At 40.5% G+C, this 54,890-nt stretch overlaps 3 protein-coding genes and 1 long non-coding RNA gene across 4 annotated transcripts; all 4 read right to left on the reverse strand.

The window, feature by feature from the left end:
- Nucleotides 1–12,006: 12,006 nt before the first annotated feature.
- On the reverse strand, nucleotides 12,007–18,160 carry LOC129160006 (E3 ubiquitin-protein ligase TRIM45-like; the record flags this gene model as incomplete). The annotated part of the gene is made up of 7 exons (XM_054737145.2): nucleotides 12,007–12,323; nucleotides 12,584–12,710; nucleotides 12,798–12,912; nucleotides 13,009–13,138; nucleotides 14,197–14,513; nucleotides 17,585–17,730; nucleotides 17,846–18,160. Coding segments are annotated over 7 exons (1,305 nt in total), but the record flags the coding sequence as incomplete, so codon positions are not given.
- Nucleotides 18,161–32,072: 13,912 nt separating this feature from the next.
- On the reverse strand, nucleotides 32,073–32,968 carry LOC139062764 (uncharacterized). The gene is made up of 3 exons (XR_011516310.1): nucleotides 32,834–32,968; nucleotides 32,687–32,755; nucleotides 32,073–32,167 (listed from the first exon to the last, which is right to left on the reverse strand). It is a non-coding gene; the product is annotated as an uncharacterized lncRNA (long non-coding RNA).
- An 830-nt stretch (nucleotides 32,969–33,798) lies between these two features.
- Nucleotides 33,799–44,614, reverse strand: LOC139062733 (uncharacterized). The gene is made up of 10 exons (XM_070544386.1): nucleotides 44,540–44,614; nucleotides 44,402–44,482; nucleotides 43,392–43,515; nucleotides 43,175–43,283; nucleotides 43,086–43,128; nucleotides 37,912–37,945; nucleotides 37,381–37,472; nucleotides 36,645–36,710; nucleotides 35,214–35,303; nucleotides 33,799–34,189 (listed from the first exon to the last, which is right to left on the reverse strand). Exons 1-10 carry the CDS (start codon nucleotides 44,612–44,614, stop codon nucleotides 34,016–34,018), a joined length of 888 nt encoding a protein of 295 aa, XP_070400487.1. The 3' UTR covers nucleotides 33,799–34,015.
- Nucleotides 44,615–46,665: 2,051 nt separating this feature from the next.
- Nucleotides 46,666–54,501, reverse strand: vtcn1 (V-set domain containing T cell activation inhibitor 1). The gene is made up of 4 exons (XM_015974632.3): nucleotides 54,436–54,501; nucleotides 49,206–49,562; nucleotides 48,842–49,093; nucleotides 46,666–47,212 (listed from the first exon to the last, which is right to left on the reverse strand). Exons 1-4 carry the CDS (start codon nucleotides 54,497–54,499, stop codon nucleotides 47,100–47,102), a joined length of 786 nt encoding a protein of 261 aa, XP_015830118.2. The 5' UTR covers nucleotides 54,500–54,501; the 3' UTR covers nucleotides 46,666–47,099.
- Between the last annotated feature and the right edge of the window lie 389 nt (nucleotides 54,502–54,890).

Raw genomic sequence — 54,890 nt, forward strand, 5'->3', positions numbered from 1 at the left:
AGTCATAATTATGAGATACTAAGTCATAATTATGAGATAGTATCTCATAATAATGAGATGCTATCTCATTATTATGAGATACTAAGTCATAATAATGAGATAGTATCTCATAATAATGAGATAGCTAAGTCATAATTATGAGATAATACTTTTTTTAAATTTTATCTGAGTGGCGGGAATGGGCTTCCATACCAATCTCAAGGAGAAAAGCGACATATTAAAACAAACAGAACAGAGTCACATCTCCTATACATCACAGTGAGATCGACAATAACTAATAGTAAACATATACACGCACACATATATACATATATTTGCATATACACATGTGTACATACACAACCATATTCACACATCTATATAAAATAATATAAAAAGATGAATAACCAATACAAAAATAAATAAGAATAAAAAAAGAATGAAAAATGAAAAAAGAAAAACAAGGAAGAGAAACAAAAAAAGACAAGGGGGATCAAAAATCTCTAAAAGTGAGGTTCCAATCCATAGACAAGACACATAACTTAAATAAGGGGCTAAGAAAAATCAAACTCTTCTAAAAATCTATGCAATTTGATTGCTTGGGGCTTATTTATTAGCTTAAGAGATTTACGGAACAGGGAGAGTTCGTTTTTAAGAGCAGGTCATGAAGGGGGGGATTTAGCATATCAGCATTTATGTATGTAATACTTTGTTATAATAATGAGATTGTTAACTAAAAACTCACTATTTTTGTCCATAAGGATTACTCCAATTTGAATATTTTGAAAAGACCAAAAATCAATATATCCATACTGGGACAATATTAGGACATGGAGAGATTTCCATAAATTCTGGATTGTCACACATCCATAGAACATGTGCTCTGTTGTTTCCGAAGTTGTTTTACAAATATAACAGTTGTCTAACACAAATTTAAATCTGTCTCTCATAAATTCATTTGAGGGGTAAATATTTTTTGTAGTTCTAAAATGGACTTCTTTAAATTTGGGGGGAATTGGAAATGTTAAATATTTGGTTCTGATCAACGAAATCTCAGATTTGTTATAATCTCTAAAAATGAGTGAATGTTTTGTCCTTCCTGGATATAAAGTGTTAATCAAATACTTCCTTAAAAACTGATTATTGCATTTTCCATCAACCAAGTCAAGATCATCTAGTTTAATTTTATGTAAATTTGGAGTCTGCATATTTGAAAAATTGTTCTTTACCGTATTTACAAGGACTGTTGGGATATTTTGTGAAACCTTTTTATAAAGCTCGAGCGAGCAACTCATGTTATATTTCTCATTAAGCCTGTTTAATTCAAGTATATCTCCATTTTCATCTATTATATGTGTCACAGACCAAATTTGTTTTGTCATCCATTCTTCCACAAACATAGATTTCCCCCGATTCAATATCACCCTATTATTCCACAATGGAACATTGTGGGGACTGAAGTTATGTTTAAACATTAATTTCCAATTTAACAAAACTTGTTGATGAAATTTGGAAAGTTTTATGGGTAGTTTAGAAATTTCAAAATCACATACTAAAAGGAGTTGGATCCCCCCAACTTTGTTGAAAATAAGAGATGGTATCAAGAACCAGATGTCATTATCATTTTTCAAGAAAGATCGTAGCCAATTAATCTTTAAAATGCCATTCATTATTTCAAAATTGATTGCTTTTAAACCCCCCTCTTCATAATCTTTTATCAAGTCCCTGTTACTAACATAATGATGTTTATTTTTCCATATGAAATTAAAATTCACCTTATTGATGTCTTTTATAATTCTTGGTGGGATGGCTAGGGAATAAGCTGGATAGATAAATCTGGACAAAGATTCAACCTTGGTCAACATTATCCTGCCGAACAACGTTAAATCTCTCTGTAGCCAATGGTTCAGAGTTTTTTTTGCATTTATTAATTGTATTCTGAATATTCTTTTCTTCACTATCAGCCATGCATTTAGTTATCCAGATTCCAAGATATTTGATTTCATTTTTGACAGGTATATCATACAAAGAAGAGTGAGAACAATTGTGGATACTCATGAGTTCACATTTGTCCAGGTTCAGGCGTAGTCCAGAAGCATCAGAAAAGATCTTTATTGTATCTAAGGCCAATGGAATTTGTTCTTTATTTTTTAGAAAGACTGTTGTATCATCGGCAAGCTGACTTATTATTAATTTGTGATTATTTATGTCTAATCCTTTGATGTTTGAGTTTATGACAGTAATAGCAAGTAATTCAATGGCTACAATAAATAAAAGAGGTGAGATGCTGCAGCCCTGCCTGATACCTCTCTCCACCCTGAACCTGGGACATGTGCCTTCTAAAAGAGAAACACAACTATTAATATCTGTATAAAACATAGTGATCATATCCAGAAATGCATCACCAAACCCAAAATGTTTAAATGTCTTAATAATAAAAGAGTGTTCAATAGAATCAAATGCTTTATGGAAGTCCAAGAACAACATAAAACCATCATCCTTAATTAGGTAATTGTAATCGATGAGGTCCAAAACCAAGCGGATATTATTTTGGATCAACCGTCCTTTGAGAAATCCTGATTGTGTCGGGCTAATTATTTCAGAAATACCTGTTTTTAGTCTTGTTGCTAAAACTTTTGTAAAAACTTTGTAGTCTGTATTTAAAAGTGTTATAGGTCTTAGATTACTTAGTTTTTTCTTATCTTTCCCCGGTTTTGGAATTAATTTTATAACTCCCTGTTTCATTGTTGTCATAAGCTCCTTTTGATTTATACATTCATTTATTGCACTGAATAATAGTAATTTTAGGTCTTCCCAAAAGTGCTTATAGAAATTAGTTGTTATGCCATCTGGTCCCGGTGAACGATCAGATGCCATGCTCTTAATAGCAAAATCAAATTCTTCTATAGTCAGGTCTTCATCACAAATTTTTCTAAAATTATCATCAATTACTGGAATCCAATTACTGATTTTGTCAAAGAAGGAGGTGACATTTTGTTCTGAGTATGAAGACTTATAAAGGTTACTGTAAAAAGTAAATACTTCATTTGAAATGCGTTTAGGGTCTGTACATTCCTCTCCGTCGATTATTAGGTTACATATTGAGTTATATTCTTGTCTACGTGTTTCTAGATTGCAAAAATAGGCAGTGTTCTTTTCACCCTCTTCTATCCACTTGGCTTTGGATCGCAAATAAGCAGCCTTGGCTCTATAAAGGTACATTTCGTCCAACTTAGATTGTAAATTATTAATTTTCCCTTTTTCTTCCTCAGTCCAATTCACTTTGCCATACAGATTCATAAGTTCTTTTACTACATTTGATTCCTCTTCTTTTCTTTGTCTGTTTAACTTTTTACCGAATGCAATTGAGGTTTTTCTGATTCTAAATTTAAGATACTGTATTCCCATTTGAGTATCGGTGTATTGATGGCTTCATCATTCTGGATATCTAAAATTAATTTTTTAATAGAATTACAATACTCCTCATTTCTCAGCAACTGACAATTAAATTTCCAATAATCCTTAAATGTGTTGTTTTGGTCTTTGCTTTGTAGTCTCAGAAGTAATGGCGCAATGGTCACTTAAGGGACTGTTAGAGATGACTGTTTCCTTAACATATTGTAAAATTGAATTGGATACCAACCAATAATCAATACGTGACCTGCTTTGACCATTAGGTTTGTGCCAGGTGAATTGTTTTACATCTTTGTTTAACACTCTCCATACATCTATTAATTTAGTATCATTAATGAGTTTTTCAAATATTGGGTTTATACGTTCTCTTGAAAACTTTGAAGGCCATCTATCCAACCATTCATCAGGAGTCACATTGAAATCACCTCCCACTACTATATAATCAGTAGGGAATTTGGTATAAAGTTCCTTTATAACTGTAGAAATTTGATGCAGCAGGTTCTTATTCTCTTGATCATTGTTGTATCCATAAACATTAACCAAAATAATCAGAGTATTATCAGTATTTAACACACAGGCAACCCAATGTCCATTTTTGTCTGCCATGTTGCACAAAAATCTTCCAGGACATCTGTTGAAACAAATAGCAACCCCAGCTGACCTGTTTGTACCATGACTAAAATAAATTTTATCTCCCCATTGTTGTGACCAAAATTTCACATCAGATTCCTCAGAATGAGTTTCCTGGAGAAAAAAACAATTTGCCTGTTGCCCCTTGCAGAACAGAAAAACAGCTTTGCGCTTAATTGAGTCTTTAAGTCCCCTTGTGTTAAAGGAAAAAAAAGAAATATTAGTTTTTAGTTGGAACACGGAACACATGAAAAGCTTTAAAGAGGAAGTTTAGGAGATGGAGTAGGAAAATCTTGAGGTAAAAGTCCCATCATCCGAAATGTTCCACTGTATATTCCTTTCGTAGTCAGATGTCAGCCCGTACCTGGAGTCTCTACCCTGATACGTTTGCCTTCTATGAAACCAAAAGGGCCCCTGAAGCCTGCAGCCTTGCCTTCCTTCCGAGCCTGGTCGATTTTTGGCCACAACGCTTGTCTGGCTCTCCAGTCCTCTGGGGTCAGGTCTTCAGCAAAGCGGATGCCTTCTTCTTTGCACACGGGAGAAGCCTTTGTTCGCCTCCAGATATCATCTCTCACGGCACGTCTCACAAACAGAATGATGATTTGTCGATGCTTATTCTCCACCGCTCTTCCCACTCTGTGGACAACATCAACTGCTTCTTCCATCTTCATCTTTAGGTCCGGAGCAATCCTTCCTAGAAGTTCCACCACTTCTTCTCTGATATTTTCATTTGTTTTCTCCTTTTTCCCTTTGATACGAAGACACCATCTTCTTTTGTATCTTTCCTGGCTCAATACACGATCCTTAATATCGTCATTATCTTTTTTGATTGATTCCATCTCTTTTTCCAGGTGTTTTATTTTCTTTTTGCATTCTTGCAGCTCCTCTGAATTAAACTGCACTGATTTAGCGATGGAAGCCAGCATGGCGCTATGTTGTTGAATTTGTTTGCTAACTTCGTCCATGCGGTCATCAACACGTTTTCCAAGACTCTCAATAGCTTTCAGTATAGTGTCAGTGGATGTGTTGGAGTCATTATCACTAGCCGTACCTTTTGCTTTTTTCTCCATATGTGGTTTCTCAGGAGTATTATCAGGGGTTGTTAACAGTCTGTCCCTCTTGTTGCTGCTGGAATCAGCCGTTTCCATCGGAGCTGGGTAGTCATGCTTGCTGTTTCTCTGGGTTGTAAAAGGGAGGTTTTTCACTGCCGGAGGTTTCGTGTTGTTGGTTTTCTTCATGTTCGGGCTGAAACGTCGTCAATATAGCTCAAAGGAGTGGATTTTATAACTTCAAGATTAAAACATCGGGACTTCAGTGAGGAGTTCAGACGGATGCGACTGCTTAGTCCGCCATCTTGCCCCCCCCTCCGCCGTCGGTAACTGTCGCAAGGTTGGCAAAGAGAGGAAATGACGTAACATTCACGCATGCGTGGTACCGATCGGATTTCCGGTACGGATCGGGTAGTGACACGTGTTTACGCTGTTTCCATAGCAACACCGGAAGTGGGCATCGGCTTTGTTTTCCACCTTCTTTGCTACTTTGTACGTTATGATAAGTTCGTCAGATCAGGGCTTTGAGACTTTATTTTGTCGCTGAACTGAATTTATTTGAGGAAGAAAGGTTGTTGATTTCAGAACTCATCGTTTGTCTCGTTTGCTTAGTTTAGGACCATCTCAGCTTTAATATTTCATCTAATAATTTAATAATTTAAAGAAGCACCTGTTTTCATTTGGCAGTTCATTCAGAGTTAAACCCTCCCACTTCTGTGTTCCTTGTCTGTCTATTGTTTGCATGCCCCGTGTGTTCATGATTAATAAACTCTTTAAAATTGCCTTCTTGCCCGCATTTTGGATCCTCACCTCCGCTGCACTCACCTGCACACTCCGTGACACCAGCCTCTTTCTATTGAAGTGGGGCGACACCAAGGGTTAGCGGAGGTGCGACGTCAGTGTGTTTTATGTGACTTAGTTCAATTTCATTTCTTGTTTTATAGTCCATCACATAACGATCTAAGAATGTCCCTGTTGGAAAAGATCCAGAGTAAAAATCCTCATTTGTTCTGCAGATGGTGAAATGTTAAGTTGGCTTTTTGACCAAGAAATTTTAACATTAGCAAAATTTATAGAGAGCGTGGAAACAGACAAATGGTACTTTATCCTGCTATGGAAAACAGAGGAGGAGCCAGATACTCCATTCACCCGGGGCTTAGCCCTGACGCTGGCTATTATCCAGTGGCTAATGTGAATGCAATAGGACTCGTCGTCGTCTTCCTCCGCTTATCCGGGTCCAGGTCGTGGGGGCAGCATCCCAACTAGGGAGCTCCAGACCGTCCTCTCCCCGTTCACCTCCACCAGCTCCTCCGGCAGGACTTCAAGGCGTTCCCGGACCAAATTGGAGATGCAACCTCTCCACCGTGTCCTGGGTCGACCCGGGGGCCTCCTGCCGGCAGGACATGCCCGAAACACCTCCCCAGGGAGGCGTCCAGGAGGCATCCTGACCAGATGCCCAAACCACCTCAACTGACTCCTTTCGATGTGGAGGAGCAGCGGTTCTACTCCGAGTCCCTCCCGAATGTCCGAGCTCCTCACCCTATCTCTAAGGCTGAGCCCGGCCACCCTACGGAGGAAACTTATTTCGGCCGCTTGTATCCGCGGTCTCGTTCTTTCGGTCATTACCCAAAGCTCATGACCATAGGTGAGGATTGGGACGTAGATCGACCGGTAAATCGAGAGCCTGGCTTTCTGGCTCAGCTCCCTCTTCACCACGACAGATCAGCTCAGCGTCCGCATCACTGCAGACGCCGAACCAATCCGCCTGTCGATCTCCCGATCCCTCCTACCCTCACTCGTGAACAAGACCCCGAGATACTTAAACTCCTCCACTTGAGGTAGGACCTCTCTCCCGACCCGGAGTTGGCAAGCCACCCTTTTCCGGTCGAGGACCATGGCCTCAGATTTGGAGGTGCTGATCCGTAATAGGACTGTTAAGGCAAACCATCATGAATGAAAAGAAAACATCAAACACCAGGACTGAAATGGTATTGGTTCAAAAGCAGGACTTCAGAACTGGAACTGATGGAAAACAAGATGGCCATGCATCACAAAAGACACAGGGCTTCTGCAAAAACAGCTTGGGCTTAAGCCCCATAAGTGCCTCCCTTACTCCACCCCTGATGTAAAATAAAGGTTGTGTAAATGTACGGCCACTTCTTTATGTTTAAAAGTGTCTTATGAGCCTGTCTGGTCTGGGCACGTGTTGTGCATGACACTTAAATAAACATATTCATTCATGTAGAACGTTAGGAGGCATGAAAACCATTTTTAGGCTAATTGGTCATTGCAGCTTTAACACTAGAACTCTGTCGTTTTGACTGTTTTCATATTTGGATGTAATAACTTTAGTCAGATGGATCTCCGGGCTTTTCCTATTTCTGTTTGTTCTTTATTTGGGTTAGAATTTCCATAAAATAATGTGTCCAAAAACACGGTTGTTTTTGTCTTTGTTTCCCACAAGCCGTCAGACGAAAAAGATCCATGTCGGTCGCCCAGCAAACAACGGAGACTTCTTTTCAAGGTTTGGATTAAAAGGATATTTCCATACCTCATTATTAGGTTCACACATCCATAAAGAGTTAATTAATAATACACTTGAACCGTTTTGTTCCTGTCATCACCAGCCTGCATTTAATGGCCAAAATGGCTGCCGTCAAACTGACGGTTACTGGAAATTCTAGTGAAGTTGGAATTCTGGAAGTTCTGGTGTCAGCGCTATTTCTCTAAACAGAGGCTGTTCAGGAAGCTGTCTACAAAAGGTAAAATTGCATCATCTTAAACCCCGAAACCCTTAAAAATGAACAAATATGCCTTCAAGGGAGTGATTCTCACGAAGCCGCAGGAGTCTCAGGTGATTCAGGGGCTGAATAAAAACTGAAGGCATCTCCCACGCTGCAGATCCAATAATAAAACAGGTCCTAGTTATTTTTAAAGCTTCAAAAATGAAGCAGCCCAGGGATCATTTACTTCTCTTGATGTCAACTTTTGATGTGATGGTTTTAATTCCCACCTTCAAGTCTTTTAGACCACCTGAAGGCCGAGGCAGGATCCAGGCTCCACCGACTCTCAGCAGGCGGATGATGACAGCATGAAAAGCTCAGTGGGTCAAATGTTCAACACGAGAAAAGGTGTGTCCCAGCTGGGAGAAAACGCTGCATCATGATCATCGGCTCTCCCAATTACAAGCAACATTACCTGAGAGCTCGACGGAGGGCCAAGGAGTTTATGGGTTCTGGCAAAGACTCAGTGTGGACTTTAGACTAACACCAGAGCCAGAAATCAGAAACACACACCTAAAGCCACTCCGTCATCTACAACCCACACCTGTGTGTGTGTGTGAGACCTCTAATCTCAGCTCTTTAACCTCTCCTCCCCAGACTTTTACCCGGTAATCAGGAAGTCACTCAGATCCAATCTGCTGGAGCTTCCTGTTGGATCCAGCAGAGATGCTCCTGACAGCTGGAGCGTCCTTCTGGGACAGCTTCCAATCAAATGTCACTGCTACTCATGGAAGATATGCATTAATAAAAACATAACAGGAGACATTTAAATGGTCATGACAGAGTCATTTTAAACTATCTGATGCCATCTGCTGGCCAGGGCAAGTGTTAATGATACTACAGCCAGCAGGTTTGTCTTATCATGATCTCTTCTTTCTAGAGAATGACGCAGGAAAAGTCTGCTCAGGAACACTTTTGCTCCCAAAGAAACAGACTGATTTTCCATGACCCCCTCGGGAAATCAAAGTCTGAGTAATTCCACTTCAGAACAAACTGAATAATTACTTAAAAAGACCAGAATCAAAAATGGAGGAAAAAGTTTAAGAATTAGTTAAAAAATGACAATAATGAAGAAGTGAACATGGGAGCCCAAAAATACAGGTGCTACAGAAACTGCAGCATGTGAGGAAGAGGAGGGTTGCAGAGCGGGTCTTCATGTGTTCATCTGAGATGCTTTAATAACATGAATAATGATTTTTAAATGATCACACGAGGCAGGACTGAGAGTGAAAACTTTATTTTTCATGTTGCAACAAGGAGTGGGTGGGTGGGTCAAAACCTCTGGAGAAGTCAGAGCAGCTTTGGAGAGGGTTGGAGGTTAAAACAGCATCAGCTGATCTCACATAAAAGCAACATTTTATTTTCAGAAAACACAAACGTTTCCCGGCTGTTGCCGACATCAGATACACGCAAACACGCAGCTTAACTGAAGCCTAAAGTTTGTATTTTATTCTGATTTAAATCAGCCTGAGCATTCTCTTCACAAGACTGTCCGACAACGGAAGAGTGCCTTCAGTCAGAGGCTTCTTCAGTTTGGCTGCAACACTGACCGCTACTGGAGATCCTTCCTGCCAACAGCCATTGTAATATACAATAACTCTTGGATGACTTGATTATTATTATTATTCAGAGCTACTACAGCAATCAATTTCCCTCTGGGATTAATAAAGTATTTCTGAACTGAATTGAATGTAAAGATTTTTCCTGCAAATGGAAGAAAGTAAGCCACTACTGTGCATTTCTTCTCCCCCTGAAGCAGGTCTGGTCTTGGTTCTCAGATCTGGATATTCTGTGGATTTTCTGAAAAATGACTTCTGAAATGACTTCTACTGGGACACCGCCAGAAAAACCATCCATCCGTCTACAAAGACACACTAGATAGGATACGTGGCACCAACCATACTGTAACAGATGTAGTGGTGGGGTGACTATGGTGTCAGACTGGTGTGTAGTTTTGTGCAGGTTCTCCTCCCGGTCGTGGCATCAACTTTTTTTTTCCTAGCTACTCTTGCCAATATTGTGTTTTCAACCCTTTATTGGTAAACGGTTTAAAATATAACAACTAATCAGTTTGTTTTTACCTTCTTTGTTTATTTAGCCAGTGTGGGTCCAGAGTTTAAACTAAAATGCTGCTTAGAAACAACCAAATTCAAATACCTTTTTAGAGACATAAAATATTTTGTAGAAAATAATCAATAAAACTAAAATATTAATAAATTAAATCTGTTTCAGTTGGCTAAATACATTACTGCCGACCCCAGTGAGAGTCAAACCAGCGTCAGCAGAGGGCAAAACGAAGCATAAGTCAGACCGTTACACCACTGGACTACCAGAGCTCATACAATAATCGGTTAGCCTAAAACCCTGGTTTAGGCGCATTTTGTCGGAGCGGCCGTGGGCAGAAATTTGCTGAAAAGAACCTTTCATTTCATGTAGCAAATTATACTTATCTTGCTTAATTGGAATTTAGTATTAACAACTGTAAACTAGTAACAGCCGTAGTTCATGTAGGTCAGGTTAGTTTGCAATAAAGTAAAAAAAACAAAACAAACAAAAAAAAAAAACAAACAGAAGAAGTCAGTGGGCTGGGCTGAGTTTGCGTGAATGGGCGGGGCTGACTCTGGTGCAGATCCACCTTTGTGATTCTGCACTACTTGAAAAAACACAAATTAATGGCATAAAAACCTGAAAGGAAAAAAAGGTTAAGCAACTGGGAATGGATGGATGGTCCACTTTTTCCAGTTCCAGTAGTGAACCAGTTCTTCGTGTTCCCATTACCAAGAGCTCTGGCTGTTCTCCCAGCACCATCTGCTGGTTCCAAGAGAACAGCTGAGGAAAACATGAGCTCCAAGTCTAAAATCTCTGAGTTGGTTTCACTTTTACTCAGATCAGCAGCTCATTTAGAGACACTCAGAGCTTCTTTCCTCCAATAAATTCAGTTTTTCTGCTTTCAAGAATTGTATATGTTCTTACCTAAAATCCTGGAATTTGGGGGCGGGGGAGGGAAAAGCTACAAATGGGTGGTTTTCTTACAATAGTCGTGTATGTCTAATCTGTCTGACAGATATTATGGGTCACAAGACTATTTTTTAAGGACAAGCACAGGAACCTCTTTGGTGTAGAAACCCTGTTAGAGGCAAGACACTAGCAAGGTGGAGGTGGTGTAGTGGTTTGGGTTAGGGTAACCCTGTTTGAGCCAGGGTTAAGCTTGGTTTATGGTTGACGCATTTACTTTCCGCTTGGTGATGCGGCTCGCGGATGGAACGCGCTTCACAACTTGCAGCGTTTATGGTTCAAGCGGCTTGTCTCTGCGGTGAGCCGATATTCTCCCAAACTGTAGGGGGCAGCATGGAGCTCTACGACATGCATCCAACACTACACCATAGTAGAAGTAAAAATTACTGTTGTTTACAACATGGCATTCCAGCATTTTTAACAGGGTCCTTGTCTTTTCTGACAGTGCGAGCTATTTCTCTCCAAGAATTATTAACAACATGTTGATCGCGGTGATCTCTGAGAGCTGAATCACACAAATGTCTGTATTTATGAACCTCTGCCATACTAGTTCTTGCCGGTCCGCCATGCTTTTCCGCGTCCGACCGTCCGCGTGGTTAGAAAATTTCCTAGGTGCGCGCTGCGGAAATTTTGGGCCGTGCGGAGGTGCGGTGGAGGGGCGTGGTTGTTAAAATGACGCAACTTTTCCGCGCGGAGCCGTGCGGACCTCACGGACGCGTCAAGCATAAACCAACCTTTAGGATTAGAGCCACAACAAAAGCAAGGTGGAGGTGTTGTAGTGGTTTCGGTTAGGGTAACCCTGTTAGGGCCAGGGTTAGGATTAGACCCAAGGTGGAGGTGGTGTAGTGGTTTGGGTTAGGGTAACCTCGTTAGAGCCAGGGTTAGGATTAGACCCAAGGTGGAGGTGGTGTAGTGGTTTGGGCTGTTACAGTTACTGGAGGAGACTGTGGTCGGCAACATTCAGCTGGGTTAGTGTTAGTCAGCATGGTCTACCAGGAGATGTGTTGTTCTTCTGAGCCATGATCTGCCCACAGAGGGGATACAGTGGAGCTCAACACATCATGGCTGTATTTAATAGTGTTTTTTTTTAGATGTCATTTATTAAAAAATCCTCTATATGATGGAAACAAGTAAAGAATGATTTCACATTTTCATTTAGGTGAAATAATTGTCCACAGACATGTGAACACCAGAGAACAGACCGTTTTTGACTGAGAGCTCTGCATTTGTTCCATTGTAATGTTGTTTATAACAACGACAAGAATATAGATGGATCTGTGTTCTCATCTCTGGGTCCCTCACAGCTCCACGGTGCGCAGATGTCCACGAGGAGAGACAGCAGCCAACACGCTCGGAGGTAAACACTCAGACTTCTCAGTGGTGCTGCCGCAGCAGGACCAGTGGGGCTTCCCGGGATGTCCCTTATGACCGTGACCACAGCCTTTAAACCCTCCTGCAGAGACACAGGAAGGACATCTAGACGGGCTCACGCTCTGGTCCATGTGAATGAAACATCTCGCATTCATCAGGCCAACAAAGACCCTCATGATGACCCCAACAGAGATAGAATGGTTGGAGCGTTAGCTCGTGTTTATAGAGCGCCTGCTACAAACTAAAAGTTTAGAACTTTTCATTTCCACATCTTGGTAAGATACCAAAGACCAGGTGTGACACAGTGACAGCTTCCTGTGTGAGCGGACTTGTCCCCAGTACCTGACATCGTTCCTGCGCAGCCACAGATTGCCTCTTTGGCTCCTCCACTGGAGCAGAAGGAGCAGCAGTGGAACGTCCCACCGTGGTGTCTGAACTTCTTCTTCACATTCAGCAGGAACGGAGAACCCTGCAGGGAGGAGAGGGGAGCTGTGAGCTCCAGGTGAGTCCAGCACCTGTCTACCTGTATCCTTTGTTTGGGTGCAGCCCTTAGTACCTTCACATGCTGGGCTTTGACACAAACCCACACAGAGTAAGGTCCTGGTTCCTCAGGCTTGTATGAAACGCTGTACGTTCCATCAGCGTTGTCCACCACCACCGTCTCCACAGCGCTGAAGGACACAACCATTAATGGGTATTATAAAGTATACATACCAAATAATCATTACCAACAAAGCATCCCCCACAGAGGCGGGCAGAGCCCTCACCAGTTCTTCTTCTCTTTGTGGACGATGCTGACGAGGACCTGCTCTCCTCCTCGAGCCATCTGCTCCCCGGCTGAGTCTCGACACACCAGGCTAAAACGGCCCGGCTGGCCCTCGCTGCCCCGCCGCAGACCTGTAACCAGGCTAAAGGTTAAAGGTCACACAGCTGAACACAGACAATGTACTGCAGGACTAAGAGGATAAATCTAAACATAGCTTGTTCATGTGTAAGGGGCACCAGCCAGGAAGCTCTTTTAAGATCTGCTGTTGACTCTTAATGTGGATTTGGATGTTTAGCCTGCTGTAATGTGGAATTAACTCTCATTCCCCAGCCCACCCATGACTCCCGTCCTTCCTAACGCTGCCAACTGCTTCCAGATCAGCTCCGGATGCTGATCAGTTTTCCAGACTCTCCCGCTTTCACTCACTCGAGACATCCAGCTGCTGCTGCAGTCGTGTCACTGCTGACAGACTTTGTGTTCGCATCAATGATTAATGTCACGCTGGACATCTGTCAGACTGATTATCTGATCACTCAGTGTTGTCCACAAGCAGCTGAGATCCTGAAGCCGCTGATGTTGATGAAACCGCTGCTACTGCAGAAACGGTGGACAGAGATGCCTCAGATGTTAAACCGCTGATAGATGATTAATTTGGGTCAAAACTGAAATAACGATTATTTGTGTTAAAGTTTTTACATTTCTGAGGTCGTGAAGCCTTAAAGCTTAAATACTTTGCAAATTTTCAAGTCACTTTCTTGAGCCAGTGTGTGCTAAAACAACCCTTTACAGCACATATGTCAGAGTCAAGGCCCGCGGGCCATATATAACCCGAGCAAACCTACTGTGGGTTCCTGAGGTGAGAACATGAGTAGAACACGTTTTTGTTTCCAGACCTTCTGAAGAGTCTGCTCTAAATAAATGACTGTCTCCAGAAAGTGTCCTGAAGCTTTCTGTCTACATGTCTGGACCTGACAGCATCCTCTAAGGACATTCCCAGAAGGCATGTTGAGTCACACCGGCATTCCTTTGGTTCAGGAGGAATTCTGGAACGCCCACTGGTCTATCAGCTCAGTCTGACCACTGACTTGTTTCTGTGACCAGTAAAACAGGATGTGCAAACCCAGTCCCGAGATCACCTTCTCTTTATCTTACAGGAACACAGACAGAACACCACTTTGCCTTTGTTTACCTTCTCCTTCAATGGTGCACCTGCTGACATCCAGCGTCCTCCAGTTAATCACACCCACCACTGGGTAGCCCTCCACCTCTCCGGCTGGCTCTCTGGGCAGGAAGCAAATGCTGCTGCTATCGTCTGGGGCGACCGCCGCTGGACAAGGGTTATAGCCTCTCTCTGCCAGGCTGGCGAGTCGTCTTAGAGTCACTCCTTTAGCGCTGAGGATCTCGGCGTCAGACCCACAGCTCAGGAGGCGCTCGGCAAACGCCACACTGCCTCGGACATCCAGCAGGCCCTGCTGCAGCTGCACGCTCTGCAGGTGGAGGACGTTTCTGTGGGAAACAGATGAGGCTTGGGTTCAGTGGTCCTGCTGTTAAAAGGTTACAGGTTACTGAAGAATAACCAGCTGCTCAGGGTCAGATTTGATAGGATGATTAATGGAAGGAGTTCCATAAACTCTGGTTCTCGCTACAGATTTAGCTCTGCAGACCGGTCTAGCCACTCTGCACTGTAGCAGAGACAGTCTGAAGGACAACTGTAGACTCCGTCCCACGGCTGTGTGGGTCATGGCCAGACAAACTGTGCATTTGATTTGTCCTCGGAAATCCCCACCTCCGAGTAGGAAAAATCAAATGATAAGCAGGATACTGGGAAAAAGGGGATCTCTGATTAGGCCGTTTTCCACCAATCAGTTCCAGCTGAGCAGCAGAAGACGGGTGGATAAATGTTTCCTAAGCATTCACTTCCTGTTTAGCTTTGATGTTTTTATCACTTCATTCTTTCTGTTCTGGTTAGAAGAGCTTCACGAACGCGGTTAATACGATTGTTCAGGGGTGGGAATTGAACGCATCATTTAGATTAATGTTTTACTCAAGTCCCACTCGTAGATGTTTAGTTTAAAGAGCTTAAAACCAAACAAAAAAACATTAATATAATTAAGGGCAGAGAAAATGTTACTACCAAACTTATTTATTAGCCTCGAGGGCCTTAAAGTAGCTTTTCCCCTTTCAGAAATGATGTATGATTGTCAGAAATCCGTAAAAGTGATTATCTCATCATGTACTGTGATGTAATGTAGAAACTAAGACAAGTTTTTTTTGTTTTTGCTAACCACGCCCCCTGCCCCACAGAGCTCTGTGCAATAGGAAACGGAGTGCAGACCAGAACTAACCAATATCATTAGACTACCGCTTAGATGCTTCAAATTTAAGGAATACCTCGACTGATGCAGAGTTGATGAACTTTTCACGAACAAGTAAGTCTCTAAGATATAAATATATGAGAACAAAACATGACATGAGAATAATACTTGTAAAACAACATGTTTTAGCTGTTTGTCGGCTACAGAAGAACATTTATAAACAGAAATGTGAAGTCACCATCTTAAAAGGAACTCCGGCTAAGAGGACGTGGATGCCCTAATAAGCCACAAGTTTTCTGTTGTATCAAACTATGTTGTTAGAAACACACAAAATATAGCCGTTTATTTATATATCTAAAATATTAAGTACATTTTTTTGACATATGCAGGACGCCATGCTTTCTGCATGCAATGCACTCTAGGGGCGATGACGGATATTGGCTGCACTTGGAAGAATAGCTATTGACGCTAGTGTTTGTTTACGCGCTCACTGTATTAATTATTAAGTAAAATGCTGCATTGTGCTGCTTTTGGATGTAATTTCCAGTCAGAGGGCAACAAGGGGAGTGATGTGACTTTACACAGCTTTCCCACTGGCAAGAAGAGGAGAAAGCAGTGGGAAGATGCCTGTGGACGGACACAACTTCCCAAAGAAAGTTTCAGAATTCTAAAAGAAGGCTGTGTTCCCAACATTTTTCTCCTGATGCGTTTGAGGCTTATAGTCAACCACAAATACTTTAAGAGCTCACCGGAGCGGCTGGGTATAAGAGAGGGCAGAAACTAAATGCTTTACTGGCCATTTTCCCACACAAGGGGCCTAAACACCCTCGGAGAGACGAGAGACGCTGGACACTCTCCTGAGCCGACAATCAGCTCCTGCAGCTGCCGCTTCTGTCACGTTCAGCGAACCATCTGACACGCCACTCGCCACGGATGCAGCTGAACATTCACCTCTCTCGTCAGTAAAACAAGCAGTAAGTGTAGCAACAGTGTTCTCCAAATATATATCGTAAATCCTCTAATACAGGCAGGCATTCAATTAAAGGCCGGGTCTCCAATTTTGGCCGCGCCATCTCCAACGCCAGTTCAAAGCGTTCTAGAGAAGTTGTCGGAGTGGCCAATCCGTAACTTTCCTCTTCAGCCAAAAGAACCAACGACAAGCTGGATAAAATCTGTTGCTGTTCCAACTGCTGCAACGGTTCATTTCACAATAAAAGCTGAACCATCACGACCCAGGTTTGGGTCTCGCTAGATGCCAACAAACTGTCGTGACCTGGGAGTATCTCAAGACTGGTGGTCGGCTGCCGTGGCTCTTCTACATGCTCCGGCTCCACAAGGTCAAGCTGGACCTCTACACCTCCTGATCTAGACGGGTACGTAGACCGACAAATGGCGTTGAATGTGTTTATGAACCTTCTAACCAAAGCTTAATGCGAAGACATCACCTTCATTTCCCCTCAGAACTAATCGTTTCTTCGGATTTGCTGGTTCTGAGCAACATTCCACACTACACCATTCTCCGTCTCACTCACCTTAGTTACACCATACATTTAGTGTTAAAGTTAGTCTAGTTTAATTTGTTTAGTAATAAATCTTTAAACTTTTAAACTTGACTCTCTCTTCTGTTGTCTCTGAGTGAATTCGAAGCTGTTATCTAATCCCTGCAATAAAAAGTTCCAATCTTCTGGTTAAACAGTACCCACAGTCAGATCCATAAGGTGGATTTCATATTTACTATGGAATCATATGGCTTATGGCTTATTAAATAACATGTAATTTAAATCATTACAAAACACTTCTGGTAACCCTTAGCTACTTTCTACTGTCGCTTATAATTCCTGCAGGTCAGAGCGTCCTTCTGGACATTCGGAAGGGAATGCTGTAGTGAAGTGTTTCGTTTACAAAATGAAACGGCTCTAAGGCCTAGCTCCCAAGCCGCTGAGAAAATGTGCGTGCGCGGCACGCGCCGTGAGACGGGGTGGAGGGTTAAACTCCTTCAGTCATGAGCAAGTGTATCGGCTCCTTTGTACTAGGAATCAGTTGTTTTTGCGATTACCTTGTTTCTTTCTATTTTTCATGTTTTTTTCTCTCTGATTGTGCAATCATATGAGCAAATACAAACATATAAACATAAAATCAACATTAATTTAAAAATCATCTTAAATAATCAAGATCTCAGTTTCAGTTAAATAATCGTGATGATCATGTCTGCCATAATCGAGCAGCCCTGGTTGCTACTACTGCGCGGAAACCCCGTCGTACCTGCGCTGGACCTGAAGCTCCTCTAGGCGCCGCAGCAGAGACAGACAATGGGCCTCCACAGCGCTGGCGTAGCCTCGAGCAAAGGCTCTGATCTCACTGGCTGTTGCCTCGACCCGTACCTTCAAATTCTCCTGGGAAGTTTCCACCTGTAGCAGGATATCAGGAAAAATTAAACAAAATAAAAAACAAAGCTTAACAAGCCGCACCACCAAGTGTGTTTTAGATAACAAAAGAATGGGCTTAGAGACGGCCTCTCTGAACCTTCTGTAGAACTTCCTCCATCTGCTCCAGTCGGGGTCGTAGACGCGTGCTGACCAGATCTCGAATACGGTCACCGTGATGGTCGATGACGTCGTGCGTAGGACAGCAGTGGTGGTCTCTGTGCAGCGTGGAAGCGCAGTCCAGACATACGGGTAGGTCGCAGAGCTGACAGAAGAGCCTGAGCTCCTGGCCGGGGTGAAGAGAGCAGACGATGGGACGACCAAGACGTCCACGAGCCTTCAGGTCCTCCACCGCCTGAACAGAGTGAGACGCTGTTCGCTTCTGACGTCTGGACACGATGCAGAGAGCAGGTTTTCACACATCTGGATAGGCTCATGAGCACCACACCACTAGGTGGCAGTAACTCCCACATTAATGACAAATCAAAATACAAAGGAAGGTTTCAGCTTTGCTGAAGATTCTCTGAACACTTTAGTATTAATCTTTGTTGCTTAACTTGAGTTCTTGAGGGTTTAAGTGGACGGGCCATGCCCTGGATCAACACAAACGCTTTGTTGAGTGTTAGGGTGAGAGCATCTGGACAAAATGAGACAAACTAAGGCCGTGTAATTCAACTATTTGTTCTAAATTACTACCTAAACAAGTTAGTTAACAAAAGTGTGTATTCTTATTGAAATGTTTTCACATTAAACTTTGTAAACATGTTCATATTGTCCTTCTGAAGGCTAGTCTGAAGGTGTTTTGAAAAAATGATCAGCTCAACAAAGGTGATAGAATGAGGGCAAAACCCACTGAACCGTTTATGACATGCATCAACTGACCTGTAGTAAAGCTTCCAGAGATATTATTTTGTACATTCCCATGCCCCGAGGTTCATGAAAAGCACATTTATACAAGTTCTAACCCCGTTTGGATAGTAGTGGCTCAGCTTTTGTTTAGATACATTTTAGGCATGTGCATTTTAATATAGTGGCTCCAAATCAGGAATGTCCGTAGGGCTATTTGTGGCCTTCTGTGATTTTGCACAGCCCCCAAATGCATATCTAGAAGGATGAACTTTGTTTCTTTAATAGGCTAGAGCAGTGGCGGCTCCAGGTCTCCTGCTGAATTATGCTGGTGATGTTAAAAAACACACAGAAATGATCTGAGATAGCTAAATCCACGACAGAGGACACACCGGTGGACAGACCGTACCTGATGACCAAGTCCAGGGTGTGTCCTCTGTCGTGGGTTGGTTGTGCAACATGTTGTGTAAAATCCATATAACTCAAAATGTTTAAAAATTCAGTGGTAAAATGGTCTGCAGGGTCATGTATGTGTAAATTAAAATCACCAGCTAAAATAATACTATCAAAAGAGTTGTGCAGAATTGATAAAAACTTGGAATATTCCTGTATAAAAAGTGCACTGTGCCTCGGAGGCCTATAAACAGAAACACATAAAATCTGAAGATCGCTAAAAATGGCTGCACTATATTCGAAAGTGGTGAAGTTGTCAAATAAAACAGGTTTTGCGGAAAGTGTAGAAGAGCTTATAACAGCAGTTCCGCCTCCCTTTTTTCCGTTTCTTATTGAATAAGTAAAATTAAAGTTTGGTGGGGAGGCCTCTGTGAGAACAGCAGGAGCATCTGAACTCAACCATGTTTCTGTCAAAAATACACATTTAAGGTGATTATCTAAAATTAGGTCATTTATAATAAAAGTTTTGTTCAGCAGAGAGCGAACATTTAAAAGAGCCATATTGATAGTAACTAAAGATGGAGTGACTGTGTGATTTACTGGGGGTGAGATTCTTGACAACTGTTTAGGATTATTAAGATTAGACTGGTTAGTTTTTGTGTTTATGTGATCGCTCTCTGCTGATGGCAGGTATGTGAGAGGTGTGCAAGGGTCCAAGTCCGATATGTGGGGTTACTGTTAAAATCATAACTGGGTTGCCTATTTTATGCATGTGTGTGGGTTGCAGTGTTGGATGTGAGGTGGTTTATAGCTGTAAAAGTGGGTACTTTGGTTTAGAATCTCAGAACATTTGAGTGTTGGTAAATCTCAGAAATGGCCACTAGATGTCCTCCTTGTAACATGTCTGCCCTGGTAGGTTACCTAGAGGGTTTATAGCTGGTGTGGCCATGTAGACTGGGTTGTCCAGACCAAGGTGATCTGGACCTGCTGATTATTATATTATTTTCTGTTTAAAGGTTGTTTTTTTTCCTCCTACTATGTTGTTGTGTTAGTTTGAACAAATGGGGCAGAATATATTTTATGTTAATCTGTTCTTCCTGCATTATTCTTTCCTTTCCTTTAGACCACACTCTGGGTAATTCTTAACGGTTTGAATACTCGTTGCTCAGCCCTGCATCAATGTTCTGCGTGCCCCTGTGCATTGCTGTTGCTACTACTTTTCATCTGAGAATAAAGAGGCCAATTTGAAATGAAGCCTGAACTTGTGTTCTTACCGACACCCCAGGAAGACACCCTTTAACTCCCTCCCTGATACAGTCCATCTACCTACTAACAACAGGCAATCTAACAGATTGTGAGAGGGAAGAGTTGTGTAAAAGAAACCTCTAATTACCTAAATCTCGACAGCCCTTTGGCAGACGGAGAGAACCATATAGGACCTCAACCATGGTCCTCAGGGCCCCCCTCCCCGTCCTGCATGTTTTTCATGTCTCTGCTACAGCACACCTGGTTCACATATATGCATTGCCTCCTTAGGATGACATCAAGTGCTGCAGAAGCCTGTAAATCTCTCATTCATTTAAGCCAAGTGTGTGGCAGCAGAGAAACGATGCTGTTGGAAACGGCAACATAGAAAACTTGCAGGACAGCGGACCGGGGATGAGAAGCACTGTGTTACTCAAAAAAGTAAAAGGGGACGGGAATGCCAAACTCTAAATATAAACTGGATAAATTGCATTTCTTGTGGTAATGCTGTTTAATTGCTGACAGCTCAGCAGATCCATTGGTAACGTGTTGTGATTTTAGTGTTGGGGGCGAACTGGAGCTCCCAGAGAAAACCCCCATGCAGCACAAGGAGACAGAAATAATCTGTTTCCTATGAAAACTTGTGCTGCAATATTTTTTATTTTGTTTAGGTTTTTTTGTACTCCGTGGTTCAAGGAGGCACTTCCTTGACGCAATCAACTACTCGGCTCTCTTCACGTAATACTAACTAGACCATTCGGCCGAGCCGCTCCTTTTGATGTATAATTAGTGGGGGTGCCCTCTGCCCTTCGAGCCACATTAACATCCGGAAGGAGAATAAAGAAGGGCTAAAAATCCTCCGGTGAATAGCAATTATAAAGAGCTCAAATCTTCTAGTGCAGAACAATACGTGGCTTTCAGGGTCAGGGCCTTGAATAAAGAGGAACAGGGAAATAATGTTTACAGCGTTCAAATACTGAGTGAAATTCTGTAGTGTTATGGATTAGGAAGGATCAGGTTGGTCCCACTAGACCTGAGTATAACTAATAGCAGACCTTTTATCAGCGCTAACTTGTATTAAAGGGATACTAGGCAGTTATGCTTGCTTTTATCACCCCTAGTGTCCTCTTCTTTTAAACATCTTAATCTACCAGTACAAACGTCTCCCAGCGTTCCTAGTAGTCTACAAGAGGGATTCATCACTAAATAAAAAAAAACAGCAGATGAAAACATTGCAAATTGTCCCTCAAAAACTCTAAAAACTAAATTGGATGTGACTTACCCTAACGGTTTGGGCCTAAAATAAGAACAAACTTGGGCAATCCTATCTGAACGCTTATTCAGTCACAACGTAAGACCCTGTTTATGGTATGGTTGTGAGTGTGGTGTACGGCATTTCAAACGAGGTTTCTGAGTTGGAGGTGTTTGACTCCGTGTGTGGGGCGATAGTGGGGGCTGTTCGGCATCTGGGGTTTAACGCACGTGATGTCAGGGCTATGGTCTCATTTGCTTAGTTTAGGTTCATCTTACTGAGCAGTTTTGCTTGCTTTTATCATCCTCTAGTGTCCATTTGTAGCAGCGAATATCTCCTCGCTGTGCGTTCTCCTTTTTTAACACCTTAATCTACCAGTAGAAACGTCTCCCAGCATTCCTAGTTGTCTACTGGAGGGATTCATCACTAAATTAAACAAACCAGCTGGGTTCATAATCTAAAACTTGCAGGACAGCGGACCGGGGATGAGAAGCACTGTGTTACTCAAAAAAGTAAAAGGGGACGGGAATGCCAAACTCTAAATATAAACTGGATAAATTGCATTTCTTGTGGTAATGCTGTTTAATTGCTGACAGCTCAGCAGATCCATTGGTAACGTGTTGTGATTTTAGTGTTGGGGGCGAACTGGAGCTCCCAGAGAAAACCCCCATGCAGCACAAGGAGACAGAAATAATCTGTTTCCTGTGAAAACTTGTGCTGCAGTATTTTTTATTTTGTTTGGGTTTTTTTGTACTCCGTGGTTCAAGGAGTTACTTCCTTGATGCAATCAACTACTCGGCTCTCTTCACATAATAATAACTAGACCATTCGGCCGAGCCGCTCCTTTTGATGTATAATTAGTGGGGGTACCAGTAGAAACGTCTCCCAGCGTTCCTAGTTGTCTACTAGAGGGATTCATCACTGAATTAAACAAACCAGCTGGGTTCACTATCTAAATCTTGCAGGAAATATCCTGAAGCCAGACAGCAGCGTCAGGAACCTCAGCTCAATTTTTTCTAAGTCTCAGCAGACCGCACCGGAAACGGTGAAGTTGCAAGTGGACTATTCTGGCCGTGGGGGGGGGGGGGGGGGGGGGGGGGGCGATAGGGGCTGGGTGGCCTTTCATTATCCCTCTAAAGGGTCACTATAGCACATAAAGGCTCAAGAAAATTATTTAAAAATACAAATTTGTTGAAAATTGTCCCTCTACTTCAACCTTGATCAAACATTCTAAAAACTAAATTGGACGCAACATACCCTAACGGTTTGGGCGTAAAATAAGAACAAACTCGGGGTGTCCTATCTGAACGCTTAGGCATTCGGTCACAACGTAAAACCCTGTTAATGGTAATAGTCTGAGTGAAGCGTTTGCTCTCTGTAAATATCGCCACAACAGTGTGATTTAACCGTCATGTGTATGCAGAGAAAATGAGCTTTCTGATTTGTGACGTTTCCACACTGTTAAATATGTTCCACCTGAGCTTTTCTACTTGATTCACTCATCCTTGCTTGGTCTTGGCTGACCGTCTTGCCCTTGCAAGTTGAAACTCTTTATGAGCCAGTTTATTCTTCAGCTCTCCATTCTCTTTCTTTAGTTCAGCGAATTCTACTATAACATCAGCGCACTCTTTCTGCAGTTCAACTTGCAATTTAATTTTCGTCAATTCAAACTGCTTTTTGAGTTCAATGATTTTATGTTCAAATGAGTTTCTGACGCTCTCCACATCTCTTTTGTGGTTATCCAGTTCATTCTGGTGGCCCTCAGACCACGTTAGAAACCTGGACAACTCTTCATCTTTGCTGTCTACATACATTCTCATTATATCCAAAAATGCTGATTTAAATTTGACTCTGCTATCTATTACTTTATGACAGCTGGTCAGATCTCGCTTCATTTTCAGAAACTCGAATTTCAGAGGCTCCACTTGTCCCAGGATTTCTGTATGTTTCTTGTGTAACTTCTGGTAGTCCTCCAGGAGCTCACGGTGTGTGCTTGAATACTTTTCCTTTTGGGCAGCTGCTTCTAAAGCCACTTTCTGTTTAGCTATTTCATTACGCAGCTGTTTCTCCGTGCGTTGAGCCTGAGCTAACTTGTTTTGGCATTCTTCCAACATTGGATTCTGTGTCATTAATTTGTCCTCAAGGATAGCAATTTTCCTTTCTTTTGTTTGGAGTTCTGTTGAATGATTGTTTCTGGTTCCTCTGAGAAAATCCAGTTCACGAAGAAGTTTTTCTATGTCTCTAAACTGGTTCAACCTAACTTCTGTCATTTGCATAATTATTTTTTCATACCTGTCCACTCTTGTGTCCAAATCTATTTTCATTTCAGACAATTCCAGCTCATATTTTTTTCTAAGAGGTCGTTCAGTCAAGACTTTCTCGTTCAGCTGTTTATTTTTATTGCGGGTTTTACTGAGAATTGTCGTTAAGTTCTTAAGTTTGGTGTCATTTATTTGAATTTTCTTTTCTTTTGACCTCTTTTCTTCTTGGCATTGTGAGGTACAATTGGTGATTTTCTGGTCCAGCTGAACCTTTAATTCTTCATTCCTTTGTTCCAATTTCATTATATTCTGCTTGGCTTCTTCAAGTTGACGTTCACAAACTCTAAGCGGTGTGTTAAATCTGTCTGAATATTTTAAGTCCTGTAATTCTTTTGATAATTCTTCTACCTGCTGTGTCAGATCCTCAGTCCTCTGACGAAAACACTCATTTAATCCAGTAGATTTGTCAAAACTCTCTTTCAAACTCTCTAATGCTTTACATGAGCTTGTCTCTCTCAATGTCGTGAAGGCATTATCCAATGTCTGATATTTATTTTCCATGGCTCTGATTGTCTCCTGGAGAGTAGAAATTTGAGAAAGGAGTTTGTCTTCAGCAAGCTGTTTTTCGTCTACAACAAGCTGTTGTTCCTCTAATTTCTGTTGCAGGATTTCTACCATACGTTCAGCTTCTCCTGGATCGGAGACTTTCTTTGACCATTTCGACAAGGTCGACCCTAAAATGCGATTATATTTACGATTTATGTCTTCATATGACTTTGTGAGTTCTTCAACTTTCAAAGTCAGTTTCTGTTCTGTACTCTTTTTCTCGTCTAAAGTACGTTGCCAAGTTAAATTAGAGCATTTAGAAAGTTTCTCAGCCGTTTTCAGATCCCCTCTAAGTTTTTTAACTTCTTCATTGTGGGCCGCCTTCATCAGCGCTATTTCCTCGTTTTTCTTTTTTAAGATAGACTCCAATTCCTTTATTTTAGAAGGCATGTTTATTCCTCTTCTCTCAGCGGCTAGCTGCGAACTGTGGTGTGTGCTAGTTGACCGCGGTCAAGTGAGCCGACAATTGTGAGCCGCGGTCAAGCCAGCCGCATCTTATCCGCCGCGAAAATTTCATTGCGCGTTTACAACGGTCTTTGCGGTACGGCATTTTGAACAGGGAACTGCCCAACTCGTGACAGTCTGGTTGCATATTCAAAAATTCATAAAAAATCATCCTTCATAGCTGATGTACAAGTTTCACCACATTATGATTCTGGGACACCCACTGTACTTGTGTGCCACATTTCAGACAGATTTACTGTAGAAATCCTCAGATATTACAGCAAACTTGTATGCAGTCCACACTTGTGACAGTCATGTTGCATAATCAAAAATTCATAAAAAATCATCCTTCATAGCTGATGTACAACTTTCACCACATCCTTCCTCTGGAACACCCACTGTACCTGTGAGCCACATTTCACACAGATTTACTGTAGAAATCTTAAGATATTACAGCAAACTTGTGTTCAGTCCACACTCGTGACAGTCTGGTTGCATAATCAAAAATTCATAAAAAATCATCCTTCATAGCTGATGTACAACTTTCACCACGTCCTTCCTCTGGAACACCCACTGTACCTGTGTGCCACATTTCACACAGATTTACTGTAGAAATCTTAAGATATTACAGCAAACTTGTGTTCAGTCCACACTCGTGACAGTCAGGTTGCATCTTCAAAAATTCATAAAAAATCATCCTTCATAGCTGATGTACAACTTTCACCACATCCTTCCTCTGGAACACCCACTGTACCTGTGAGCCACATTTCACACAGATTTACTGTAGAAATCTTAAGATATTACAGCAAACTTGTGTTCAGTCCACACTCGTGACAGTCTGGTTGCATAATCAAAAATTCATAAAAAATCATCCTTCATAGCTGATGTACAACTTTCACCACATCCTTCCTCTGGAACACCCACTGTACCTGTGTGCCACATTTCACACAGATTTACTGTAGAAATGTTCAGATATTAAAGAAAACTTGTATTCAGTCCACACTCGTGACAGTCAGGTTGCATATTCAAAAATTCATAAAAAATCATCCTTCATAGCTGATGTACAACTTTCACCGCATCCTTCCTCTGGAACACCCACTGTACCTGTGTGCCACATTTCAGACAGATTTACTGTAGAAATCTTCAGATTTTAAAGAAAACTTGTATTCAGTCCACACTCGTGACAGTCTGGTTAATATTCAAAAATTCATAAAAAATCATCCGTCATAGCTGATGTACAACTTTCACCACATCCTTACTCTGGAACACCCACTGTACCTGTGTGCCACATTTCACACAGATTTACTGTAGAAATCTTCAGATATTAAAGAAAACTTGTATTCAGTCCACACTCATGACAGTCAGGTTGCATATTCAAAAATTCATAAAAAATCATCCTTCATAGCTGATGTACAACTTTCACCACATCCTTCCTCTGGAACACCCACTGTACCTGTGAGCCACATTTCACACAGATTTACTGTAGAAATCTTAAGATATTACAGCAAACTTGTGTTCAGTCCACACTCGTGACAGTCTGGTTGCATAATCAAAAATTCATAAAAAATCATCCTTCATAGCTGATGTACAACTTTCACCACGTCCTTCCTCTGGAACACCCACTGTACCTGTGTGCCACATTTCACACAGATTTACTGTAGAAATCTTCAGATATTAAAGAAAACTTGTATTCAGTCCACACTCATGACAGTCAGGTTGCATATTCAAAAATTCATAAAAAATCATCCTTCATAGCTGATGTACAACTTTCACCACATCCTTCCTCTGGAACACCCACTGTACCTGTGTGCCACATTTCACACAGATTTACTGTAGAAATCTTAAGATATTACAGCAAACTTGTGTTCAGTCCACACTCGTGACAGTCAGGTTGCATCTTCAAAAATTCATAAAAAATCATCCTTCATAGCTGATGTACAAATTTCACCACATCCTTCCTCTGGAACACCCACTGTACCTGTGTGCCACATTTCAGACAGATTTACTGTAGAAATCCTCAGATATTACAGCAAACTTGTATGCAGTCCACACTTGTGACAGTCATGTTGCATAATCAAAAATTCATAAAAAATCATCCTTCATAGCTGATGTACAACTTTCACCACATCCTTCCTCTGGAACACCCACTGTACCTGTGAGCCACATTTCACACAGATTTACTGTAGAAATCTTAAGATATTACAGCAAACTTGTGTTCAGTCCACACTCGTGACAGTCTGGTTGCATAATCAAAAATTCATAAAAAATCATCCTTCATAGCTGATGTACAACTTTCACCACGTCCTTCCTCTGGAACACCCACTGTACCTGTGTGCCACATTTCACACAGATTTACTGTAGAAATCTTAAGATATTACAGCAAACTTGTGTTCAGTCCACACTCGTGACAGTCAGGTTGCATCTTCAAAAATTCATAAGAAATCATCCTTCATAGCTGATGTACAACTTTCACCACATCCTTCCTCTGGAACACCCACTGTACCTGTGAGCCACATTTCACACAGATTTACTGTAGAAATCTTAAGATATTACAGCAAACTTGTGTTCAGTCCACACTCGTGACAGTCTGGTTGCATAATCAAAAATTCATAAAAAATCATCCTTCATAGCTGATGTACAACTTTCACCACATCCTTCCTCTGGAACACCCACTGTACCTGTGTGCCACATTTCACACAGATTTACTGCAGAAATGTTCAGATATTAAAGAAAACTTGTATTCAGTCCACACTCGTGACAGTCAGGTTGCATATTCAAAAATTCATAAAAAAATCATCCTTCATAGCTGATGTACAACTTTCACCGCATCCTTCCTCTGGAACACCCACTGTACCTGTGTGCCACATTTCAGACAGATTTACTGTAGAAATCTTCAGATTTTAAAGAAAACTTGTATTCAGTCCACACTCGTGACAGTCTGGTTAATATTCAAAAATTCATAAAAAATCATCCGTCATAGCTGATGTACAACTTTCACCACATCCTTACTCTGGAACACCCACTGTACCTGTGTGCCACATTTCACACAGATTTACTGTAGAAATCTTCAGATATTAAAGAAAACTTGTATTCAGTCCACACTCATGACAGTCAGGTTGCATATTCAAAAATTCATAAAAAATCATCCTTCATAGCTGATGTACAACTTTCACCACATCCTTCCTCTGGAACACCCACTGTACTTGTGTGCCACATTTCACACAGATTTACTGTAGAAATCTTAAGATATTACAGCAAACTTGTGTTCAGTCCACACTCGTGACAGTCAGGTTGCATCTTCAAAAATTCATAAAAAATCATCCTTCATAGCTGATGTACAAATTTCACCACATCCTTCCTCTGGAACACCCACTGTACCTGTGTGCCACATTTCACACAGATTTACTGTAGAAATGTTCAGATATTAAAGAAAACTTGTATTCAGTCCACACTCGTGACAGTCAGGTTGCATATTCAAAAATTCATAAAAAATCATCCGTCATAGCTGATGTACAACTTTCACCACATCCTTACTCTGGAACACCCACTGTACCTGTGTACCACATTTCAGACAGATTTACTGTAGAAATCTTCAGATATTAAAGCAAACTTATATTCAGTTCAATACAGTCAATAGAATTATGTCATTTTTCAAAAATTCATAAAAAATCATCCTTCATAGCTGATGTACAACTTTCACCACATCCTTCCTCTGGAACACCCACTGTACCTGTGTGCCACATTTCACACAGATTTACTGTAGAAATGTTCAGATATTAAAGAAAACTTGTATTCAGTCCACACTAGTGACAGTCTGGTTAATATTCAAAAATTCATAAAAAATCATCCGTCATAGCTGATGTACAACTTTCACCACATCCTTACTCTGGAACACCCACTGTACCTGTGTGCCACATTTCAGACAGATTTACTGTAGAAATCTTCAGATTTTAAAGAAAACTTGTATTCAGTCCACACTCGTGACAGTCTGGTTAATATTCAAAAATTCATAAAAAATCATCCGTCATAGCTGATGTACAACTTTCACCACATCCTTCCTCTGGAACACCCACTGTACCTGTGTGCCACATTTCACACAGATTTACTGTAGAAATGTTCAGATATTAAAGAAAACTTGTATTCAGTCCACACTAGTGACAGTCTGGTTAATATTCAAAAATTCATAAAAAATCATCCGTCATAGCTGATGTACAACTTTCACCACATCCTTACTCTGGAACACCCACTGTACCTGTGTGCCACATTTCAGACAGATTTACTGTAGAAATCTTCAGATTTTAAAGAAAACTTGTATTCAGTCCACACTCGTGACAGTCTGGTTAATATTCAAAAATTCATAAAAAATCATCCGTCATAGCTGATGTACAACTTTCACCACATCCTTCCTCTGGAACACCCACTGTACCTGTGTGCCACATTTCACACAGATTTACTGTAGAAATGTTCAGATATTAAAGAAAACTTGTATTCAGTCCACACTAGTGACAGTCTGGTTAATATTCAAAAATTCATAAAAAATCATCCGTCATAGCTGATGTACAACTTTCACCACATCCTTACTCTGGAACACCCACTGTACCTGTGTGCCACATTTCAGACAGATTTACTGTAGAAATCTTCAGATTTTAAAGAAAACTTGTATTCAGTCCACACTCGTGACAGTCAGGTTAAATATTCAAAAATTCATTACAAAGAAAGACTGCAATACAAAGTCAAAATGATCTAGCTTTATTTACATTTCTGAGATACATAACCTTTATATGTACACATACAAAATTTCTAAATAATATTTACACCTGTTCCTCTGTTTCTATCAGTGCAATAAGAAATTACATGACATTAGTCAACCTTATATTGTCACGTTGAAAGCTTGGTTTGTAGGACCCATAATGCAGCACCCAAGATGACACGATGCAGGGATGAGAATAAGTGAAATACTTTATTTAAAGGTGAGTCAGAAACAAAAGTAACTCTACGGCGGAGAGTCACAATCCAAAATGTTCAAAATCTAATACTTGAGATACAAAAACAGAGATACAAGAAGAACAAGCAAACTAGAGACGAGGTACAGAATTACCACAAAGGACAGACTAGACACTGAGACAAGACAGGGCTTAAATACACAGGGAGGATGAGAGGGACATGAGCTGCAGGTGTGTGGGATGTGGGAGGAGGACCAGGTCAAGGCAATGACTAATCAGGGGAGAAGCATGAGGGGAGATGCAGACACAGACCATGACATATATACATTTTACAAATGAAATAAGACTATTTATTTTTCACAGAGTGCACACTCCCATTCTGCAGCCTCTGCCTTCTGATACAGCTCTGTGTTCATCTGCAAGCACTGTTTGTGAAACCACCTTGCACAGCTGTCACACTGGATCTGTGAATGTTCAACAAACCAAAAATCAAAAAATTTATTTTCTCACATGATTTAACATGAATATCTTTATTAATCTGCCACTACTATGTATTTCCTTTTTTCTTTACATATCAGTTATTCCAAATAACTAACACACCAAGGCAAAAAAAATTAATGCAAGTTTAGGCTAAATAACCCCTCTTCCTCAATACAAAAACCAAATAACAAAAGCAACTGTACACAATACAAGTTGTAAAATAATATCCTCAATTACAAATCTGTCTTACCCATTTGGTGATAGAAGGCCCTGGAAAAGGTGGTTTTGGGGTTGAACACATGGCGCAGTTGTTTTCTGCCTCGAACACTATTACAAATACAGTAAAATTTGTGAATCACAATGAATGTATTTAACTACAAGTAATCTCTTTGTGCTATAACACTTCACAAACCTGAGGCTCCCAGTATTTGTGAAGCAATTGCTTCACGCTGTTGCACCATTGCTTTCGGTGTTGTTTTAAATGTCATGCCTGGTTTTTTTGGAAAGGACTCCATCAACGCCTTAGCCATCTATGGAAATAGCAAAATACTCACAAAATAAGTTAGTCATATTGGTTTTCTATAGCAGAATCAATTTTCTAATGCAACATCAACACAAAAATGTTTTGAAACTCATGTCTGTTACTTTACCAAGATGACAATCACACCGCAGCTATTTGTGTCCTTCTGAACTGGGTGTTTCACAACTTCTCCTTGTAGCTTTATATCCACCCAGTCAGTCTTGCCGATAGCAGTACGCCTCATTTTGAAGAACTCCCTGTGCAAGGGTTATACTGTCATGTCAGGGCCACGTGAAGGCAGGCAAAGTACCCAAAATGCAGTCGCGGAAACAAATGTTGAACTTAACTACAGCAATAATGCCGGACGGCAAACAGACAACTGTTCGGAACTCGAACACAAAATGAACCAGCTCGGCCCGGTGGCTGGCAGGGACAACACGCAGCATAGGAGACAGTAGATCGTGAGACGTGTAGATGAAAACACAGGGCTGAAAAACGCAGAGGGAGCGAGCAGGGAATGGGAAACAGGATTGGAACTACAACTGTGGCAACTCAGGCCTAACGACACAAAGGAAGCAAAAACAGACACTTTAACATGAGACATAGACTTTCTAATTAAAACATGGAAAAAAACACAGACGCAGACTTGACACGTCAATACAGCCGAAAGGGTAGACAGCAACTATGGAACACAGAAAAGAAACAAAAAGGTACAACTATGACAAAGAAACCAAAAGATCACATACGGTAAACAAAAGCAACAATCAAAGTACAACAGTAATGAGCAATTAACACTATGGCTCAACGACCCAGGGACCCTAACAAATACATGTCATTACCGTATTTTGAATAGCACTGTCTTTGAGTACTGTATTAAATTGTCTATAGTACTCACAATTCATTATTCCTCTAATTTTCCTCAGTACCAAAGCCAATAGGGTTGCACCACCCAAAAACACACAGAATAAAGAAACTATAACTCTACAGAAAAAACAGGGACTGTCATATATTAAAACAGAAAAAAATTTACCAAGACATTACAAAAAAACTTGCAGGAACAGAAATGTTAACGCAAGTTCTTAATGCCAATGATTGACCCATCTACCATAGGGACACATAAAGTTTACGTAACACTGAGATTTAACACAACATTAAGCAAAAAATAATCAAGTAATGAAAAACTTGTGCTTTTTCATTGCTAAAATGTAATTAATGAGGCACATCGGCAGAACCGTCCCAACCCACTCATACGGACTGGATTACACATTTTGAAAACTGCAGCACTATAAAAGAACATGATCATTTAATCAATTAAATTTTTGAAAATGAGAATCTACCTGAATTTTTGTGCTGCCACTTTGGATTCTTCAAGCTCTCTTGTGTTGTGTGCTGGATCAACAAGGTAAAGACAGTTGTCTGCTTTACTTAGGTACTATAACAGAAAAGATAATATAATTAATTCTGTAGCCAGTAGTTGCAGATATGTATCTGATTTTTATCATACTTGAGAGATTTGACTATAACTTGTTTGATCAGTTATTAAAGCTGATTGCTGTAATTAGTCCATGAAAAGCTGTTATACATATTATTACATCAATACCTATTGTAATCTTTCAAGTTAATTTACTTTATTTTCTATTTGCTATTGTCCTCTTTGTCCACACACCATTTACTACAGTCGAATACATTAAATGTCAGGTTTTAAGGTAAACTGATGGGAAACATTTAGTAGTCCAGTATACAGGTATTTGACATTTAGGACTTGATAGTGGGACATCACACACACACATAAATCAGGGCTAGTTGTCTCAGAAAGTAAAAAAAGTTTCCAGGGTGACATTTTATGGCACTTACAAAACCTAATTTTAAAAACAGAAATCTTATTATTCCATAATATTGAACTTAGTTCAGAATATGAATTTTCTGAAAGGCAATTTATGTTACTACTAACCAGGCACTTCCAGTGAACATTTCCAACGTTCACAAACGAAACAATTGCCTCGTAGTTATCAAAGTTGACCTGTTAACAAAAAATTAGAACAATGTAAAATAAAAACATATTTACATTGCAATATGTATATGAATTTGTATATTTCACCTTTGACAAACAGTGCCTCCTCATCATTTCTCTTTTACCAAACAGGATGACACCAGCAGTGTAGTGGTTCAGAATGTATATCTTACTGCCCAAATCCAGCTTGCAGGCAATAACATGCAGAGCACACTCTATAATCTGGTAAAAATGAAATTGAATAAAGAAGAGATGTCAAGTTAAACTGCTATTTATCTCCAGGCAAAAGCTTTATATCAAACAAAGACCACACTGTGGGTGACTCCTGTCAGTGACGAACAAGGAAATTTTAGTGACATTTTGTGCTCATAAATGTTAAACATATTAATAAAAACAGATTTAAAACAAAAATATAGGTCAATAACTTCCACAGTTACAAGATCACAGAACATTTTTACATCCTTTTGTCATGTCCACATGGTAAATTGGGCTAACAAAATGTGACACAAGACTAAAATTTTGTCTTTGACATTTTCACTTTATTTCCTCTTTGATATATATTTTAAATTTTTTAACGTATATTTATTTGTTTGTTTAATTAAAGGAATGCTGTTTATTTCAAATTACAGTTAGTGATTTGGAGTTGTATAAAACATTTTAAGTATAAAACATTTGAAGATTCAAGTGCATTAGCACTGTAACAAATCCATTTAAGATTAAAGCACGTATAAACAATAGCTTTGTCTATAAAAACATTGCGTCTGTCTAACGTGGATGGAAAAATTTGTTGTTGATATGGGAACAGCATTAAGATCGGTGATGTTTTGGCTCTATGAATAGCAATAAATAAAAAAAACAACAACAGGAAATTAAATGGTGGATATGAAAGGATTAGTGTAAAACAGTATTTAAAATACAGCTTCATTTGTTTTGTAGTCTGTCTCTTAGGGATCCTGGGCTCCCACGCCTTGTGTGGCCCTGTGTTTTCCCTCCAGGCTTTTCAGGACCTTGGACAAGTCCTCCATCAGGCTGGCTTCCGCATAGGCCCGCCCACTCTGCAACAGCTGCAGACAATCCCCATGATGATGAAGCGCTAGCTAAAAGGACTCCTGTTACAGTTATTCAGTGGGAGAATGACGTGGTTTGTTTGAGTTTTTCCAGTGTAGGACTGTGTATATTGGTTGCCCTCCCTGTTTAAATATATGTCTTTTCTTTAGACTCACCACTCCTTCTCCGCATCAGTTCTTATGTTACCCCTTTCCACAACACTTAAAACACAGGGTTTGTAAAACTGTCTTTTCCATGTACCTCACCTGTTAACCATTGATGAGGTTCCAGGGATTGCAGCTCGCTGTGGTGAACTATAAAGTTGTTCCCTTTTATTTGTGATGGAATCACAGCAACGACAACTTCGGTTTCCTCTCTTTTCCACAGTGCAGTGACCTATGGGTAAAATTAAGAGTGTGTTTGTATTTGTGGCACAACAGTAAGAAACTATTAACACATTGTCAAAGAAGTACACAAATCAGTAAGGTTGTTTTTTCAAAGATGTTCAACATAATACTATAAATGCTTTCATTTTGTTTGGTGATATGGAAACACATATAAATGAACCCCAAAAGCTGATTTTCTTCATCTGCACGTAGCGTTTGCAGAGGGACAAACATTTCTTCAGTCATCCAAGAAATGTATTCACTCTCACCTCTCTCCAAGTGTCACGCATCTTACAAAATGTAAATTTGTATACTGAGTCATGGGCATTTAGTAGTGATCTGTGATCAGTCGTTGTTGATCAATGGTCACACCAATTTGCACAATTATGATGAAGCAACTCACATCACAACCCATCATTACTTCAGTTTGCTTGTTTCAGTCATTATGAAAATGTATTCTTTCTAACTTTGGTGAAAACTGCAGTCAGCTTAGAGTGAAGAAGTTACTTGGATAAGTGAGGAAACATGTCTCCCACTGAAAAAGCGGCGTCCAGGTGAATAGATTGAACCTTTTGAGATTGACATAAAAAGGATGATTGACAATTCATTCAGACATATAAATGACTATGTGTTACACCAACATAGGTACCTAATACATTTATCGGACAAGTTAAGGTTTTTTAAAAAAGTTTTTATGTGCACAAGATTGTTATCTTCAAATTTAATTTGTGAATACTAATAACTCTATTTCACATCAGGGTAGGCTACCGCAATCAATAATTAATTAGTTTGGAAAAGCTATTAAAAGGATAAATAGTTAAAAGGGAACATAAACCCTTTTCAGCATAACAGAATACCTAAGCCTTCGTTTTGCAAAAAAACTTCTAACATACAAATTCACGTTCTTCTCATGCAACCACCCGCATGTTTCCGAAGTGTGTCTGAATGACATAGCAGCGACTCCTGATGTTATGTCTGTTTGTTGACATTTCATCGAAGTTACAGACAGTACAATTGAAAAGACATTGATTCACCTGTAATTTATCCAATGTTTTGCCCTTTTCCGCCTCCTGGACTTTTCTGGAGTTGTTTGGCAAATCCCATCCTTGGATGTCTTCTGTGCTCTAATATAAATTAAAACACATGACCATTTCAATATTCTTTAATATGTGTAAACATGGCCTATCATTCCATCTCTATGCTGACGATTGCCAGATTTACTCTCCATTGTGTCAGGATAAAGGTCACTCTATCCAGTCCTTAGTGTCCTGTGTTAATGAGGTGAAGTCTTGCCTAATGGCCAACTACCTAGATCTGAATGAGGGAAAAACAGAGCTCATTGTTTTTCACCCCAACTGCAGGAATGTGGATCGTTATGTAGATCTTGGCCCTCTTTCTACATACTCAAAACCAGTTGTTACCAGTTTTGGGGTGAAACTTGATGCAGGACTTAAATTTGATGCTCACATCAATTCTGTGATCCGGTCCAGTGTCTTTCACCTGAAACGCCTTGCAAAAATCAGGCCCATGCTGTCGAGAGCCCACCTGGAGCGGGTACTGCATGCCTTTGTAATTTCTAGGCTTGACTACTGCAACTCTCTCTACGCAGGGTTGTGTCAGTCATCACTGCGTCGCCTACAGGTTGTGCAGAACAGCGCCGCCAGGTTCCTGACTGGGGCCAGGAAACGGGACCACATCAGTCCGGTTCTGGCCTCCCTGCACTGGCTTCCGATTTGCTATCGCTCACAATTCAAAATCCTCGTCTTTGTTTACAGTTTCTTCCAGGGTGGTGGTCCCCCCTATCTAGCCACACTCCTGAACAGACATTCCCCATCACGCGCTCCTCTGACCAAGGCCTGCTCGCTGTCCCTCGTTCTAGGTGTCGTGCCCGTGGGGACCGGGCTTTCTCAGTCCTAGCACCGTTACTCTGGAACCAGTTGCCACCCTCAGTTAGGCTGTCCCCTTCTCTGCCAGTCTTTAAGAATCACCTAAAAACACACTTCCTCCGCTTGGCGTTTCCAGAACATGTTTGATTTTGGCCCTCTTTTATGTAGAATTGATTTCACAGTTTTCATTGGTTCACTCAATCCATCCACTCAATCCGAATGTGTTTCTCACTTTTGTCCTGTACCAGAATCTTTCTTCTATCTTGTAATTTCTATTTTGTAATTTGTATCTTGTAATATCTATTTTGGAATTTGGATTTAGTAATTTCTATTTTGTAATTTGAATTGCTTTTATTGTTGATTTATTCAATATATTTATCTACAACAGTACCATGTTCAGCGCTTTGGGCTTCCTGACAGGGTTGCGGAAGGTGCTTTATAAGTAAAGCTTTGATTGATTGGTTGATTGATTGATGTATGTGTGTGTGTGTGTGTGTGTGTGTGTGTGTGTGTGTGTGTGTGTGTGTGTATACTGTATATATTTATGTATGTATATCTCACAATAAATAAAAATCTAACCTGTGTAGTGACAGCTTCAGTCTGCTCTGTGGGCACATCTGAGTCTGGTGGTTCTTGTAGATAATCCTTAGAGAAATAATGAAATTACTACTTTCCATGGAAGAACACAGAATACGTACATAACACACATGAAAATGTATGTCTTTATCAGAACTTAAATTGTTCTCTATCTATAATACACACATAGGTTAAGACAATATGCAGTCTGCATTATGTGTTTAAATGTTACTGCATTTACAGAACAAAATGCTAATTGTTGTAAATGGTCTTCTACAACTGCAATAACTAACAATAATGCTAATTACTTCAATAACAACAAGTATTTTATGGCTAGCTGTTGCTATGTGTGGAGAGTTCCAGTGTCATGATTTTTAATAACCAATTTTTTGCTAAAAGCTGTGAAAGACTAATGAGGTTTTTAATTATGAAATGTAGTATGGCACAACAGATGGTTATTTAATCTGTTCAAAACAATTTTAACACATTGACGAGTTACAATTACTGTACAGTGATGTATAGTTGACATCGTTATTTACTTTCCAAAACATGCATACAATCATAGGAATATAAAGAGAGTTACAGTAAGATTACATTATTTATTGCATGCTTAATAGAAGCAAAAAAAAAAAAAAAAAAAACCAAGTATACATTGTAATTGGCATACAACACACAACATTTCAAATAGAACAAATTGTGGTGACATGCATAGATGAAAGAAAAAGTGATGATACCTTACCTGTTTGACTTGTTTTCCCATCTGAGGAGTTACATAGAAGCCTTTTCGCTTTCTACTATTTTCTTCCACTTCTCGGTCTCCACTCGGTAAGACTGAAAAGTATAATTTAAAAATAATTAACAAGAATTTTTTGATCTGATCTTTATGTACAAAATATTCCAAACAAGCAAACAGTCAAGGACATTTACTGTAATTCCAAACTTATTGGAATGCGAAATGCTTAATGCTTCATGTCTTTTGTTTAATTCCAGTTGTCAGTCTAATAATCTCCTACATTTATCATATCAAAAAACTCATTATAACCACATGTAATGCAGTTGTAAAATTGTTTTCTAATAACACAAAGTCTCAACGACAGTAACAAATACATTTTAGACTAAAGCATGCACATAAAACAGACAATTCATAATGTTAATGCAAATATTCATTACAGATATGATAAATGCAACTACAGCAGTGCGAATGACTTTTGTTGTGTAAAAACTGCACCAAAGCAGTCCAGAAATTTGAATTATTGTCTTCAAACCTCACCTTCCTCCTTTTGTTGACCACATCTCCATATTCTCTGAGAAGACCATCATGTTTCCTTTGATATATGAGCACAAAGTCATGTGGTGAAAGTTGTACATCAGCTATGAAGGATGATTTTTTATGAATTTTTGAAGATGCAACCTGACTGTCACGAGTGTGGACTGAACACAAGTTTGCTGTAATATCTGAAGATTTCTACAGTAAATCTGTGTGAAATGTGGCACACAGGTACAGTGGGTGTTCCAGAGGAAGGACGTGGTGAAAGTTGTACATCAGCTATGAAGGATGATTTTTTATGAATTTTTGATTATGCAACCAGACTGTCACGAGTGTGGACTGAACACAAGTTTGCTGTAATATCTTAAGATTTCTACAGTAAATCTGTGTGAAATGTGGTACACAGGTACAGTGGGTGTTCCAGAGTAAGGATGTGGTGAAAGTTGTACATCAGCTATGAAGGATGATTTTATATGAATTTTTGATTATGCAACATGACTGTCACAAGTGTGGACTGCATACAAGTTTGCTGTAATATCTGAGGATTTCTACAGTAAATCTGTCTGAAATGTGGCACACAGGTACAGTGGGTGTTCCAGAGGAAGGATGTGGTGAAATTTGTACATCAGCTATGAAGGATGATTTTTTATGAATTTTTGAAGATGCAACCTGACTGTCACGAGTGTGGACTGAACACAAGTTTGCTGTAATATCTTAAGATTTCTACAGTAAATCTGTGTGAAATGTGGCACACAAGTACAGTGGGTGTTCCAGAGGAAGGATGTGGTGAAAGTTGTACATCAGCTATGAAGGATGATTTTTTATGAATTTTTGAATATGCAACCTGACTGTCATGAGTGTGGACTGAATACAAGTTTTCTTTAATATCTGAAGATTTCTACAGTAAATCTGTGTGAAATGTGGCTCACAGGTACAGTGGGTGTTCCAGAGTAAGGATGTGGTGAAAGTTGTACATCAGCTATGAAGGATGATTTTATATGAATTTTTGAAAAATGACATAATTCTATTGACTGTATTGAGCTGAATATAAGTTTGCTTTAATATCTGAAGATTTCTACAGTAAATCTGTCTGAAATGTGGCACACAGGTACAGTGGGTGTTCCAGAGGAAGGATGCGGTGAAAGTTGTACATCAGCTATGAAGGATGATTTTTTATGCATTTTTGAATATGCAACCTGACTATCACGAGTGTGGACTGAATACAAGTTTTCTTTAAAATCTGAAGATTTCTACAGTAAATCTGTCTGAAATGTGGCACACAGGTACAGTGGGTGTTCCAGAGTAAGGATGTGGTGAAAGTTGTACATCAGCTATGACGGATTATTTTTTATGAATTTTTGAATATTAACCAGACTGTCACTAGTGTGGACTGAATACAAGTTTTCTGTAATATCTGAAGATTTCTACAGTAAATCTGTCTGAAATGTGGCACACAGGTACAGTGGGTGTTCCAGAGGAAGGATGCGGTGAAAGTTGTACATCAGCTATGAAGGATGATTTTTTATGAATTTTTGAATATGCAACCTGACTGTCACGAGTGTGGACTGAATACAAGTTTTCTTTAATATCTGAACATTTCTACAGTAAATCTGTGTGAAATGTGGCACACAGGTACAGTGGGTGTTCCAGAGGAAGGATGTGGTGAAAGTTGTACATCAGCTATGAAGGATGATTTTTTATGAATTTTTGATTATGCAACCAGACTGTCACGAGTGTGGACTGAACACAAGTTTGCTGTAATATCTTAAGATTTCTACAGTAAATCTGTGTGAAATGTGGCTCACAGGTACAGTGGGTGTTCCAGAGTAAGGATGTGGTGAAAGTTGTACATCAGCTATGAAGGATGATTTTATATGAATTTTTGAAAAATGACATAATTCTATTGACTGTATTGAGCTGAATATAAGTTTGCTTTAATATCTGAAGATTTCTACAGTAAATCTGTCTGAAATGTGGCACACAGGTACAGTGGGTGTTCCAGAGGAAGGATGCGGTGAAAGTTGTACATCAGCTATGAAGGATGATTTTTTATGCATTTTTGAATATGCAACCTGACTATCACGAGTGTGGACTGAATACAAGTTTTCTTTAAAATCTGAAGATTTCTACAGTAAATCTGTCTGAAATGTGGCACACAGGTACAGTGGGTGTTCCAGAGTAAGGATGTGGTGAAAGTTGTACATCAGCTATGACGGATTATTTTTTATGAATTTTTGAATATTAACCAGACTGTCACTAGTGTGGACTGAATACAAGTTTTCTGTAATATCTGAAGATTTCTACAGTAAATCTGTCTGAAATGTGGCACACAGGTAGAGTGGGTGTTCCAGAGTAAGGATGTGGTGAAAGTTGTACATCAGCTATGACGGATGATTTTTTATGAATTTTTGAATATTAACCAGACTGTCACGAGTGTGGACTGAATACAAGTTTTCTTTAAAATCTGAAGATTTCTACAGTAAATCTGTCTGAAATGTGGCACACAGGTACAGTGGGTGTTCCAGAGGACGGATGTGGTGAAAGTTGTACATCAGCTATGAAGGAATTTTCGTAATAAATTGTTGAATATGCAACCAGACTGTCACGAGTGTGGACTGAATACAAGTTTTCTTTAATATCTGAAGATTTCTACAGTAAATATGTCTGAAATGTGGCACACAGGTACAGTGGGTGTTCCAGAGTAAGGATGTGGTGAAAGTTGTACATCAGCTGTGAAGGATGAATTTTTATTAATTTTTGAATATGCAACCAGACTGTCACTAGTGTGGACTGAATACAAGTTTTCTTTAATATCTGAACATTTCTACAGTAAATCTGTGTGAAATGTGGCACACAGGTACAGTGGGTGTTCCAGAGGAAGGATGTGGTGAAAGTTGTACATCAGCTATGAAGGATGATTTTTTATGAATTTTTGAAAAATGACATAATTCTATTGACTGTATTGAGCTGAATATAAGTTTGCTTTAATATCTGAAGATTTCTACAGTAAATCTGTGTGAAATGTGGTACACAGGTACAGTGGGTGTTCCAGAGGAAGGATGTGGTGAAAGTTGTACATCAGCTATGAAGGATGATTTTATATGAATTTTTGAAAAATGACATAATTCTATTGACTGTATTGAGCTGAATATAAGTTTGCTTTAATATCTGAAGATTTCTACAGTAAATCTGTCTGAAATGTGGCACACAGGTACAGTGGGTGTTCCAGAGGAAGGATGCGGTGAAAGTTGTACATCAGCTATGAAGGATGATTTTTTATGAATTTTTGAATATGCAACCTGACTGTCACGAGTGTGGACTGAATACAAGTTTTCTTTAAAATCTGAAGATTTCTACAGTAAATCTGTCTGAAATGTGGCACACAGGTACAGTGGGTGTTCCAGAGTAAGGATGTGGTGAAAGTTGTACATCAGCTATGACGGATTATTTTTTATGAATTTTTGAATATTAACCAGACTGTCACTAGTGTGGACTGAATACAAGTTTTCTGTAATATCTGAAGATTTCTACAGTACATCTGTCTGAAATGTGGCACACAGGTAGAGTGGGTGTTCCAGAGTAAGGATGTGGTGAAAGTTGTACATCAGCTATGACGGATGATTTTTTCTGAATTTTTGAATATTAACCAGACTGTCACGAGTGTGGACTGAATACAAGTTTTCTTTAAAATCTGAAGATTTCTACAGTAAATCTGTCTGAAATGTGGCACACAGGTACAGTGGGTGTTCCAGAGGACGGATGTGGTGAAAGTTGTACATCAGCTATGAAGGAATTTTCGTAATAAATTGTTGAATATGCAACCAGACTGTCACGAGTGTGGACTGAATACAAGTTTTCTTTAATATCTGAAGATTTCTACAGTAAATATGTCTGAAATGTGGCACACAGGTACAGTGGGTGTTCCAGAGTAAGGATGTGGTGAAAGTTGTACATCAGCTGTGAAGGATGAATTTTTATTAATTTTTGAATATGCAACCAGACTGTCACTAGTGTGGACTGAATACAAGTTTTCTTTAATATCTGAACATTTCTACAGTAAATCTGTGTGAAATGTGGCACACAGGTACAGTGGGTGTTCCAGAGGAAGGATGTGGTGAAAGTTGTACATCAGCTATGAAGGATGATTTTTTATGAATTTTTGAAAAATGACAATTCTATTGACTGTATTGAACTGAATATAAGTTTTCTTTAAAATCTGAAGATTTCTACAGTAAATCTGTCTGAAATGTGGCACACAGGTACAGTGGGTGTTCCAGAGGAAGGATGTGGTGAAAGTTGTACATCAGCTATGAAGGATGATTTTTTATGAATTTTTGAATATGCAACCTGACTTGCACGAGTGTGGTCTGAATACAAGTTTTTTTTTAAATCGGAAGATTTCTACAGTAAATCTGTCTGAAATGTGGCACACAGGTACAGTGGGTGTTCCAGAGTAAGAATGTTGTGAAAGTTGTACATCAGCTATGACGGATTATTTTTTATGAATTTTTGAATATTTACCAGACTGTCACTGGTGTGGACTGAATACAAGTTTTCTGTAATATCTGAAGATTTCTACAGTAAATCTGTGTGAAATGTGGTACACAGGTACAGTGGGTGTTCCAGAGGAAGGATGTGGTGAAAGTTGTACATCAGCTATGAAGGATGATTTTTTATGAATTTTTGATTATGCAACCAGACTGTCACGAGTGTGGACTGAACACAAGTTTGCTGTAATATCTTAAGATTTCTACAGTAAATCTGTGTGAAATGTGGCTCACAGGTACAGTGGGTGTTCCAGAGGAAGGATGTGGTGAAAGTTGTACATCAGCTATGAAGGATGATTTTTTATGAATTTTTGATTATGCAACATGACTGTCACAAGTGTGGACTGCATACAAGTTTGCTGTAATATCTGAGGATTTCTACAGTAAATCTGTCTGAAATGTGGCACACAGGTACAGTGGGTGTCCCAGAATCATAATGTGGTGAAACTTGTACATCAGCTATGAAGGATGATTTTTTATGAATTTTTGAATATGCAACCAGACTGTCACGAGTTGGGCAGTTCCCTGTTCAAAATGCCGTACCGCAAAGACCGTTGTAAACGCGCAATGAAATTTTCGCGGCGGATAAGATGCGGCTGGCTTGACCGCGGCTCACAATTGTCGGCTCACTTGACCGCGGTTGCTAGTTGTGTGCAGTCGGTAAGACGGCTGTCTTTGATGACGTCACGCGCTCTTTGCTTTAATTTGTCACGCGTCACGTGATGTACGGTCGTCCAGCGTCAGCGTAAGAAGTGATCGGTACCACGCATGCGCGACAGGCGTCTACTTCCGCTCGAAGCATTTTACGATAGTTACGGGTCAGAGTATCTGTTAAGACGTTAAAAAATAATAAGTATCTATTAAAATGTTTGCAATAGTGAAACATTTCAATATAATGTAGATAAAAAGAAAAAAAAAGAAAACGTCGGACCGTACAGATCGGGTCTACCGCGCATGTGCAGATGCTATATTCGTCTTGTGATCCGTTCAATGGCAGTTTACTCCGCAGTGTACGAGGATACTGCCACTTGCTGACCGAGCGAATAAGCCCGATTGTAAACTGAATTTGCGTTGTTACAAATCGTGTTTTTACATGCGTGTTAAATTTGATTTAGTGTGTTTATGCTTGTATGTGTGGAGACGATTGATTTGAATTATCTTGATGTTCTGTTGATAATGTCCACTGTAAATTGTCAGTAAACACTGGCTGATTAGTCTTCAGGTAACCTATTACATGTTTGTTTTTTCTCCACACAATAGGTTATATTTTCATTTAAAAGCTGAAAATATGTCACTGTGATACAGCAGATATTCTTAATTTGCACTACATGTCCTATGAATGTTTTCCCATATGAAATGTAATATATTCTTGCACAAAAGCCAATTTGGCTCATCACCTAAAATTTTACTTTCTACTTTTGTGTTAGATTTCTTAGTTTGCCACTTTGTCTTGAAATAACTTAATTCTTTGTAATACCATAGTGATCATTTTCACAATGTTGCAAAATTAATGTTTGAAAATAGTTTCTCAAGGTATTCATAGGTTAAACATGTTAAATACGGATTTAACTACACTCATGTTTATATCCATATAAAATAACACAGGTCCACTTTATAATTTCCACAGGTTTACTGTAATAATGCAGAACACAAACAACAGATTACAAGAGCATGAACAACAGAAAAAGGATTGAGAGGATGGTTACAACCCAGATTATTTGAATAAGGAGACACATATTGATGGAAATAAAAAGCTTTTTATTTTCAGCCTGTCCTTTCTGGCAGTGTGGTACTCTGAGTACCAGGTACAAGCCCAACAGATTCACTTTCTCAAACAGAGTGTTACAGTGTGTGTCCTGTCACAGTGTCCCGATTGATCATGCGCCCTGGCTACTTGACCAAGGGGATGTCCCTTTGGCTGACTGGTTAGAGTGTATGACTCTCACCCGGGAGTCTGGAGATCGAATCCCGCCCGGGCCCTCGTTTATCCACCTTGCCACAAGAGCATTACAGTTTTTGCTATAGAACTCCAAGAAGAATGATCAAAAACTCTCACAAAGAAAAACAGGCATCAAAGCACAAACCAAGATGTGGGAGAACCACTGATGGGGAACCTGGTCACTACAACCAGTGTGGTGTGTGTGTGTGTTCTTGTACATACTACATACTGAGGACCATTTTGACCATTTTCCCTACAAAGTGAGGACATTTTTTGGTCCTCGCTTTTTTTAGAAGCATACCAGAAGCTTACTATACCAGTTAGAGGCATAGTGTGAATTAAGTTTTAGTTAAGGTTAGGGTTAGGAAAAGATAAGCGTTGGTTATGGTTAGGGTTGGGGTATGGGTTAGGCATGGTGAAATCACAAAAATGAATGGAAGTCAATGAAGGGTCCTCACTATGATAGAAAGACAGACGTGTGTGTGCGTGCGTGTGAGTGTGTGGTTGTGTGTGGAGACGGGGGCGGCGACAGAGCAGACACATTAATTGTTCATTTGGCTGCAAAAGTGGCTGCAGTAGCCTGGGAGCATCTCCTCCGAGTAAAGTGCCCTTGGTTCTCCTCTTTTTCCTTTCCCTTCCCCAGGTCATCACCATGGACAGGGAAGCTTGCCGGAGGGCAGTGGAGAGGTTATGCTTCTGTGATGGCCTAGATGAAGAGGAGATAAACGATTGCAGGGAACCGTTCCTGTTCATGTTTAGTTTTCAGTCAGACTATGAGGAGTTCTGCAGAGAAATTGAGGAAAAAAGGAAGATCAGGGTGTTTTCTGGCTTTGAAATGCCATAGTACAGCGGTGTCACAGTTTTTGCATTCTTTTTCCTCCTCACATTGTTTTTTTGGAGGTTCTCTTGCTTTTTGTGTGCTTTTTGGTTCATTTGTTTGTACTTTTTTTTTCCTGTGTTGGCTGTTTGCTCTATTAAATTTACCTTTATTGAAAAATTTAGTCTGCATTCTTGGGTGTCTCACACAATGTCTCACCACCCCGCCTCAAACCCTGGCATGTTTTAAGAAGTATCAGCACAATTTAAGTCTCTGGTCCTCTTAATGTAGCTGATATAACTGAGTGTACAACAAATGTACCCGTGTCTGTACTGTTTTACACTCACTTGGGAAATGACTATTAAAATAAAGGCGGCATTGATAAAATCAACTATTAAAATGGTTTTGACAGGTTTAAAGAATAGTCTATCAAATGCCTGAACCTTTTATATAGGTACCAAAAGTATAGCTAAAAGACACAAATACCTATGTGCTATAAATACACATACCATACAAAAGTAGAAAAAAGAATAAAAATATCAGAACAGATTGGATCAAAAATGGCACCTGTAATTATCTGCTCTTTAAAATTATCATGACATCCAGCAAATAAGTCATTTGATTACCAATGTTATGCTTTACATGGGTTTTGTGGGTTTTTAGGGCTTTTTAATCCTTAGAAAGGGGCTACTCGCGGTTTCCTGGTTCCATTGAGAGAGGGGCAGGAGTCAAATAGTTGTCTCCACCCACCTCTAAACGTTTAACTCCGCCCACATTTAGCCCCGCCCCGATCTCCGGGATGCAGCCAGGGGCTACTCGTAGTTGGGGAACTGCCCGCCCTGGTGGTACCTTGAATACTATTTTTCTTTTCATTAAAAAAAAACAACAACACAGATTGAAAACCTAAAAGTGGTCATTATATTTCTCATTATATAAAAGTAGATATCGGCCAAATTACGTTGCCCCAAAGAAGAGAATCATCTTGAGCGTCTTTGGATGATGGTTCTGACATTTGAGATGAGTTGTAGTCACAAAAAAATAAAATAAAATAAAATAAACTAATAAAAAAAATTCTGAACAGATAGAAGTTCAAAAATTAAACGTACGCTTAAATACATAAAATTTGTAGGTTACAGACAACAGATCTGAGTGTAAAAAGGAAATATTTTATTATAGATTTGTAATTATGTATACATACATTAGAATAATTATCTACAGTTTTAATTTAATAAATATAATACTTAGTTAACCCATTATTTACGTGTTTTACATTAGTAGTTTGTCCTTTACCAGATCTGGTAATAGGGTTTAAAAGTAAGAGGTAAAGAGGATTACTAACTAGATAAACTACCAATAAATGACATTTTACATTAATTTATTTTATTCTGGCCTTGTGACACTTATGACATGAAAATAATAGTGTATTTAGAAAAAAAAAACTACATAAATTTTAGTATTATACACTTAATTTCTTTTACTGTCATGATCATCATGTACATAATATACATAATTGTAATTTTTTTTTTCAAAAAAAGCTTGTAGACTCACGGATGTCAAACATTAGTAGTTTTTATTCTTTTTGTGCTGCCTGGCATGCAGTGACCCAAACTGGTCCTGGTCCTTGGCCCAGTGGTTTTGGAGCCCTGTTGTAGATTACATCATGAACAGCCTCAGTTCAGAAAAACAGAGTTTACATCCATCAGGATTGATGAGCTAACAGCTAGTCAAAGACCAAAGGATGATGCTGTCATTCAGAAACTCCTCATTCTTCTCCACAGGTTTCTGTCACTACCTAAGCAGTTGTCTGCCACAGATACAGTACATGTGTGTGTGTGTGTGTGTGTGTGTGCGTGTGTGCGTGTGTGTGTGTGTGTGTGTGTATGACTGATTAAAACCCATAACAAACTGACAGGAAACTGATCAAAACATTTACATAATTTGAACCAACAGGAATTGCAGCTGAGCTGAAGATGAAGTAAGTGCTGGCTGAGACATCGGTTCCTGTAAGATATAAACAGCATGTTAACTTTGTCCAATAAAGATGAATGAACAACACAAATCATTGTTTAGTGCTTTTGTTTCATTTCTTTACATCAGTAAACACATCTAAATTTACTTAAAACTGTTGTTTTATTTCATTTTCTAACATTTGAAAAATTCAGTGTTTGAAAAACAGGAAGTGGCCATGTCAGAAATGCATGAAGAAGTTTTACTAAAAGATGTTTTAAGTCGAGGCTGCGCAGTGACACAGTGGTTAGAGCTGTTGCCTTGTAGCAAGAAGGTCCTGGGTTCGATTCCCGGCCTGGGATCTTTCTACATGGAGTTTGCGTGTTCTCCCTGTGCATGCGTGGGTTTTCTCCTGGTATTCCGGCTTCCTCCCACAGTCCAAAAACATGACTGTTGGGTTGACTGGTCTGTCCAAATTGTCCTTAGGTGTGAGTGTGTGTGTGTGTGATTGTTTGACCTGTGTGTCTCTGTGTTGCCCTGCGATGGACTGGCTCTCTGTCCAGGGTGTACCCCGCCTGATTGCCCATTGGCCGCTGGAGATAGGCACCAGCCCCCCCGCGACCCTATGTGGACTAAGCGGGTTCAGAAAATGGATGGATGGAAGTTTTAAGTCATTATCTAATTAGCTAATAAAAATAAGCAGCATGCAAACTGTCTTAAACCCAAGTTCTGTTTGCATTTGTTTATTTAGCAGATGAGTTATCAAAAGTCATGTATAACAGATAAAGCAATGAAGTAAACATCAAGCATGTTTTTGGTGTGTAGGAGAAAAACCTCACATGCATGAAGAGTACATGCTAAATCTGCCCAGAAACGCTGCAGCCGGGTCTTAAACCTGCAACCCTCTAAGGCAACGGGACTACCAACTGTGCCACTATGCAGGTTTAAAATAGCAAAGAAGGGACAAGTATAAGTTTCACTTTCAGTTCATTGAACCCACAGTGTAAATGGCTGCAAGCAGGTGGATTGTCAACGTCACTCATTCAATCGCACATAAGTGGGCATTAACCCGGATGTGGACGTGGCGTTGGCATTCCACCTGGCTTGGCATGTTGCAGCAGACCAAACTTCCAAGTAAGTGCGGGTATTTTGACTAAAATTGATTAAATAACAACATGTCACCCTAACAAATAATTGTACATTTAGTCTATGGTCTTGCTGTGCCAAGCCTCTGCGTGACATTACTTTGATTGCACCCCATGGCAAGAGGAGCAAGGTATTTGTTCTTTGTTTCTGTTTGTTGCTCCTGATTGTCCGCGATTGTCTTTAATTTGTTTGTGAATTATGTATTTTCAGTTTTCACGGTGTTTGCACAGTGACTGGCACCAGGTGCTCGGTGCGATTCTGAGAATGAGATGTGTGCATCTACAGCCTGATGCAAATAAAAAGTTGCACCCGTCGAAGCTCTCCTCCTTATTTCTCTTGGATGCCAAGGGGCAGCAACACACAGCTACAGTAGCTCAACATCTCATAAAGTGGAACTGCTGGTATGTGTGCTGGGAGGTTTGGATGTGTTTCGTTTTATGCCTTCAGACATGACTCTGATTGTGTGGCATGTGTGTTTGGAACACAGTTATGTTGTAATGGCATGCCATAAGAGTCAAAGAAAGATAAAAACCAAACCTGTCACTCTTGTTTCAGTCTCTGCGAGCACCAAACTGTTCTGGATCCTGCAGCTGTAGGTCTCGCTGACCTGGGCCGACTCAAACACACTGACAACGCCGACAATTCCTTCTGAGTTTTCTGTGAAACTTGTGTTTGCACTCAGGATATCTCCAGTTTGGTTCAGCCATGTGACGCTCGGTTTCGGGAACCACCTGCTGGCCTCGCCGGTCAGCGTGCCATTAGAGAACTTGAATGTTGGAGCTGAAAATGCTGAGACAAGGTCACACTGCGGTGAGACGTGCTGATGTCATAAACTAAAACCATCACACCAGGTTTAGTGTCCAAGTAAACAAAGTGAAACTGAAAGGGCGAGTCATCTTACCGGCTGTCCTCAGCTGAATGATGATGCTGCCTCGGGCTGCTGAGGAGCTGACGCTGCAGGTGTACTCGCCCTCATCACCGCCTCTCACATTCCGCAGCAGCAGAGAGGCATTCCCCGTTGCCACAGCAACAGGGAAGACCTGGGCCCTGCCTGTGAACTGTGAAGCCTGACCAGCAAGAGCTGGAGCTCCATTACTGTACTGGTAAACCAGTCCCAGGTCCTTCTTCTCCCAGGTGACCGACACGTCGCCGAGTCTTGTCTGCTGACTTTGTGAGGAAACAAAGCAGCTGAGAAGCTCGTCCTCCCCTAGGTTGGCGACGGGTTTTGTGTTGCTGCTTGTCACCTTAGATGTGGATTCTGTGGGCAACAGCATGCTTTCGTAAGGCAGGTTGTTTTTGTAATGTTTATTTTTATTTTACTCTCTCGATAAAGACTCCACCGCTAACCTTTTAAAACTATTGGGCATGATTAGGCAATGATGTTGCTGTCTTTAACCTTGCTGAATGAGGTTTGCATAATGCTTCTTATCTTTAAATGTTTTCCTGCCCTCCCTACGCATGATTAAGTTCATACAACCACCCTGCCACATACACCCACGATCTTGACACAACTCCTCCAGTCCTATGTAGCCATGTGCTAGCATGATATTGATGGTGTGATGAAGCATGAAGTCAGCACGACCAGTCCTGCTTCCCATCCTCAGCAACCAAGACCAAGCTAGTTGTCATTGCTTCCACTCACCCCACCAAGATGCTATCATGACAATAAACCACTGCCTCACGATATAAACTCTGCATGTTCAAACCTATAGTGTGAGGACTTATGCAGGTTAGACTGATGTCAAGTAGAGCAACAAAGAAGTCACGTCTCCTCTGAAGGACACATCAGAGGTAGACCTCCCCACACACTTCAGAGATTATTCAGGCTATGTCAGGTTGGCAAATTTCTGTCCTTGATGAGCCCAGATTAGGATGTTAAAAATGAAGCTTTTCTTAATCTAATTGTCTAAGTTAAGCCCAACGCAAGTTGTTGAAATTCAGGACTGAGGTAGTCATATTCTCAGCTAAATCCCAAACATCCTGAGTCGTGTGTACGTGGGGGGTAGGGGTTTCTTCTCAGCCAAGGGAGTGGACTCACTCAGTTTGGCTTTAGAAAAAGCAAATAAAGAATGGTACCTTAACATCCTCCCAGAGGAACTCCTCCAACCATCCAACAAGTTTAATGACAATGTCTGCTGCACCATGAAGGAACAACAGGCCAGATGTATAGAGTCAGAACTAAGTGGATCAGGGACTAAATATCAACAGTTTGGGTCTAAGTCCTGGAAATTTCCAAGAGAACTTGTGGTCAGTCTTCAAAAAGCGCTCAGACAAACCAAACTAACAAACAATGGGCTTTGATGATGAAGAGTGAGCTCTATCAGTCTGCAGAAGTTGATTAAAGTTAGAATATGGAACATTTTAATAAAAAGCTATATTAAAAATAATACCTCCCTGGGCATTTAAAAGTGTGCAGAATGAATGCACAAGTTCTCATTTGAAAGCTATATGTAAAAAGTTAATAAAATTTTTATTCTGTCAAGGATGCATCCACCAGCCACTAGAGAGCACCATTGCGCTGAGAAGTCCGCTCAGCAAGGCGAGGCTGGGACTGTAAAATGGCAGATTAGACAAGTCAAGAAGCTGATTCTGAGCCCCGAAGATGTTCTAACGGTAAATACTGTTGTAAAATAAACTTATAGGTAGAAATTAGTCGTTATTCTGTATGATTTGTCTCTGAACATGGTGCTGGAATGTGTCAGCAGTGAACCAACATCACAGCGGCTGGAAAATTAGTCCTGTTGTTGCAATACCATTTCTAAACACCAGGGTTCGCCAGTGTCAGTGTGCCATATTCAACCTTTAAGATCGCCTTAATGAAGAAGAAGACGAAGAAGAAGAAGAAGAAGAAGAAGAAGAAGACGAAGAAGAAGAAGAAGAAGAAGAAGAAAATATCATTTCTATATCGCCTCTCAAGATAAAAATCACGAGGCACTTCACAAAAAAAGTAAAAATATAAAAAATTATTTAGAAAATGATTAAAATATATTTAAAATTAGCAAAAAATAGACAATTGTGTTAAAAAATGTTAAGAAAGAGAGAGAGAGAGTGAATAGGAAAGAGGGAAATCAGTGGATCCTGAGGGAGGTGGAATAGGTGGGGAGAGCAGAATAAAGAGAGAGTGGTGAAGAAGGTCATACAAAAGCCAGCTTGAACAAGTGAGTCTTCAGCTGCTTTTTAAAGGGGTCCACTGAGTCCACTGATCTCAGGGGAAGAGAGGTCCAGAGTCTGGGGGCCACAGCAGCAAATGATCTGTCACCTTTGGTCTTTAGCCTGGTGCTGCACAACCAGTAGGCTTTGATCACTGGACCTCAGGGACCTGTTGGGGGTGTAGGGACTAAGAAGATCACCAATGTAAGATGGTGCTTGTCCATGTAAGGCCCTATAGACCAGAACCAGGATCTTGAAACCTGACGGTGACTGGCAACCAATGAAGCTGGAGGAGAAGCGGGGTGATGTGGGTGTGTTTGGAGGACTTGGTCAGAAGCCGAGCACAGGCATTCTGAACCACCTGTAGACGGTTCAGGGAGGTTCTGCTCAGACACGTGAAAAGAGAGTTACAGTAGTCTAAGCATGAGGAGATGAAGGTGTGGAGAACTGTCTCAAGTTCAGAGCGGGACAGAATGGGACTCAGCTTAGCAATGTTCCTGAGATGGAAGAAGGAAGAGCGAACAAGAGAACTGACATGAGAATCCAGGGTGAGAGCTGGGTCAAAGGTCACACCAAGATTCCTGACAGAAGGCTTGGTGTGGGAAGCAAGCTGACCAAGAGAGTCTCTGACTTTGGGAACCAGCTTGTCTGGGGCACAGATGAGGATCTCAGTCTTATCTTCATTCAGCCAAAGAAAGCTCCCAGCCATCCAGGTTTTGATAGAGTCTAAGCAGGTGTGTAACAACTGCAGCTTAGACATCTCATGGGGCTTAAAGGAGATGTACAGTTGGATGTCATCTGCATAAAGATGGCAGGAGATTCCTTTGAAGGAGCTCAGGATGTGCTGAAGAGGGAGCAGATAGAGGAGGAAGAGCAGAGGCCCCAGCACAGAACCTTGTGGGACACCATGGGTAAGGGAGGTGGTGGAGGACCTAAACTTGGAGATGGCCACAGAAAAGGAGTGCTCAGAAAGATAAGAGGAGAACCACACCAGAGCAGTTCCTGATAGGCCTACCCAGTCTCTCAGCCTCTCCATTAGCAGGTGATGGTCAACAGTGTCAAAGGCTGCAGTCAGGTCCAGCAGGACCAGAACAGAACAGTCCCCTGCATCACTGTGGGTCAGAAGGTCATTAGAGACCCTAAAGGTTGGTTTATGCTTGACGCGTCCGCGAGGTCCGCACGGCTCCGCGCGGAAAAGTTGCGTCATTTTGCGTCATTTTAACAACCACGCCCCTCCACCACGTCTCAGCACGGCCCAAGATTTCCGCAACGCGCACCTCGGAAAATTTCTAACCACGCGGACGGACGGACGCGGAAAAACATGGCGGACCGGCAAGAACTAGTATGGCAGAGGTTCGTAAATACAGACATTTGTATTATTCAGCTCTCAGATATCACCGTGATCAACATGTAGTTAATAATTCTTGGAGAGAAATAGCTCGCACTGTCGGAAAAGACGAGGACGCTGTTAAAAATGCTGAAATGCCATGTTGTAAACAGTAATTTCTACTTCTACTATGGTGTAGTGTTGGGTGCATGCCGTAGAGCTCCATGCTGCCCCGTTCAGTTTGGGAGAATATTGGCTTACCGCAGAGACGAACCGCACAAACCATAAACGCTGCCAGTTGTGAAGCGCGTTCCATCCACGAGCCGCATCACCGCGCAGAAAGTGAATGCGTCAAGCATAAACCAAGCTTAAGAAGAGCTGTTTCAGTAGAATGAGCTCTACGAAAACCTGACTGGAAGCTATCATAAATGTTATGTTCATCAAGAGCAGCTGTGAGTTGTTAAGCCACAACCTTTTCCAAGATCTTGGAGATGAACAGAAGTTTAGAGATGGGTCTGAAGCTGCTATGGAGAGAGGGGTCGAGACTCGGTTTTTCAAGAAGCGGGTGGATTACAGCATCCTTAAAGTAAGCAGGGACCTGACCAGAAGCCAGAGAAGCATTAATTATAGAGAGCACGCTGGGACCGATGGACTGAAAAGCACTTTTAAACAAAGATGAGGGTAAGATGTCGAGGGGGCATGCAGAGGTCTTCATAGTTAACTAGTTTGGTTAACTCAGGCAAAGAAACGGGAGCAAAGCTATCTAGGATGATGGGCCTGGTTGGAGTCGGGAGAGGCAGCGATAAGGCTGAAGGAGAGATGCTAGATCTAACCTTATTGACTTTGTCCACAAAGAAAGACAGAAAGTTCTCACAGTCTGCAACAGAGTGGATGGAGGCTGTAGGAGAGGCAGGAGACACGATGCTGCTGATGGTGTTAAACAGCACCTTGGGGTTCCCTTTGCTCTGGGACACCAGGTTGGAGAAATAGGAAACCCTAGCGTTTCTGACTGCAGAGTTAAAGGATGTCAGAAGATCCTTTAGGTGCAGCAGATGGACGTGGAGATGGGTTTTCTTCCACAAACGCTCAATTTTTCTGCATTGGCGCTTCAGGCTGCGAAGGCTGTCATTAAACCAGGGAGTAGGGTTCACTGCAGGAACTGATCTGGTTCTGACAGGACAGATGTTGTCCAGGATGGAGAGGCAGTGCTCGTTAAACTGAGAAGTTAAGGAATCTAACTTGACAAATGAACTACAGATGTCTTGAAAATTGAACCACCAACACTGGGAATATTGACTCTTTAAAAAAACAACCCAAAACTTGGAAGATAAAAATGCCAAATGTAAAAGATGCTTGTGTTTCTGCTTAAGTAACCATAGAAACATCTGGTAGAAAGACTTAAAACCACTGAAGCAGCAAGCTTATTCAGATCCAACATTTTGGTCAGGCTCTAACCCCAACTAAACAATAAAGTTAAACAACATTTTAAAGTTTATTTTGCACACAAAAAGAAACACACATATATGTGGTTTAAACAAGTTCACCAGAAGTATTAAGCGGCCTAGTCTAAACAAATAAACGTGGTGAACACACCCAGTCAGACCGGAACCAACCATCACTATGAAAACAGAATCTACACCACTAGAGGTCTTACTTGAGAAGGTCAGGGCCAAGATGAGGATAATGAGGGCTGCAAACACAACAATGAGGATCAGCATGCTGCAGACAGAAAGAAAAAACGTTAAAAGACTTCAGTGAAAATCGACGGAATTGATTTTATCATTGGCAGCGGCTGAATTAAAGATAAGAGGAAACATCCTATAAATTACATAAAATACACATTTATAAATGCATGCATGTGAAATTTTCTATAAAACCTGCTTATTTTGAGGGAATTCAAGCTTTAAAAAACAAAATTTATTCATTTTCCTTTCTAATCAAGTTCCTGGCAGGATTAGTGCAAGTGAAAAGATTTTAAAACATTCTGAGACATCAAAAACATGTGGAAAGCTCACCTGTAGAACAGCATTTGTCCAATCGTGGCCATAGATTCTCACATAACCTTTTAGCCACTATTTTTAGGAACTTGACACTTTTGCTTTAACTCAA

This window comes from Nothobranchius furzeri, chromosome 14 (genome assembly GCF_043380555.1).
Source record: "Nothobranchius furzeri strain GRZ-AD chromosome 14, NfurGRZ-RIMD1, whole genome shotgun sequence".
Lineage (NCBI taxonomy): Eukaryota > Metazoa > Chordata > Actinopteri > Cyprinodontiformes > Nothobranchiidae > Nothobranchius > Nothobranchius furzeri.

Excerpts from the sequence above, each read along its gene's own strand:
- LOC139062733 (XM_070544386.1), bottom strand. The coding sequence starts at position 44,614 with ATGTACAAGAACACACACACACACCACACTGGTTGTAGTGACCAGGTT. Across the intron at positions 44,483-44,539 it reads AGTGGTTCTCCCACATCTTG|TTCTATAGCAAAAACTGTAA; the intron begins GTTTGTGCTTTG and ends TTCTTCTTGGAG. Across the intron at positions 36,711-37,380 it reads TGGGAAAACAAGTCAAACAG|GATTATCTACAAGAACCACC; the intron begins GTAAGGTATCAT and ends TATTTCTCTAAG.
- vtcn1 (XM_015974632.3), bottom strand. The coding sequence starts at position 54,499 with ATGCTGATCCTCATTGTTGTGTTTGCAGCCCTCATTATCCTCATCTTG. Across the intron at positions 49,563-54,435 it reads CTTGGCCCTGACCTTCTCAA|AATCCACATCTAAGGTGACA; the intron begins GTAAGACCTCTA and ends TGTTGCCCACAG. Across the intron at positions 47,213-48,841 it reads GACTGAAACAAGAGTGACAG|GAACCGATGTCTCAGCCAGC; the intron begins GTTTGGTTTTTA and ends TATATCTTACAG.